We start from the raw sequence: 72089 nt of genomic DNA on the forward strand, positions 1-72089 counted from the left end.
GGGAGTTACCTGTATAACTTCAAGAGCCTTACTCTCTATGTGAAGCCTAAAGAAATCTATAGTAGGGTTCTAGAGTCTTCTAAAGTGTTTAGAACACACACACACACACACACACACACACACACACACACACACACACACACACACACACACACAGAGAGAGAGAGATACACTTTTGGTTTGCACGCATCACACGGTTCCACAGATGGTGCTGTCATGACTGTCCTGTGAGGTCACAATGGGTCAGATCAGCTTGTTAATGGCTGACAACAACCAGACCTTCTCTCACCCGCAGAGGGGAGGAGGGAACTGCTGTCGGGGGTTTTGACACCTCCACACCCGGGCATAAATTTAAGTAGAAGAATGTTTTCTGTCTCTCCCTTTGGCTAAAGGAATTGCTAAAGGAATGTACTTTGTCTCCAGATACTTTTGCCGGCCCAAAACTCTAACGTCCAAAAAGTGAATACAGGAACAATATTTCGAACAAAAGAACGTGGGGAACGGTCAGAGGAAGTCTATGGAAAACGAATGTCATATGGTTGATTATTTTGTGATGCCATTAAAAAGCTTATGGAGTAGATACTGTACCTTGGAAAGTATACCCCTTTGGTGGCTTCCTTTCCTCTTGACCATGGCCACGGCCCAAGTCTGAAGCGGGGTTATTTCGGACACATACAGTCCACATTCGAAGTTTCCAAACAACATAAAAATGTAATGAGTTCCAGGGATATGGTGCAACAAAAAGGTTTATTATTTTTTATATCTGACAAAAAAAATGATTCTCCAAAATCAACTTAGAGCATAGATTACTTGCTGTGAAAAATACATAATAGGGTCTGTTTGTATATATGTCTGTATGGTCTAAAGACTATACCGCACTATTCTAGCTAGGATTCCCGTCACCCTGAAGGCGCAACTTCCTGCCTTTATCTTATCACTAACACACTTACCACAGTACAATGAATGGGCAAGAGAGGGCGCCAAAGTATAAGTACACTAATAACAAAGAAATATAGCTCAATCAGGAAAATCATAAAGGTCAGCATTCATAATGGAGATTATAAACTGGGTGGTTCGAGCCCTGATTTATGATTGGATGAAAGCTGTGGTATATCAGACCGTATACCACGTGTATGACAGAGCTTCAATACGTACAGCTCTAATTATTTTTACATTATACTTTTTTTTTTTTGTACCTTTATTTAACTCGGCAAGTCAGTTAAGAACAAATTAATATTTTCAATGACGGCCTAGGAACAGTGGGTTAACTGCCTTGCTCAGAGGCAGAATGACAGATCTTTACCTTGTCAGCTCGGGGATTTGTAACAAACAGGGAGAAGCATGAAACCATGTCAGGAAGTTCTGTAAGTCCTTAGTTTTTTTTGGGGGGGGGGGAGACACAAAAATTATAAAACATTTTTACTTCTGAGTTCCCTAATTTGTATGTTTCTGTTTTTATTCTGTTCATTTTCCAACGTCATGGTAGTACTTGGAATAAGGATTATGTTGAAGTAATATAGAGTAATACTGAAACCATATATAGAGGAACCATGTTTCAGGTTCCAGGTGTTTCATGTTTCACACAGATCTCTATTCTGACTGGCTGGAACCCTGTCATTTGTAAGGTATCAACTGTGTAATCCAAAAATCATGGTTAACGATCATTCTGAATGTACTATTGATTGTGAACAGTATATTATTCTCTGATCTTACCAGACCTGTCAGCGGGATGCGGTACTGGAGACGTTGCTCAGAAACAATACAGATGTTGTTATACTGCAGTTGAAGTGTGTTCCATGTAGGTCTGTGTGTTCCATGTAGGTCTGTGTGTTCCGTGTAGGTCTGTGTGTTCCGTGTAGGTTTGTGTGTTCCATGTAGGTCTGTGTGTTCCATGTAGGTCTGTGTGTTCCATGTAGGTCTGTGTGTTCCGTGTAGGTCTGTGTGTTCCGTGTAGGTCTGTGTGTTCCGTGTAGGTTTGTGTGTTCCATGTAGGTCTGTGTGTTCCATGTAGGTCTGTGTGTTCCGTGTAGGTCTGTGTGTTCCATGTAGGTCTGTGTGTTCCGTGTAGGTTTGTGTGTTCCATGTAGGTCTGTGTGTTCCGTGTAGGTCTGTGTGTTCCATGTAGGTCTGTGTGTTCCGTGTAGGTTTGTGTGTTCCATGTAGGTCTGTGTGTTCCGTGTAGGTTTGTGTGTTCCGTGTAGGTCTGTGTGTTCCATGTAGGTCTGTGTGTTCCGTGTAGAATTGTGTGTTCCGTGTAGGTTTGTGTGTTCCGTGTAGGTTTGTGTGTTTCGTGTAGGTCTGTGTGTTCCATGTAGGTCTGTGTGTTCCATGTAGGTCTGTGTGTTCCGTGTAGGTTTGTGTGTTCCGTGTAGGTCTGTGTGTTCCATGTAGGTCTGTGTGTTCCGTGTAGGTCTGTGTGTTCCGTGTAGGTTTGTGTGTTCCGTGTAGGTTTGTGTGTTCCGTGTAGGTCTGTGTGTTCCATGTAGGTCTGTGTGTTCCATGTAGGTCTGTGTGTTCCATGTAGGTCTGTGTGTTCCATGTAGGTCTGTGTGTTCCATGTAGGTCTGTGTGTTCCATGTAGGTCTGTGTGTTCCATGTAGGTCTGTGTGTTCCATGTAGGTCTGTGTGTTCCATGTAGATCTGTGTGTTCCATGTAGGTCTGTGGTAGGCTCTACTGCAGTTGAAGCGTGTTCCGTGTAGGTTTGTGTGTTCCATGTAGGTTTGTGTGTTCCATGTAGGTCTGTGTGTTCCATGTAGGTCTGTGTGTTCCATGTAGGTCTGTGTGTTCCATGTAGGTATGTGTGTTCCATGTAGGTCTGTGTGTTCCATGTAGGTCTGTGAGTTCCTTGTAGGTCTGTGTGTTCCATGTAGGTCTGTGTGTTCCATGTAGGTCTGTGTGTTCCATGTAGGTCTGTGTGTTCCATGTAGGTCTGTGTGTTCCATGTAGGTCTGTGTGTTCCATGTAGGTCTGTGTGTTCCATGTAGGTCTGTGTGTTCCATGTAGGTCTGTGTGTTCCATGTAGGTCTGTGTGTTCCATGTAGGTCTGTGTGTTCCGTGTAGGTTTGTGTGTTCCATGTAGGTCTGTGTGTTCCATGTAGGTCTGTGTGTTCCATGTAGGTCTGTGTGTTCCGTGTAGGTTTGTGTGTTCCATGTAGGTCTGTGTGTTCCATGTAGGTCTGTGTGTTCCATGTAGGTTTGTGTGTTCCATGTAGGTCTGTGTGTTCCATGTAGGTCTGTGTGTTCCATGTAGGTCTGTGTGTTCCGTGTAGGTTTGTGTGTTCCATGTAGGTCTGTGTGTTCCATGTAGGTCTGTGTGTTCCATGTAGGTCTGTGTGTTCCATGTAGGTCTGTGTGTTCCATGTAGGTCTGTGTGTTCCATGTAGGTCTGTGTGTTCCATGTAGGTCTGTGTGTTCCATGTAGGTCTGTGTGTTCCATGTAGGTCTGTGTGTTCCATGTAGGTCTGTGTGTTCCATGTAGGTCTGTGTGTTCCATGTAGGTCTGTGTGTTCCATGTAGATCTGTGTGTTCCATGTAGGTCTGTGGTAGGCTCTACTGCAGTTGAAGTGTGTTCCATTTAGGTCTGTGTGTTCCATGTAGGTCGGTGTGTTCCATGAAGGTCTGTGTGTTCCATGAAGGTCTGTGTGTTCCATGAAGGTCTGTGTGTTCCATGAAGGTCTGTGTGTTCCATGAAGGTCTGTGTGTTCCATGAAGGTCTGTGTGTTCCATGTAGGTCTGTGTGTTCCATGAAGGGGTGTGTGCTCCATGAAGGTCTGTGTGTTCCATGAAGGTCTGTGTGTTCCATGAAGGTCTGTGTGTTCCATGAAGGTCTGTGTGTTCCATGTAGGTTTGTGTGTTCCATGTAGGTCTGTGTGTTCCATGTAGGTCTGTGTGTTCCGTGTAGGTCTGTGTGTTCCGTGTAGGTTTGTGTGTTCCGTGTAGGTCTGTGTGTTCCATGTAGGTCTGTGTGTTCCATGTAGGTCTGTGTGTTCGTGTAGGTTTGTGTGTTCCGTGTAGGTTTGTGTGTTCCATGTAGGTCTGTGTGTTCCATGTAGGTCTGTGTGTTCCATGTAGGTCTGTGTGTTCCATGTAGGTCTGTGTGTTCCATGTAGGTCTGTGTGTTCCATGTAGATCTGTGTGTTCCATGTAGGTCTGTGGTAGGCTCTACTGCAGTTGAAGCGTGTTCCGTGTAGGTTTGTGTGTTCCATGTAGGTTTGTGTGTTCCATGTAGGTCTGTGTGTTCCATGTAGGTCTGTGTGTTCCATGTAGGTCTGTGTGTTCCATGTAGCAATGTGTGTTCCATGTAGGTCTGTGTGTTCCATGTAGGTCTGTGTGTTCCATGTAGGTCTGTGTGTTCCATGTAGGTCTGTGTGTTCCATGTAGATCTGTGTGTTCCATGTAGGTCTGTGGTAGGCTCTACTGCAGTTGAAGTGTGTTCCATTTAGGTCTGTGTGTTCCATGTAGGTCGGTGTGTTCCATGAAGGTCTGTGTGTTCCATGAAGGTCTGTGTGTTCCATGAAGGTCTGTGTGTTCCATGAAGGTCTGTGTGTTCCATGAAGGTCTGTGTGTTCCATGTAGGTCTGTGTGTTCCATGAAGGGGTGTGTGCTCCATGAAGGTCTGTGTGTTCCATGAAGGTCTGTGTGTTCCATGAAGGTCTGTGTGTTCCATGAAGGTCTGTGTGTTCCATGTAGGTTTGTGTGTTCCATGTAGGTCTGTGTGTTCCATGTAGGTCTGTGTGTTCCATGTAGGTCTGTGTGTTCCGTGTAGGTTTGTGTGTTCCGTGTAGGTCTGTGTGTTCCATGTAGGTCTGTGTGTTCCATGTAGGTCTGTGTGTTCCGTGTAGGTTTGTGTGTTCCGTGTAGGTTTGTGTGTTCCATGTAGGTCTGTGTGTTCCATGTAGGTCTGTGTGTTCCATGTAGGTCTGTGTGTTCCATGTAGGTCTGTGTGTTCCATGTAGGTCTGTGTGTTCCATGTAGGTCTGTGTGTTCCATGTAGGTCTGTGTGTTCCATGTAGGTCTGTGTGTTCCATGTAGGTCTGTGTGTTCCATGTAGATCTGTGTGTTCCATGTAGGTCTGTGGTAGGCTCTACTGCAGTTGAAGCGTGTTCCGTGTAGGTTTGTGTGTTCCATGTAGGTTTGTGTGTTCCATGTAGGTCTGTGTGTTCCATGTAGGTCTGTGTGTTCCATGTAGGTCTGTGTGTTCCATGTAGGTATGTGTGTTCCATGTAGGTCTGTGTGTTCCATGTAGGTCTGTGAGTTCCTTGTAGGTCTGTGTGTTCCATGTAGGTCTGTGTGTTCCATGTAGGTCTGTGTGTTCCATGTAGGTCTGTGTGTTCCATGTAGGTCTGTGTGTTCCATGTAGGTCTGTGTGTTCCATGTAGGTCTGTGTGTTCCATGTAGGTCTGTGTGTTCCATGTAGGTCTGTGTGTTCCATGTAGGTCTGTGTGTTCCATGTAGGTCTGTGTGTTCCATGTAGGTTTGTGTGTTCCATGTAGGTCTGTGTGTTCCATGTAGGTCTGTGTGTTCCATGTAGGTCTGTGTGTTCCGTGTAGGTTTGTGTGTTCCATGTAGGTCTGTGTGTTCCATGTAGGTCTGTGTGTTCCATGTAGGTTTGTGTGTTCCATGTAGGTCTGTGTGTTCCATGTAGGTCTGTGTGTTCCATGTAGGTCTGTGTGTTCCGTGTAGGTTTGTGTGTTCCATGTAGGTCTGTGTGTTCCATGTAGGTCTGTGTGTTCCGTGTAGGTTTGTGTGTTCCGTGTAGGTTTGTGTGTTCCATGTAGGTCTGTGTGTTCCATGTAGGTCTGTGTGTTCCATGTAGGTCTGTGTGTTCCATGTAGGTCTGTGTGTTCCATGTAGGTCTGTGTGTTCCATGTAGGTCTGTGTGTTCCATGTAGGTCTGTGTGTTCCATGTAGGTCTGTGTGTTCCATGTAGATCTGTGTGTTCCATGTAGGTCTGTGGTAGGCTCTACTGCAGTTGAAGTGTGTTCCATTTAGGTCTGTGTGTTCCATGTAGGTCGGTGTGTTCCATGAAGGTCGGTGTGTTCCATGAAGGTCTGTGTGTTCCATGAAGGTCTGTGTGTTCCATGAAGGTCTGTGTGTTCCATGAAGGTCTGTGTGTTCCATGTAGGTCTGTGTGTTCCATGAAGGGGTGTGTGCTCCATGAAGGTCTGTGTGTTCCATGAAGGTCTGTGTGTTCCATGTAGGTCTGTGTGTTCCATGAAGGTCTGTGTGTTCCATGTAGGTCTGTGTGTTCCATGAAGGGGTGTGTGTTCCATGTAGGTCTGTGTGTTCCATGTAGGTCTGTGTGTTACATGAAGGTCTGTGTGTTCCATGTAGGTCTGTGTGTTCCATGTAGGTCTGTGTGTTCCATGTAGGTCTGTGTGTTCCATGAAGGTCTGTGTGTTCCATGTAGGTCTGTGTGTTCCATGTAGGTCTGTGTGTTCCATGTAGGTCTGTGTGTTCCATGTAGGTCTGTGTGTTCCATGTAGGTCTGTGTGTTCCTTGTAGGTCTGTGTGTTCCATGTAGGTCTGTGTGTTCCATGTAGGTCTATGTGTTCCATGTAGGTCTGTGTGTTCCATGTAGGTCTGTGTGTTCCATGTAGGTCTGTGTGTTCCATGTAGGTCTGTGTGTTCCATGTAGGTCTGTGTGTTCCATGTAGGTCTGTGTGTTCCATGTAGGTCTGTGTGTTCCATGTAGGTCTGTGTGTTCCATGTAGGTCTGTGTGTTCCATGTAGATCTGTAGCAGGCTCTACTGCAGTTGAAGTGTGTTCCATGTAGATCTGTGGCAGGCTCTACTGCAGTTGAAGTGTGTTCCATGTAGATCTGTAGCAGGCTCTACTGCAGTTGAAGTGTGTTCCATGTAGATCTGTGGCAGGCTCTACTGCAGTTGAAGTGTGTTCCATATAGATCTGTGGCAGGCTCTACTGCAGTTGAAGTGTGTTCCATGTAGATCTGTGGCAGGCTCTACTGCAGTTGAAGTGTGTTCCATATAGATCTGTGGCAGGCTCTACTGCAGTTGAAGTGTGTTCCATGTAGATCTGTAGCAGGCTCTACTGCAGTTGAAGTGTGTTCCATGTAGATCTGTGGCAGGCTCTACTGCAGTTGAAGTGTGTTCCATGTAGATCTGTGGCAGGCTCTACTGCAGTTGAAGTGTGTTCCATGTAGATCTGTGGCAGGCTCTACTGCAGTTGAAGTGTGTTCCATGTAGATCTGTGGCAGGCTCTACTGCAGTTGAAGTGTGTTCCATGTAGATCTGTGGCAGGCTCTACTGCAGTTGAAGTGTGTTCCATGTAGATCTGTGGCAGGCTCTACTGCAGTTGAAGTGTGTTCCATGTAGATCTGTAGCAGGCTCTACTGCAGTTGAAGTGTGTTCCATGTAGATCTGTGGCAGGCTCTACTGCAGTTGAAGTGTGTTCCATATAGATCTGTGGCAGGCTCTACTGCAGTTGAAGTGTGTTCCATGTAGATCTGTAGCAGGCTCTACTGCAGTTGAAGTGGGTTCCATGTAGATCTGTGGCAGGCTCTACTGCAGTTGAAGTGGGTTCCATGTAGATCTGTGGCAGGCTCTACTGCAGTTGAAGTACGAACGAATTCGGGAGACATGCACAGGAACGCGTAATATGGTTTTTAATTAAGCCCCAAATGACGGCATGCCGTGTAAGGGCACGGGGACGAAGACCAAACAAACACGTGACAAAAACACAGGGTAGAAACCCAAAACAAAAGAGCGAGGAGTACCTTGAATAAATAACACACGCGCACAGTGATTAACACACGGGACCAGACCCGTAATCACAATGATTAACACACGGGACCAGACCCGTAATCACAGTGATTAACACACGGGACCAGACCCGTAATCACAATGATTAACACACGGGACCCGGCCCGTAATCACAATGATTAACACACGGGACCAGACCCGTAATCACAATGATTAACACACGGGACCAGACCCGTAATCACAATGATTAACACACGGGACCAGACCCGTAATCACAATGATTAACACACGGGACCAGACCCGTAATCACAGTGATTAACACACGGGACCAGACCCGTAATCACAGTGATTAACACACGGGACCCGACCCGTAATCACAATGATTAACACACGGGACCCGGCCCGTAATCACAATGATTAACACACGGGACCAGACCCGTAATCACAATGATTAACACACGGGACCAGACCCGTAATCACAATGATTAACACACGGGACCAGACCCGTAATCACAATGATTAACACACGAGACCAGACCCGTAATCACAATGATTAACACACGGGACCAGACCCGTAATCACAATGATTAACACACGGGACCAGACCCGTAATCACAATGATTAACACACGGGACCAGACCCGTAATCACAATGATTAACACACGGGACCAGACCCGTAATCACAATGATTAACACACGGGACCAGACCCGTAATCACAATGATTAACACACGGGACCAGACCCGTAATCACAATGATTAACACACGGGACCAGACCCGTAATCACAATGATTAACACACGGGACCAGACCCGTAATCACAATGATTAACACACGGGACCAGACCCGTAATCACAATAATTAACACACGGGACCAGACCCGTAATCACAATAATTAACACACGGGACCAGACCCGTAATCACAATGATTAACACACGGGACCAGACCCGTAATCACAATGATTAACACACGGGACCAGACCCGTAATCACAATGATTAACACACGGGACCAGACCCGTAATCACAATGATTAACACACGGGACCAGACCCGTAATCACAATGATTAACACACGGGACCAGACCCGTAATCACAATGATTAACACACGGGACCAGACCCGTAATCACAATGATTAACACACGGGACCAGGCCCGTAATCACAATGATTAACACACGGGACCAGACCCGTAATCACAATGATTAACACACGGGACCAGATCCGTAATCACAATGATTAACACACGGGACCAGATCCGTAATCACAATGATTAACACACGGGACCAGATCCGTAATCACAATGATTAACACACGAGACCAGACCCGTAATCACATTGATTAACACACGGGACCAGACCCGTAATCACAATGATTAACACACGGGACCAGACCCGTAATCACAATAATTAACACACGGGACCAGACCCGTAATCACAATGATTAACACACGGGACCAGACCCGTAATCACAATGATTAACACACGGGACCAGACCCGTAATCACAATGATTAACACACGGGACCGGACCCGTAATCACATTGATTAACACACGGGACCAGACCCGTAATCACAATGATTAACACACGGGACCAGACCCGTAATCATCTGCGCAATCCACAAGGGCACGAAAGCTCAAACAACACACAGCACAGGTACTCACACGCACCAACGGACATTGTAACAATAATCGACAGCCCAATGGAAACCAAAGGGCACACTTATACAAGTACTAATCAGTGGGAATAGGGGACAGGTGTGCGTGAAGAATGTTCCGGAGGGATCCGGGAAAATTACAACCTTGATATGGGGTTATCTATCTTCCACAAATTAAAACGTTTCAGGTATGCTTAACGGTGAGTTGAGACTATGGAGCGCCATAGTACATGTCTGTTTGATATTTCCCTTGATTGAAAACTGGTAAATCTATTCCTTCTGTACATTTGTATAAGGGACTGAATCTTCTTTAGACAATGCAGTTTATTGTTATTTTGATGTCGTTTCAGCCTCCTAGCAGAGGCAACCATGTTTTTGCCTGAAATGTCCTGTTACTTCATGATGCCGTTGACCTTAACACTGGCATCAAGACCAATTGAAGCAAAACAGTCCCGTAACATCAAAGATCCACCAGCATATTTTACATTAAGTATGAGGTACTTTTCTGCGTGTGCTTCTGGGGGGGGGGTTTCGACGCCAAACCCACCACTTGTTGTGCGTTACCAAAGAGCTCTATTTTCATGTCATCTGACCATAGCATCGGTTCCAATCCAAGTGATAACGCCGTTTAGCAAACTCCAGGCGGTGCTGTGATCAGACATGACTAGAACACACATAAAAAAAAAACTCGTGAAAGAACACGAGCCAAAATGTGGTCAGCCTATTTGTTTCATAGACTCCCACTAAAGAGCTATTCTCCTCTAAATTAAAAGTCGTAACGGTAACAAGGTCACACATTTACCACAGGCCGGAAGGAGAAAGGCCGGAAGGAGAAACACTCACTGGAAGTGACTCTGTCTTCCTCTGATGATTGTCAAATACTGTATTAGTATTTTAGGTACCTGTTTTAGCCCGTGTTTTCTCTGAGCGTGTATTCCTCCTCATGTAGTGTATTTGCCCTGAAGATGTTTTTTCTTTTCCTATCTCTTTTCTCATTTCATTCAGTATTTGGTCAATTCAAGTTCAAGCACACGTGATTCTACTAAATTAATTAGCAAACCGTCGATGAGTTGAAACAGGTGTGCTGGGCTTGGAATGGAACACGTTTGTGAAACTGCTGGCGTCCCCAAGCTTTTGAGAAACATGGTTCTAATTTCCCTATGTTCCTCTACTCCACTTGAACCACATATTAGTCACGTATTATCATAATTAGGTAAACGTTTTCAGTAATGATTAGGTGAATTACCTTCTTACTTAGTCGACCATTAAGTTGACATCAACAATACAGGATCGGCAAGCTATTTTCAGTTTGCATGTTTTGCTCAGGTTCAAAAATAGCCTTATACCGTAACTCTGTCGACAACAAAACATTATAATTATAGCCTAAGGCAGGTGCGCAATGCTGTCCGGGGTACGCAAATAAAAATGTGATTCACATTTTTATATATATATATATATTAATTTTTTTCCTTCACATTTTCAAACAGTACATTTATATTTTCCAACTGGGCTGTACATTTGGGTGAGGTTTTTTTCTCGCCTGAGTAGCCTCGTTTCACTGCCAAAAATACAATTTAACCATCTAGTGCTCAGCGAAATGACAACACAATGTCAAATACAAGTATTCTAGTCAAATAATTGACAAGATTTTTTGTGTGCAAATTACCTCAAGCATACGGACAATGTCAAATGTGATATAGCAAAGCACCTGAGTGAGCTGGGTGCGTAATTATGCAGGTACTTTCCCGAAACGGACGACACAAACAACTGGATTCGTTATCCCTTTCATGCCCTGCCTCCAGTCCACTTACCGATATCTGAACAACAGAGCCTCATCGAAAAATTGCAACAAGCAGTTCTGTGAAAATGTAATTCAATCAGAAGCCACTGCCAGATTTCTGGATTGGGCTGCGCTCAGAGTTTCTTGGCAAATCGCGTTGTTAATTTGGGCTGCAAGCCCGAAGTCGGACACAATATGACAACAGCCACTTCAAGTGCAGGGCGCGAAATTCAAAATATATTTTTTAGAAATATTTTACTTTCTCACATTAACAAGTCCAATACAGCAAATGAAAGATAAACATCTTGTGAATCCAGCCAACATGTCCGATTTTTTAAAATGTATTACAGCTAAAACACCACGTATATTTCTGTTAGCTCACCACCAAATACAAAAAAGCACAGACATTTTTCACAGCACAGGTGGCTTGCACAAAACCAACCAAACTAACCAAGAACCAACCAAACTAACCAAGAAAAAACTTCATCAGATGACAGTCTTATAACATGTTATACAATAAATCTATGTTTTGTTCGAAAAATGTGCATAATTGAGGTATAAATCATAGTTTTACATTGCAGCTACAATCGGAAATAGCACCGAAGCAGCTAGAACAATTACAGAGACCAAATTGAAATACCTAAATACTCATCATAAAACATTTATGAAAAATACATGGTGTACAGCAAATAAAAGACAAACATCTTGTGAATCCAGCCAATATTTCCGATTCTTTAAGTGTTTTACAGCGAAAACACAATATAGCATTATATTAGCTTACTACAATAGCCAACCACACAACAGCATTGACTCAAGGCAACAGTATTGATAGCGACAAAACCAGCGAAAGATATTAATTATTTCACTAACCTTCATAAACTTCATCAGATGACAGTCCTATAACATCATATTACACAATACATATATGGTTTGTTCGAAAATGTGCATATTTAGAGCTGAAATCCGTGGTTATACATTGTGAAAACGTAGCAAATATTTTCCAGAATCTCCGGATATATTTCTGACACTCACCTATTCTGACCAAATAACTAATCATAAACGTTACTAAAAAATACTTGTTGTACAGCAAATGATAGATACACTAGTTCTTAATGCAATCGCCGTGTTAGAATTCTAAAAATAACTTTAGTACGACATGCAGCTTACGTTATAGTGAGACAGCGCCAAAACTCAAGGCGGAAAACACAACAACACATTTTCGACAGAAATAGGAAATAACATCATAAATGGGTCCTACTTTTGTTGAGCTTCCATCAGAACCTTGTACAAGTGGTCCTTAATCCAGAACAATCGTTGTTTGGATTTAGAATGTCCTTTTTCCCTCTCGAATTAGCAAACAAAACTTGCCAAGTGGCGCGAAGCTGTCCATCGTCAACAAACCTAGAGAACGGAACACGCCAAAACTCCCGAAAAAATTTAAATTATCTGATTAAACTATATTGAAAAAACATACTTTCCGATGATATTGTCACATTTATCAAATAAAATCAAAGCCGGAGATATTAGCCGTCTATAACAAAAGCTTTTCAGAAGCCAATGCGGAAGTCCTTTCCGCATCTTCCTGAACAAAGGAAATTGGGGTCCTGTCATTCCAAGCTCTCTCTTTTGACCATAGAAATACCTATACACTCCATTTCACCTCTCACAGCCTATTGACATCTAGTGGAAGGCGTATGAAGTGCATGTATACTAATAGATTTCAAGAAAATGATTAGGGAGGCCCTGGAACAGAGCCTCGATTTCAGATTTTTCACTTTCTGACAGGAAGTTTGCTGCAAATTGAGTTCTGTTTTACTCACAGATATAATTCAAACGGTTTTAGAAACTTGAGAGTGTTTTCTATCCAATAGTAATAATAATATGCATATTGTACGAGCAAGAATTGAGTACGAGGCAGTTTGAAATGGGCACCTTTTATCCAAGCTACTCAATACTGCCCCTGCAGCCATTTAAGAGACTGATGCCTTTTGCAACCACGTACCTATGTGAGAGTGGATTCTCGGCGCTCACTAGTATGAAAACTAAATACAGGCACAGACTGTGTGGAAAATTATATAAGACTGAGACTCTCTCCAATGAACAAATCATGTTTTATATGTAAGATGGTTAAAAAAAGAGCAAAATTATTATTATTATATTATTATTTGCGCCCTGGTTCTATAAGAGCTCTTTGTCACTTGCCACGAGCCGGGTTGGGACAAAAACTCACACAAATGTTTATATTTAATAACTGTATCGTATAATGTGTGTGTGGCAGGCTTAACAAGGATGGCAATAAACAACATTTGAGAGTGCGCTGACCCTGGTGCTAGAGGGGGTACAGCTGGAGGTTGAATGTTTGAAGGGGTACGGGACTATAACAAGTTTGGGAACCACTGGTCTAATGTGATCTCTCATGTTGAAGACAGAGCTTGTCTACACCTTGTGGCCCTGCAAGGGGCCAGACCTGGGTTATAACCAACCCACCACCATCTCAGTCCACATGTTTCAGGGACAACCTCTCAGCGCTACACCTGGATAACAACCTAATAACAACTATTGTGTCATAATTTCAGCCCCTCTCTGGATCTACACGTAGTGAACTTAAACCAACACCAAAGTGCTTGATCTAAAGGCTGTTCAGCCCCTCGTACGTTTTACCAAATTGGAAGGAGTTGTATATTGGTAAGAACAACTTTACCTTGTTTGAATCAAGGAAAATATCAAACAAGTCCGTGGGGCTGAGGCTGCTGGATGTATCCCAGAATCCATTGGAAAGGTTCCAGGCATCACAGCAGATGTTCTTCCTAACCTTCAGAATTTAAACCTCTTCTATTGTGGCCAGAATGGAAGCATGGAATGGGATGTTGGCAGACAGGTCTTTTCTGGGTGACATATACTTGCTAGACCCAAGTGGCGTCCAGATATCTTTAGAGGATATGAGCATGGTACTCCAAAGCCAGGTCTTCGTTAACATCTCGGACACTTTTTCTAATTTAGGGAGAAAGACATCCTATAAAAGAGGGCAATATTGCCTGTCACATATCTACTCTGAGTGTACTTTGACTGAAAAAAATAACATCAGTTTTTATCTGAGGAATTGCTGTAGTCGCTGCAGTCAGCCCCCCCAAAAAAGCTTGATTTATCAGACATTAATATGTCTGATCTGTCTGAGTTGTCATTCAGATCCATTAAGCAGCTGATAAATCTAAGACTAAGCCAGAACAAGCTTTAATCTGGAACAAATGCCATAAGGAATCTCCCAACTCTAAATTTCTTGGATCTCAGTTTCAATAACCTCAATACTCTGGATTGCTCAGATTTTGCCAATCGAACAGGACTCACACAACTCGTCCTTTACCACAATAAGATGTGTCCTCCAGGATTTGAAGGAAGGACCTTTTTTCAGCTTTATTTAACCAGGTAGGCTAGTTGAGAACAAGTTCTCATTTACAACTGCGACCTGACCAAGATTTTTAAAAAGCAGTTCGACACATACAACAACACAGAGTTATACATGGAATAAACAAACATACAGTCAATAATACAGTAGAAAAAAAATGAATGAAAAAACCTTGAATGATGCTTTCAATAGAGACCCTGCAGTTGAATGGAAATAAGCTTAACCTAATCAATAAAAGAAGAGTTTAAAAGTTTACAATCACTCAACAGTTTGATTTTTAGTGGCATATCTACATAGGCGTACAGAGGCCCATATCAGCAACCATCACTCCTGTGTTTCAATAACACGTTGTGTTAGCTAATCCAAGTTTATCATTTTAAAATACTAATTGATCATTGGAAAACCCTTTTTGCAATTATGTTAGCACAGCTGAATACTACTGTGCTGATTAAGGAAGCAATAAAACTGGCCTTCTTTAGACTAGTTGAGTATCTGGAGCATCAGCATTTGTGAGTTCGATTACAGGCTCAAAATGGACAGAAAGTACTTTCTTCTGAAACTCATCAGTCTATTATTGTTCTGAGAAATGAAGGCTATTCCATGTGAGAAATGGCCAAGAAACGGAAGATTTCGTACAACGCTGTGTACTACTCCCTTCACAGAACAGCGCAAACTGGCTCTAACCAGAATAGAAAGAGGAGTGGGAGGCCCCGGGGCACAACTGAGCAAGAGGACAAGTACATTAGAGTGTCTAGTTTGAGAAACAGACACCTCACAAGTCCTCAATTGGCAGCTTCATTAAATAGTACCCGCAAAACACCAGTCTTAACGTCACCGGTGAAGAGGCGACTCCGGGATGGATGGATGGATGGATGGATGGCTGCCTGCCTGCCTGCCTGCCTGCCTTCCTGCCTGCCTGCCTGCCTGCCTGCCTGCCTGAAGAGGTGAAGAGAGGTGACTCCGGGATGCTGGCCTTCTAGGCAGAGTTGCAAAGAAAAAGCCATATCTCTGTCCAGTGTGTTCTTTTGCCCATCTTAATCTTATATTTTTATTGGCCAGTCTGAGATATCGCTTTTTCTTTGCAACTCTGCCTAGAAGGCCAGCATCCCGGAGTCGTGATCCTGATGTTCCTGGAAGAGATCCCAGACCAGCAGCTCTCTTCCTACCACCGCATGAGGAGGTTGCTGAAGAAACCGACCTACCTGAGCTGGCTCAGAGCTGGGGAACAAACCAGGGTCTTCTGGCAGAAACTCCGGGTGGCTCTGGAGACCAGGGACTCCATCCTCATGTAATAACCTGTAACCTAGATATTCTGAACTTTATCAGAAAAGTTAGGATATTAACATGACAACGTTATACACAAATGTCCATCCATTTTATATGAATGCTGAATTAAAAATGTATTAATTAATTAAATTAATAACATTTTATTTTTGTGTCAAATTGCCAATTGGCAACACATCCCTTATGGGATTAATTGACACATAAACAAAGATTACAATAATTCACTGTGGTAATTAAATGATAATTCTCTATAATTAGAAAGTCAGCTAATATACTTGAATTAAGTCACATACCTACCCATTTAAGTGAATATTGAACTAAATGTGAGTAGGCCACTGGGAAAAAAATGTTTTAATTTACTTAGCTTTGCCTAATATCATTGGTGTTTTTTTTAATTCATGTATAATTATTACAAACAGTGTCCTACCTTATTTTCGGTTGTTAATTTGTGGAGGGAAATCCCCTTTGACTTGTAATGTTCTAATGTTCATGATGAATAAAAGTTTGTAAAAATGTGTCAGTTATGCTTCATTTGAACCAGAAAGCCGCTTGTTAGCTAATACTAGCTAGCTGACAACCTAATGAACAATAATGAATGCTAGCTAGTTGACAACCTAATGAACATAATGAATGCTAGCTAGCTGACAAGCTAATTAAGATAACTAATGCTAGCTAGCTGACAAGCTAACGAAGATAAATAATGCTAACTGACAAGCTAATGAAGATAACTAATGCTACCGAGCTAACAAGCTAATGAAGATAACAAACGCTAGCTAGCTGACAAGCTAACAACGCAAAATACTCAGATGAAGATAGGTAACTAAGCTATCAAATCAAATTGTATTTGTCACATGCACCGAATACAACAGGTGTAGGTAGACCTTACAGTGAAATGCTACCTTACAAGCTCTTAGCCAACAATGCAGTTTTAAGAAAAATACCCCCCCAAAAAATAAGTAATAAAGTGACAAATAATTAAAGAGCAGCAGTAAATCAACAATATCTAGCTAGTTTGCTAGGTTAAATCCACATGATGATCTTGATGTCATTTTAACTACACACTATCCGTTCAGCCTCTATGACTACAACAAGGCAAGCATAACGATGGAAACCTCCAGGACAGACCTCCTCCATAAGACAAAGTGCCATCTGACATCACAATTTCAGTGTGTAGAGTGGCAAGTCTACCACTAGAGGGAATGCCATCTCTATACATGTCAAGTTCACAACACACTGTAACTTCAAAAGCCTGTCTGCTATGGAAACGTAACCACAAGTACAGTGACTGTAGACTTGGAAACATTTATGAACACTGTCTGTGTGGTGTTGCCTGTGGTCGATGTTGAAAGACTCTCAGGGAGTGTAGCTGCCTCCTGTGGCTCCCTCTGCTCATCCACCTGCCACAGAAACTCAGATATGCACACAACACAATGATTACGCAACTCATTTTCTCTCTCTCGAGGATTGTTTAAGTACTTATATTACATTGAATTATATTATGTGACATATTAATTTGTCTAAGGTGTTAGCTGGATAAGGAGCATCAGCGTTGAGCTCACTGAACTGTTGAATGGACACTATCAGAGATGTGCTGTTGAATGGACACTATCAGAGATGTGCTGTTGAATGGACACTATCAGAGATGTGCTGTTGATTGGACACTATCAGAGATGTGCTGTTTTGCTAATGGAGTGGTCATAGAGTGGAGTTTCAGGGTTAGAGTAGTCTAGTCCACCACCTCTCACTCACTCATTCACTCACTCTCTCTCTCTCAATGTTATGGTTGGTTTAGGGTCAGGGAACTCAGGGATAGCGGAATACTGATTGAAGCAGAGAATTGGCATGTAGTGGGATGAACATGATATCTGTGTAGTTAGCATGCTCTCTAGTAGTGTATGCCTGAGTATGTCTACTGGATAATTGCATTACTCAATCAGGAATGCCTTCGAAAGCATTACAGGCATTGCAGCAATAGATTGGTCATCTGTAGCTCACATAGAACAGATCTACAACTTCTTAGATTTGATTTAAATGAGAATGACAGATCTGTAACACACATTTCTATGTGAATTTCTCCAAAAAGGTACACATTTCAGCTTTTAATGGAAACGCACCCTAGCAGGCTATGGTTGCATCTATTTTCTATGCAAACTTTCTAAATGTCGACAACAACAAAAAAATCACTGGCCAAGTTAACCGGAAACATAGCTAATGATTCCAGCAAGCCCACCCCAGTGAGTTCTTCCAAAGTGGGTTATTGCGTTTTTCCTGGTCACACCTACAATTATGCGAATTGTGCTCCAAGTGACAACGGCAAACTGAGACGGAGTTGTGGGTGGCGACACAGACAAGAGGCGTTTCTGGGTCATTCACGTGTGAAATAATTACAAAACAGCTCTGCGTGAAGTTTGAGATAGAGAAACTTTCTCGGTGCTAGACATTTCGTTCGTGTGTCGGTCCGCTTGTTATTTATTTGCAGCTATTCGGTAACATGCAGCGTCAGGACACTGTTGACGATTGAGAGCACTTTGTGGAGAGATAGAGAAAGTGGGTGTCCGCGACTCCGCTTCTTGCCAGGGGTGTAATCATTAGTCCAAAACGTTTTGGAACGGAAATCGTTTACTCCAAACGGGAAACGAGAGTTTCTCAATAGGCACATTTAGGAAGGTCCTTCCCCGTTTCGTTCCATTTTCTTCCGTTTGGTTTCTAGTGAATACACCCCTGGCAACGCTCCGAAATCACAAGTGAGACGCTCAGCTAAACCAAACCTAATCGAATTGAGACATATGGTTCAAACAGAGGACTTACTTCCCGGGACAGAGAACTCTTTGGAGCCGAAGTCATGAAAGCACAGGTGGCAGAGTAACCGCAGGACATCGAGGTAATACATTTTACCCCCACCGGTTCTTTTTTTGTTTACACTGTAGTGTTTACAAGGAGTTAATAAACTCCCCCTCCAGTGGGACTGAGATAGAGATACGACTTCTGTTTTAATATAGTCAGCAGCCGTCTCAACAAGATGTTGTAATGTCACATACACTGTATAGGTGCAGTGAAATGTAGTTTTACAGAGTCAGCCATAATACAGTACCTCTGGAGCAAATGATGGTAGATGCCTTGCTCCAGGGCATATCGGCAGATTCCCTCTCCACCACAACACTTGTTGGCTCGGGTATTCGAACTAGCGACTTTTTGGTTACTTGCCCAATGCTCCAACCGCTAGGTTACCTGACACTCATGTAATGCCTTGTAGGCAGCCCAAGTTTAAGATTTTATTTATACCCAAGATAAACACTGAATGTTTAGCAGATGTTACCGCAATAACATCTGCTAAACACCCAATACAGTTTGATTTGAGAGTTATTACTTGAAATACACAATGTTGAAAACATAACATGGAGAATACATATTGCTGTTAACATTTTAAAATCATTCTCACTCACGTGATCTTTTGTCACAATACTGTATGTCGTTTAGATGTGGGTCAAGTTGCAGGGAGACTATTCACTCAAATCAGTACAAATCTGAACACGCCTCAGTAGACTGGCGTGGCTACAGTGTATCTAATTATTGCAGCCAAGTGGCCAACACATTTATGTTACGGTCTTTTAATTTCAGTTGAAAACTAATAGGTGTCACGTGAATATCACCAGGGGGGGGGAAGCACAGCTTTCTCTTGAGCTCACATTAAATGTGGCGTGGACTCGACAGCAATGGACATGGCACTTGTGATCATACATACTCATAATCTCTGTAGATCATGAGTAGAACACTATTTTAGAACACTACTCAAAAGTAGAACACTATTTTAGAACACTACTCAAAAGTAGAACACTATTTCAGAACACTACTCAAAAGTAGAACACTATTTCAGAACACTACTCAAAAGTAGAACACTATTTCAGAACACTACTCAAAAGTAGAACAATATTTTAGGGAATAGGGTTGTTTTTGGGATTCGGACCCTGTGTTTCTACCTGTAGCTGTACAGACTTGTGAGCATGTCAGAGAGGCTGGTTTTGACTCAGCAGCTTGCAGCCTTAACTCTGTAGAAGTGTACCAATGATATGAAACGGTACACTGTGCCCCTGATGAATTTCTACATTTTCTGTGATTGTCCAATTTGATCTTCCTCTCTCTCTCCTTTCCCCTCCCCGTCTCTCTGTTTCCTTTTACAGACTGTTCTTTGCTGCAGTCTTTCCTCCAGACTCTCTCTCTCTCTTTCGTCTTCCATTTCTCATACCCGCTTGGCTTCCTTTCTCTGGTTCTCTACCTGCACCTATATCCCTCCTTCCATCCGGGCATCCATCCTTCCTTGAGTCTCCCTCCAATCCGGCGGCGCTGCCATCATGCGTCGGTTCAGCTCAGAGGGGTCCCTACTGAATATGGACTTCCTGCCGTGGAAGAAGGTGGAGCTGAAGAACCAGAACTACCACAGCCGGGACGGGGAGTCAGGCACCTACACCCCCCACCTGGGGGAGGACGAACTGGACGGGCGAACCACCTCTCTCCCCCCCACTCCCCTCATCCTGGAGCCTCAGGCCAGCCCTGGGAGGACACCGGGGAGGGGGGAGCTGGGCAAGGAGCACAGCGTCAGCGTGGAGAACATCACAGACCTGGGGAAGCCAGAGGGTAAGGGTCATCTGAGAGTGGTGAACCTCAGTGAAGGATGCAGGGCGTACAGTGACGGCCAGTTGGCGCCGGCGACTTTGGGTAGCAGCACAGAGAGCGTGGGCAGGCACGGCCGGCCTCCGCCCTCTCCCTCGTACTCAACCTCTGGCTCCAGCCCCTTCTCCTTCAAGTCACAACAACGGTCCCACGCCAGAGCCAAGCTGTCCGCAGCCAAGCTACATCTGAAGAGCCTGTTTGGGCAGGTAAAGAGTGATGTGGGAGGTCAGGGTCACTAGCGGAGTGGTCTCTCACAGTGTGTTTGGTATTGGATGTGTTAGGCTACTGTATGGGAATGAATAGCTTGTGTGTGTGATGGCTTTTGACTACTTTAGTTCTAGCTTAGTTCTAGATTAGTTCTAGTTCTACATTAGTTCTAGATTAGTTCTACATTAGTTATATATTTGTTCTACATTAGTTCTAGTTCTAGATTAGTTCTAGATTAGTTCTAGTTCTAGAATAGTTCTACACTAGTTCTACATTAGTTCTAGTTCTACATTAGTTCTAGTTCTAGATTAGTTCTACATTAGTTCTAGTTCTATATTAGTTCTACATTAGTTTTAGTTCTACATTAGTTTTACATACGTTCTACATTAGTTTTACATAAGTTCTACATTCGTTTTAGTTCTACATTAGTTCTACATTAGTTCTACATTGGTTCTAGTTCTACATTAGTGCTAGTTCTAGATTAGTTCTACATTAGTGCTAGTTCTAGATTAGTTCTACATTAGTTCTAGTTCTACATTAGTTCTACATTAGTTATAGTTCTACATTAGTTCTACATTAGTTCTAGTTCTACATTAGTTCTAGTTCTACATTAGTTCTACATTAGTTATAGTTCTACATTAGTTCTACATTAGTTCTAGTTCTACATTCGTTCTACATTAGTTATAGTTCTAGATCAGTTCTATATTACTTCTACATTAGCTCTAAATTAGTTGTAGTTCTACATTAGTTCTACATTAGTTCTACATTAGTTCTACATTGGTTCTAGTTCTACATTAGTGCTAGTTCTACATTAGTTCTACATTGGTTCTAGTTCTACATTAGTTCTAGATTCGTTCTAGATTAGTTCTAGTTATACATTAGTTCTAGATTAGTTCTAGTTATACATTAGTTCTAGATTAGTTCTAGTTCTAGATTAGTTCTACATTAGTTATAGTTCTACATTAGTTATAGTTCTACATTAGTTTTACATTAGTTATAGTTCTACATTAGTTCTACATTAGTTCTAGTTCTACATTCGTTCTACATTAGTTATAGTTCTAGATCAGTTCTATATTACTTCTACATTAGCTCTAAATTAGTTCTAGTTCTACATTAGTTCTAGTTCTACATTAGTTTTACATTGGTTTTAGTTCTACATTAGTTCTACATTAGTTCTAGTTCTACATATGTTCTACATTAGTTCTACATTAGTTCTAGTTCTACATTAGTTCTAGTTCTACATTAGTTCTAGTTCTATATTAGTTCTAGTTCTACATTAGTTCTAGTTCTACATTGGTTCTACATTAGTTCTAGTTCCACATTAGTTCTAGTTCCACATTAGTTCTAGTTCTACATTAGTTCTACATTAGTTCTACTTCTACATTAGTTCTACATTAGTTTTAGTTCTACATTAGTTCCACATTAGTTCTACATTCGTTTTAGTTCTACATTAGTTCTACATTTGTTGTAGTTCTACATTAGTTCTACATTAGTTCTACATTGGTTCTACATTGGTTCTAGTTCTACATTAGTTCTACATTAGTTCTACATTGGTTATAGTTCTGCATTAGTTCTACATTAGTTCTAGTTCTACATTAGTTCTAGTTCTACATTAGTTCTACATTAGTTCTAGTTCTACATTAGTTCTAGTTCTACATATGTTCTACATTAGTTCTACATTATTTCTAGTTCTACATTAGTTCTAGTTCTATATTAGTTCTAGTTCTACATTAGTTCTAGTTCTACATTGGTTCCACATTAGTTCTAGTTACACATTAGTTCTAGTTCCACATTGGTTCTAGTTCTACATTAGTTCTACATTAGTTCTAGTTCAACATTAATTCTACATTAGTTTTAGTTCTACATTAGTTCCACATTAGTTCTACATTCGTTTTAGTTCTACATTAGTTCTACATTAGTTGTAGTTCTACATTAGTTCTACATTGGTTCTACATTGGTTCTAGTTCTACATTAGTTCTACATTGGTTATAGTTCTACATTAGTTCTACATTAGTTCTAGTTCTACATTAGTTCTTCATTAGTTCTACATTGGTTATAGTTCTACATTAGTTCTACATTAGTTCTAGTTCTACATTAGTTCTACATTAGTTCTAGTTCTACATTAGTTCTACATTAGTTCTAGTTCTACATTAGTTCTACATTAGTTCTACATTAGTTCTACATTAGTTTTTCATAAGTTCTACATTAGTTTCACATAAGTTCTACATTCGTTTTAGTTCTACATTAGTTCTACATTAGTTTTAGTTCTACATTAGTTATACATTCGTTCTACACTGGTTCTAGTTCTACATTAGTGCTAGTTCTACATTAGTTCTACATTAGTTCTAGTTCTACATTAGTTCTAGTTCTACATTAGTTCTACATTGGTTCTAGTTCTACATTAGTTCTAGATTAGTTCCAGATTAGTTCTAGTTATACATTAGTTCTAGATTAGTTCTAGTTCTACATTAGTTCTAGTTCTCCATTAGTTATAGTTCTAGATCAGTTCTACATTAGTTATAGTTCTAGATCAGTTCTACATTAGTTCTAGTTCTAGATTAGTTCTACATTAGTTCTAGTTCTACATTTGTTCTACATTAGTTATAGTTCTAGATCAGTTCTATATTCTACATTAGTTCTAAATTAGTTCTAGTTCTACATTAGTTGTAGTTCTATATTAGTTCTACATTAGTTCTACAATGGTTTTAGTTCTACATTAGTGCTAGTTCTACATTAGTTCTACATTGGTTCTAGTTCTACATTAGTTCTACATTAGTTCTAGTTCTACATTCGTTCTACATTAGTTATAGTTCTAGATCAGTTCTATATTACTTCTACATTAGCTCTAAATTAGTTCTAGTTCTACATTAGTTCTACATTGGTTCTAGTTCTACATTAGTGCTAGTTCTACATTAGTTCTACATTGGTTCTAGTTCTACATTAGTTCTAGATTAGTTCTAGTTCTAGATTAGTTCTACATTAGTTCTAGTTCTACATTAGTTCTACATTAGTTATAGTTCTACATTAGTTCTACATTAGTTCTAGTTCTACATTCGTTCTACATTAGTTATAGTTCTAGATCAGTTCTATATTACTTCTACATTAGCTCTAAATTAGTTCTAGTTCTACATTAGTTCTACATTGGTTCTAGTTCTACATTAGTGCTAGTTCTACATTAGTTCTACATTGGTTCTAGTTCTACATTAGTTCTAGATTCGTTCTAGATTAGTTCTAGTTATACATTAGTTCTAGATTAGTTCTAGTTCTAGATTAGTTCTACATTAGTTATAGTTCTACATTAGTTCTAGTTCTACATTCGTTTTACATTGGTTTTAGTTCTACATTAGTTCTACATTAGTTCTAGTTCTACATATGTTCTACATTAGTTCTACATTAGTTCTAGTTCTACATTAGTTCTAGTTCTATATTAGTTCTAGTTCTATATTAGTTCTAGTTCTATATTAGTTCTAGTTCTACATTAGTTCTAGTACTACATTGGTTCTACATTAGTTCTAGTTCCACATTAGTTTTAGTTCCACATTAGTTCTAGTTCTACATTAGTTCTACATTAGTTCTAGTTCTACATTAGTTCTACATTAGTTTTAGTTCTACATTAGTTCCACATTAGTTCTACATTCGTTTTAGTTCTACATTAGTTCTACATTAGTTGTAGTTCTACATTAGTTCTACATTGGTTCTAGTTCTACATTAGTTCTACATTAGTTCTACATTGGTTATAGTTCTACATTAGTTCTACATTAGTTCTAGTTCTACATTAGTTCTAGTTCTACATATGTTCTACATTAGTTCTACATTAGTTCTAGTTCTACATTAGTTCTACATTGGTTCTAGTTCTACATTAGTTCTACATTAGTTCTAGTTCTACATTAGTTCTACATTAGTTCTAGTTCTACATTAGTTCTACATTAGTTCTAGTTCTACATTAGTTCTATATTAGTTCTACATTAGTTTTACATAAGTTCTACATTAGTTTTAGTTCTACATTAGTTCTACATTCGTTCTACACTGGTTCTAGTTCTACTTTAGTGCTAGTTCTACATTAGTTCTACATTAGTTCTAGTTCTACATTAGTTCTAGTTCTACATTAGTTCTAGTTCTACATTAGTTCTAGATTAGTTCCAGATTAGTTCTAGATTAGTTCCAGATTAGTTCTAGTTATACATTAGTTCTAGATTAGTTCTAGTTCTACATTAGTTCTAGTTCTCCATTAGTTATAGTTCTAGATCAGTTCTACATTAGTTATAGTTCTAGATCAGTTCTACATTAGTTCTAGTTCTAGATTAGTTCTACATTAGTTCTAGTTCTACATTCGTTCTACATTAGTTATAGTTCTAGATCAGTTCTATATTACTTCTACATTAGTTCTAAATTAGTTCTAGTTCTACATTAGTTGTATTTCTATATTAGTTCTACATTAGTTCTACAATGGTTCTAGTTCTACATTAGTGCTAGTTCTACATTAGTTCTACATTGGTTCTAGTTCTACATTAGTTCTAGATTCGTTCTAGATTAGTTCTAGTTATACATTAGTTCTAGATTAGTTCTAGTTCTAGATTAGTTCTACATTAGTTCTAGTTCTACATTAGTTCTACATTAGTTCTAGTTCTACATTAGTTCTACATTAGTTCTAGTTCTACATTCGTTCTACATTAGTTATAGTTCTAGATCAGTTCTATATTACTTCTACATTAGCTCTAAATTAGTTCTAGTTCTACATTAGTTGTAGTTCTACATTAGTTCTGCATTTGTTCTAGTTCTACATTAGTGCTAGTTCTACATTAGTTCTACATTGGGTCTTGTTCTACATTAGTTCTAGATTCGTTCTAGATTAGTTCTAGTTATACATTAGTTCTAGATTAGTTCTAGTTCTAGATTAGTTCTACATTAGTTATAGTTCTACATTAGTTATAGTTCTACATTAGTTTTACATTGGTTTTAGTTCTACATTAGTTGTAGTTCTACATATGTTCTACATTAGTTCTACATTAGTTCTAGTTCTACATTAGTTCTAGTTCTATATTAGTTCTAGTTCTACATTAGTTCTAGTTCTACATTAGTTCTAGTTCTACATATGTTCTACATTAGTTCTACATTAGTTCTAGTTCTACATTAGTTCTAGTTCTATATTAGTTCTAGTTCCACATTAGTTCTAGTTCCACATTAGTTCTAGTTCTACATTAGTTCTACATTAGTTTTAGTTCTACATTAGTTCCACATTAGTTCTACATTCGTTTTAGTTCTACATTAGTTCTACATTAGTTGTAGTTCTACATTAGTTGTAGTTCTACATTAGTTCTACATTGGTTCTACATTGGTTCTACATTGGTTCTAGTTCTACATTAGTTCTACATTGGTTATAGTTCTACATTAGTTCTACATTAGTTCTAGTTCTACATTAGTTCTACATTAGTTCTAGTTCTACATTAGTTCTTCATTAGTTCTACATTGGTTATAGTTCTGCATTAGTTCTACATTAGTTCTAGTTCTACATTAGTTCTACATTAGTTCTAGTTCTACATTAGTTCTACATTCGTTTTAGTTCTACATTAGTTCTACATTCGTTCTACACTGGTTCTAGTTCTACATTAGTGCTAGTTCTACATTAGTTTTACATTAGTTCTAGTTTTACATTAGTTCTAGTTCTACATTAGTTCTAGTTCTACATTAGTTCTAGTTCTACATTAGTTCTAGTTCTACATTACTTCTACATTGGTTCTAGTTCTACATTAGTTCTAGATTAGTTCCAGATTAGTTCTAGTTATACATTAGTTCTAGATTAGTTCTAGTTCTACATTAGTTCTAGTTCTCCATTAGTTATAGTTCTAGATCAGTTCTACATTAGTTATAGTTCTAGATCAGTTCTACATTAGTTCTAGTTCTAGATTAGTTCTACATTAGTTCTAGTTCTACATTTGTTCTACATTAGTTATAGTTCTAGATCAGTTCTATATTCTAAATTAGTTCTAGTTCTACATTAGTTGTAGTTCTATATTAGTTCTACATTAGTTCTACAATGGTTTTAGTTCTACATTAGTGCTAGTTCTACATTAGTTCTACATTGGTTCTAGTTCTACATTAGTTCTACATTAGTTCTAGTTCTACATTCGTTCTACATTAGTTATAGTTCTAGATCAGTTCTATATTACTTCTACATTAGCTCTAAATTAGTTCTAGTTCTACATTAGTTCTACATTGGTTCTAGTTCTACATTAGTGCTAGTTCTACATTAGTTCTACATTGGTTCTAGTTCTACATTAGTTCTAGATTCGTTCTAGATTAGTTCTAGTTATACATTAGTTCTAGATTAGTTCTAGTTCTAGATTAGTTCTACATTAGTTCTAGTTCTACATTAGTTTTACATTGGTTTTAGTTCTACATTAGTTCTACATTAGTTCTAGTTCTACATATGTTCTACATTAGTTCTACATTAGTTCTAGTTCTACATTAGTTCTAGTTCTATATTAGTTCTAGTTCTATATTAGTTCTAGTTCTATATTAGTTCTAGTTCTACATTGGTTCTACATTAGTTCTAGTTCCACATTAGTTCTAGTTCTACATTAGTTCTAGTTCTACATTAGTTCTACATTAGTTTTAGTTCTACATTAGTTCCACATTAGTTCTACATTCGTTTTAGTTCTACATTAGTTCTACATTAGTTGTAGTTCTACATTAGTTCTACATTAGTTCTACATTGGTTCTAGTTCTACATTAGTTCTACATTAGTTCTACATTGGTTATAGTTCTACATTAGTTCTACATTAGTTCTAGTTCTACATTAGTTCTAGTTCTACATATGTTCTACATTAGTTCTACATTAGTTCTAGTTCTACATTAGTTCTACATTGGTTATAGTTCTACATTAGTTCTACATTAGTTCTAGTTCTACATTAGTTCTACATTAGTTCTAGTTCTACATTAGTTCTACATTAGTTCTAGTTCTACAATAGTTCTACATTAGTTTTACATAAGTTCTACATTCGTTTTAGTTCTACATTCGTTTTAGTTCTACATTCGTTTTAGTTCTACATTAGTTTTAGTTCTACATTAGTTCTACATTCGTTCTACACTGGTTCTAGTTCTACATTAGTGCTAGTTCTACATTAGTTCTACATTAGTTCTAGTTCTACATTAGTTCTAGTTCTACATTAGTTCTAGTTCTACATTAGTTCTACATTGGTTCTAGTTCTACATTAGTTCTAGATTAGTTCTAGATTAGTTCTAGATTAGTTCTAGATTAGTTCCAGATTAGTTCTAGTTATACATTAGTTCTAGATTAGTTCTAGTTCTCCATTAGTTATAGTTCTAGATCAGTTCTACATTAGTTCTAGTTCTAGATTAGTTCTACATTAGTTCTAGTTCTAGATTAGTTCTACATTAGTTCTAGTTCTACATTCGTTCTACATTAGTTATAGTTCTAGATCAGTTCTATATTACTTCTACATTAGTTCTAAATTAGTTCTAGTTCTACATTAGTTGTAGTTCTATATTAGTTCTACATTAGTTCTACAATGGTTCTAGTTCTACATTAGTGCTAGTTCTACATTAGTTCTACATTGGTTCTAGTTCTACATTAGTTCTAGATTCGTTCTAGATTAGTTCTAGTTATACATTCGTTCTAGATTAGTTCTAGTTCTAGATTAGTTCTTGTTCTAGATTAGTTCTAGTTCTACATTAGTTATAGTTCTACATTCGTTCTCCATTAGTTATAGTTCTAGATCAGTTCTACATTAGTTCTAGTTCTAGATTAGTTCTACATTAGTTCTAGTTCTACATTCGTTCTACATGAGTTATAGTTCTAGATCAGTTCTACATTAGTTATAGTTCTACATTAGTTCTATATTGCTTCTACATTAGTTCTACATTAGTTCTAGTTCTAGATTAGTTCTACATTAGTTATAGTTCTACATTAGTTCTACATTAGTTATAGTTCTACATTAGTTCTACATTGGTTTTAGTTCTACATTAGTTCTACATTAGTTCTAGTTCTACATATGTTCTACATTAGTTCTACATTAGTTCTAGTTCTACATTAGTTCTATATTAGTTCTATTTCTACACTAGTTCTAGTTCTACATTGGTTCTACATTAGTTCTTGTTCCACATTAGTTCTAGTTCCACATTAGTTCTAGTTCTACATTAGTTCTACATTAGTTCTAGTTCTACATTAGTTCTGCATTAGTTCTAGTTCTACATTAGTTCTACATTAGTTTTAGTTCTACATTAGTTCTAGATTAGTTCTTCATTAGTTCTACATTAGTTCTACATTAGTTCTAGTTCTACATTAGTTCTACATTAGTTATAGTTCTACATATGTTCTACATTAGTTCTACATTAGTTATAGTTCTACCTTAGTTCTAGTTCTATATTAGTTCTAGTTCTACATTAGTTCCAGTTCTACATTGGTTCTACATTAGTTCTAGTTCCACATTACTTCTAGTTCTACATTAGTTCTAGATTAGTTCTAGTTCTACATTAGCTCTAGTTTTAGATTAGTTCTACATTAGTTCTAGATCTACATTAGTTCTACATTAGTTCTAGTTCTACATTAGTTCTAGTTCTACATTGGTTCTACATTAGTTCCACATTAGTTCTAGTTCCACATTAGTTCTAGTTCCACATTAGTTCTAGTTCTACATTACCTCTAGATTAGTTCTAGTTCTACATTAGTTCTACATTAGTTTTAGTTCTACATTAGTTCTAGATTAGTTCTTCATTAGTTCTACATTAGTTCTACATTAGTTCTAGTTCTACATTAGTTCTACATTGGTTTTAGTTCTACATTAGTTCTACATTAGTTCTACATTAGTTCTAGTTCTACATTAGTTCTAGTTCTACATTAGTTCTAGTTCTACATTGGTTCTACATTAGTTCTAGTTCCACATTAGTTCTAGTTCTACATTAGTTCTACATTAGTTCTAGTTCTACATTAGTTCTACATTAGTTTTAGTTCTACATTAGTTCCATATTAGTTCTACATTAGTTCTTCATTAGTTTTACATTAGTTCTAGTTCTACATTAGTTCTACATTAGTTCTAGTTCTACATTAGTTCTACATTGGTTTTAGTTCTACATTAGTTCTAGTTCTACATATGTTCTACATTAGTTCTACATTAGTTCTAGTTCTTCATATGTTCTACATTAGTTCTACATTAGTTCTAGTTCTACATTAGTTCTAGTTCTACATTAGTTCTATATTAGTTCTAGTTCTACATTAGTTCTAGTTCTACATTGGTTCTACATTAGTTCTAGTTCCACGTTAGTTCTAGTTCTACATTCGTTCTAGATTAGTTCTAGTTCTACATTAGTTCTAGTTCTAGATTAGTTCTACATTAGTTCTAGTTCTACATTACTTCTAGTTCTACATTAGTTCTAGTTCTAGATTAGTTCTAGATTAGTTCTACATTAGCTCTAGTTCTACATTAGTTCTAGTTCTACAGTAGTTCTAGTTCTAGATTAGTTCTAGCTTTACCACTGAGTGAGCAGAGTTTGCACATTTTAGACCATTTCATTGGAGTCTGGTGAAATCTCTGGAGTCTGGTGAAATCTCCCCCCCCCCCCCCCCCCCCCCCCCGGGGCACAGGAGGAGCTTAACAAATGCACCCATGTAGTGTCCTGCACCCCCTGTAGTGTCCTGCACCCCCTGTAGTGTCATGCACCCCCTGTAGTGTCCTGCACCCCCTGTAGTGTCCTGCACCCCCTGTAGTGTCCTGCACCCCCTGTAGTGTCCTGCACCCCCTGTAGTATCCTGCACCCTCTGTAGTATCCTGCACCCCCTGTAGTATCCTGCACCCCCTGTAATATCCTGCACCCCCTGTAGTATCCTGCACCCCCTGTAGTATCCTGCACCACCTGTAGTGTCCTGCACCCTCTGTAGTATCCTGCACCACCTGTAGTATCCTGCACCACCTGTAGTATCCTGCACCCCCTGTAGTGTCCTGCACCCCCTGTAGTATCCTGCACCCTCTGTAGTATCCTGCACCCTCTGTAGTATCCTGCACCCTCTGTAGTATCCTGCACCACCTGTAGTATCCTGCACCCTCTGTAGTATCCTGCACCCTCTGTAGTATCCTGCACCCCCTGTAGTATCCTGCACCCCCTGTAGTATCCTGCACCCTCTGTAGTATTCTGCACCCTCTGTAGTATTCTGCACCCTCTGTAGTATCCTGCACCACCTGTAGTATCCTGCACCCCCTGTAGTATCCTGCACCCCCTGTAGTATCCTGCACCCCCTGTAGTATTCTGCACCCTCTGTAGTATTCTGCACCCTCTGTAGTATCCTGCACCACCTGTAGTATCCTGCACCCAGTGGTGTAAAAAGTGCCCAATTGTCATACTTGAGTAAAATACCTTAATATAAAATGACTCAAGTAAAAGTGAAAGTCACCCAGCAAAATACTACATGAGTTAGTCTAAAAGTATTTGGTTTTAAATATATTTAAGTATCAAAAGTAAAATGTAATTTCAAAACTAAACTTAAGTATTAAAAGTCAAAGTAAAAGACTGAATATGAAATGCTTTATACTATCTCAACAGCACACATTTACGTTTTTAGTCATATATTCAAAATTTGATTGCAATTATGTGTAACTCATTAAGCGCTATTTAAGATCCATAATTTTATCCTTTGTTTAAAAACATCTGCTAAATGGCAAAACCAATGAATACCAAGTCTGGTAGTGGCAAGTCCTTCTCCTATTTCCCATGTATGTTGGCACACACGTTGAATTGAACTACGTCTTTCTCAGAGGCAACGTTGGATGTTTTCTTGTGACGACGATGACATAAAAATATTGCTCAAACAGAACTTCCTTAAATGATATACACTGCTCAAAAAAATAAAGGGGAACACTTAAACAACACAATGTAACTCCAAGTCAATCACACTTCTGTGAAATCAAACTGTCTACTTAGGAAGCAACACTGATTGACAATTTCACATGCTGTTGTGAAAATGGAATAGACAAAAGGTGGAAATTATAGGCAATTAGCAAGACACCCCCAATAAAGGAGTGGTTCTGCAGGTGGTGACCACAGACCACTTCTCAGTTCCTCTGCTTCCTGGCTGATGTTTTGGTCACTTTTGAATGCTGGCGGTGCTTTCACTCTAGTGGTAGCATGAGACGGAGTCTACAACCCACACAAGTGGCTCAGGTAGTGCAGCTCATCCAGGATGGCACATCAATGCGAGCTGTGGCAAGAAGGTTTGCTGTGTCTGTCAGCGTAGTGTCCAGAGCATGGAGGCGCTACCAGAAGACAGGCCAGTACATCAGGAGACGTGTAGGAGGCCGTAGGAGGGCAACAACCGAGCAGCAGGACCGCTACCTCCGCCTTTGTGCAAGGAGGAGCAGGAGGAGCACTGCCAGAGCCCTGCAAAATGACCTCCAGCAGGCCACAAATGTGCATGTGTCTGCTCAAACGGTCAGAAACAGACTCCATGAGGGTGGTATGAGGGCCCGACGTCCACAGGTGGGGGTTGTGCTTACAGCACAACACTGTGCAGGACGTTTGGCATTTGCCAGAGAACACCAAGATTGGCAATTCTTCACAGATGAAAGCAGGTTCACACGCACATGTGACAGACGTGACAGAGTCTGGAGACGCCGTGGAGAACGTTCTGCTGCCTGCAACATCCTCCAGCATGACCGGTTTGGCGGTGGGTCAGTCATGGTGTGGGGTGGCATTTCTTTGGGGGGCCGCACAGCCCTCCATTTGCTCGCCAGAGGTAGCCTGACTGCCATTAGGTACCGAGATGAGATCCTCAGACCCCTTGTGAGACCATATGCTGGTGCGGTTGGCCCTGGGTTCCTCCTAATGCAAGACAATGCTAGACCTCATGTGGCTGGAGTGTGTCAGCAGTTCCTGCAAGAGGAAGGCATTGATGCTATGGACTGGCCCGCCCGTTCCCCAGACCTGAATCCAATTGAGCACATCTGGGACATCATGTCTCGCTCCATCCACCAACGCCACGTTGCACCACAGACTGTCCAGGAGTTGGCGGATGCTTTAGTCCAGGTCTGGGAGGAGATCCCTCAGGAGGCCATCCGCCACCTCATCAGGAGCATGCCCAGGCGTTGTAGGGAGGTCATACAGGCACGTGGAGGCCATACACACTACTGAGCCTCATTTTGACTTGTTTTAAGGACATTACATCAAAGTTGGATCAGCCTGTAGTGTGGTTTTCCACTTTAATTTTGAGTGTGACTCCAAATCCAGACCTCCATGGGTTGATACATTTGATATCCATTGATCATTTTTGTGTGATTTTGTTGTCAGCACATTCAACTATAAAGAAAACAGTATTTAATAAGAATATTTCATTCATTCAGATCTAGGATGTGTTATTTTAGTGTTCCCTTTATTTTTTTGAGCAGTGTATTATGATTGGGCCTAAAACCAAAGAGGTCATACCACTGAGGTGTGTGTGTGTGCTGCCTGCCTGTTAGTGTGTGACACATGCCGATGATTTAAATTTGGAAATAAACTAATCGTGTCTCTATTTTCAGAGTCCCCATTCGTCACACTCCAACCTGTTTAACCCAGAACAGAAAGAACAGAAAGACCGGTAAGCTCATCAACGTGCCTGGGCATTGCATTCCGATGGTAATCCAAAGTCAGTTTGGGAGAAGAAAAAAAAAAATTGATCGTCAACGCTGATGCCACACGGATATACCAAAATATCCCTGTCACTTCATTGGTATTCAGTAACTGTCTTAGTAATCGCTCCATACAGTTCCTCTACGGTGGGCAATAGCCTGGGGACGAGGTTTCTTTCTAAGAGGAAGATGTTGTCTAAGGCCAAATGGCACCCTATTCCCTATGTCGTTCCAAATGGCACCCTAATCCCTATGTAGTTCCAAATGGCAACCTATTCCCTATATAGTTCCAGAAAGCACCCTATTCCCTACGTAGTTCCAGAAAGCACCCTATTCCCTATGTAGTTCCAGACGGCATCCTATTCCCTACATAGTTGCAGATGGCACCCTATCCCCTATGTCGTTCCGTATGGCATCCTATTCCCTACGTAGTTCCAGACGGCACCCTATTCCCTATGTAGTTCCAGACGGCACCCTATTCCCTATGTAGTTCCAGACGGCACCCTATTCCCTATGTAGTTCCAGACGGCACCCTATTCCCTACGTAGTTCCAGACGGCACCCTATTCCCTATGTAGTTCCAGACGGCACCCTATTCCCTATGTAGTCCCAAATGGCACCCTATTCCCTATGTAGTCCCAAATGGCACCCTATTCCCTATGTAGTCCCAAATGGCACCCTATTCCCTATGTAGTCCCAAATGGCACCCTATTCCCTACGTAGTTCCAGACGGCACCCTATTCCCTACGTAGTTCCAGACGGCACCCTATTCCCTATGTAGTTCCAGACAGCACCCTATTCCCTATGTAGTTCCAGACAGCACCGTATTCCCTATGTAGTTCCAATCGGCACCCTATTCCCTACATAGTTTCATATGGCACCCTATTCCCTATGTAGTTCCAGACGGCATCCTATTCCCTACATAGTTGCAGATGGCCCCCTATCCCCTATGTAGTCCCAAACGGCACCCTAGTCCCTATGTAGTTCCAAATGGCACCCTATCCCTATATAGTTCCAAATGGCACCCTATTCCCTATATAGTTCCAAATGGCACCATATTCCCTACGTAGTTCCAGAAAGCACCCTATTCCCTACGTAGTTCTAGAAAGCACCCTATTCCCTATGTAGTTCCAGACGGCATCCTATTCCCTACATAGTTGCAGATGGCACCCTATCCCCTATGTCGTTCCGTATGGCATCCTATTCCCTACGTAGTTCCAGACGGCACCCTATTCCCTATGTAGTTCCAGACGGCACCCTATTCCCTATGTAGTTCCAGACGGCACCCTATTCCCTACGTAGTTCCATATGGCACCCTATTCCCTATGTAGTTCCGTATGGCACCCTATACCCTATGTAGTTCCGTATGGCACCCTATTCCCTATGTAGTCCCAAATGGCACCCTATTCCCTATGTAGTTCCGTATGGCACCCTATTCCCTATGTAGTCCCAAACGGCACCCTAGTTCCTATGTAGTTCCAAATGGCACCCTATTCCCTATATAGTTCCAAATGGCACCCTATTCCCTATATAGTTCCAAATGGCACCCTATTCCCTATATAGTTCCAAATGGCACCCTATTCCCTATATAGTTCCAAATGGCACCATATTCCCTATGTAGTTCCAGAAAGCACCCTATTCCCTACGTAGTTCCAGAAAGCACCCTATTCCCTATGTAGTTCCAGACGGCATCCTATTCCCTACATAGTTGCAGATGGCCCCCTATCCCCTATGTAGTTCCAGACAGCACCGTATTCCCTATGTAGTTCCAGACGGCACCCTATTCCCTATGTAGTTCCAGACGGCACCCTATTCCCTACATAGTTCCATATGGCACCCTATTCCCTATGTAGTTCCGTATGGCACCCTATTCCCTATGTAGTTCCGTATGGCACCCTATTCCCTATGGAGTCCCAAACGGCACCCTATTCCCTATGTAGTTCCGTATGGCACCCTATTCCCTATGTAGTCCCAAACGGCACCCTAGTCCCTATGTAGTTCCAAATGGCACCCTAGTCCCTATGTAGTCCCAAACGGCACCCTATTCCCTATGTAGTCCCAAACGGCACCCTATTCCCTATGTAGTTCCGTATGGCACCCTATTCCCTATGTAGTTCCGTATGGCACCTTATTCCCTATGTAGTCCCAAACGGCACCCTAGTCCCTATGTAGTTCCGTATGGCACCCTATTCCTTATGTAGTTCCGTATGGCACCCTATTCCCTATGTAGTTCCAAATGGCACCCTAGTCCCTATGTAGTTCCAGACGGCACCCTATTCCCTATTTAGTTCCAAATGGCACCCTATTCCCTATGTAGTTCCAGACGGCACCCTATTCCCTATGTAGTTCCAGACGGCACCCTATTCCCTATGTAGTTCCAAATGGCACCCTATTAACGATGTCGTTCTAGACGGCACCCTAGTCCCTATGTAGTTCCAGACGGCACCCTATTAACGATGTCGTTCCAGACGGCACCCTAAACCCTATGTAGCCCATATGGCTCTTGTCAAAATTAGTGCACTATACAGGGAATATGATGTAATTTCCCTGGTCAGAAGTAGTGCACAACATAAGAAATAGGGTGCCCTTTGGAACTACATAGGGAATAGGGTGCCGTCTGGAACTACATAGGGAATAGGGTGCCGTCTGGAACTACATAGGGAATAGGGTGCCATTTGGAACTACATAGGGAATAGGGTGCCATTTGGAACTACATAGGGAATAGGGTGCCGTCTGGAACTACATAGGGAATAGGGTGCCATTTGGGACTACATAGGGAATAGGGTGCCGTTTGGAACTACATAGGGAATAGGGTGCCGTCTGGAACTACATAGGGAATAGGGTGCCATACGGAACTACATAGGGAATAGGGTGCCATCTGGAACTACATAGGGACTAGGGTGCCATTTGGAACTACATAGGGAATAGGGTGCCATTTGGAACTACATAGGGAATAGGGTGCCGTCTGGAACTACATAGGGAATAGGGTGCCATTTGGGACTACATAGGGAATAGGGTGCCATTTGGAACTACATAGGGAATAGGGTGCCGTCTGGAACTACATAGGGAATAGGGTGCCATTTGGGACTACATAGGGAATAGGGTGCCGTCTGGAACTAAATAGGGAATAGGGTGCCATTTGGGACTACATAGGGATTAGGGTGCCGTTTGGGACGTACAGTAAGAAGTTCCGTTTGGAAGGAAGCCACCCTTGAGGTTGTAATGATACTGAGCCAACCACTTGTGGAAATGAGGGTGGTGTCATCATGGAATCAGATCCAACCACACCAAAACATACTCTTATCTTGTCATCTCCCTGTCTCTCTCTCTGTCCTTGTCTCTCTCTGTCCTTGTCTCTCTCTGTCCTCGTCTCCCCCTCTCTCCTTACCCCCCCTCTTTCCCTGTCTCTCTCTCTTTCCCTGTCGCTCTCTTTCCCTGTCTCTCTCTACCTCTCATTGTCTCTCCCTTTCCCCGTCTCCCCCTCTCTCCTTACCCCTCCTCTCTCTCTCTCTCTCTCTCTCTCTCTCTCTCTCTCTCTCTCTCTTTCCCTGTCTCTCTCTACCTCTCATTGCCTCTCTCCTTACCACTCCCCTCTAACTGTCAACCCTCTCTCCCTGTCTCTCCCTGTCTCCGCCTGTCTCTCCCTGTCTCTCCATGTCTCCCCATGTCTCCCCCTCTCTCCCTGTCTCCCCCTCTCTTCATGTCTCTCCCTGTCTCTCTATGTCTCTTCCTGTCTCCCCTTCTCTCCATGTCTCCATGTCTCTCCCTGTCTCTCCATCTCCCTGTCTCCCCCTGTCTCTCCATGTCTCCCCCTGTCTCTCCATGTCTCCCCCTGTCTCTCCATGTCTCTCCCTGTCTCCCCTCTCTCCCTGTCTCTCCATGTCTCTCCCTGTCTCCCCTTCTCTCCATGTCTCTCCCTCTCCCTGTCTCCCCCTCTCTCCATGTCTCTCCCTGTCTCTCCATCTCCCTGTCTCCCCCTCTCTCCATGTCTCTCCCTGTCTCCCCCTCTCTCCCTGTCTCTCCATGTCTCTCCCTGTCTCTCTATGTCTCTCCCTCTCCCTGTCTCCCCTTCTCTCCCTGTCTCTCTATGTCTCTCCCTGTCTCCCTGTCTCCCCTTCTCTCCATGTCTCCCCCTGTCCATTCCTCTCCAGTGCTAAAGAGCAGCGGTCTCGCCTCCCGTTCCTTCGCCAATGGAGTCAGGTGGGCCACAGCAAGGCCAAGTTCAGCCGGGAGGAACTGGATAAGTGGGCTGAGTCGCTGGACGCCCTCCTGGCTAGTCGGAGTAAGTAGACTAGGTCACCCTCCTGGCCAGTAGACTAGGATACCCCCTTTGGCCAGTAGACTAGGACATCCCCTTTGGTCAGTAGACTAGGACACCCCCTTTGGCCAATAGACTAGGACACCCCCTTTGGCCAATAGACTAGGACACCCCCTTTGGCCAGTAGACTAGGACACCCTCCTGGCCAGTAGACTAGGCCACCCTCCTGGCCAGTAGACTAGGCCACCCTCCTGGCCAGTAGACTAGGCCACCCTCCTGGCCAGTGGACTAGGCCACCCTCCTGACCAGTAGACTAGGCCACCCTCCTGACCAGTAGACTAGGCCACCCTCCTGACCAGTAGACTAGGCCACTCTCCTGACCAGTAGACTAGGACACCCTCCTGACCAGTAGACTAGGCCACCCTCCTGACCAGTAGACTAGGCCACCCACCTGGCCAGTCGGAGTAAGTAAACTAGGGCCCTATTCATTACTGCACACCGTAGCAAAGATTATTTATTTTTTTACGGGAAACTAAAATCTGGCGCCAGCTACTTGATTAGGTTCTAGAGGGGAGAGGTATTAGAAAATATACTAGAATGAGGAGAGGAAGCAGGGTGGTAGCCCCCCCCCGAAGTCAATGAGCCAAATGTCTCCTTCCCCAATTTGAAAGATGTGTACATCTGCCAAATAATCCAGATGTCCAATGCAAAAGACAGTATTTTATGTTTTTAAATAATACGAGTTCTAAATTTGCTTCATGAGTTATGCATGACCGTAGCTAGATTCCATATGTGTTATTTCATAGTTTTGATGTCTTCGCTGTTATTTTACAATGTAGAAAATAGTCAAAAATGAAGAAAAAAATTCTTGAATGAGTAGGTGTGTACAAACTTTGGACTGGTACTGTGAAATAACTTATTAAATGGGGCTTTCTCCATTCTGATTGTTTGAGAATGTCAAATCAAATTTTATTTGTCACATACACATGGTTAGCAGATGTTAATGCGAGTGTAGCGAAATGCTTTCTCCATTCGGATTGTTTGAGAATGTAATAGGGCTTTCTCCCTTCGGATTGTTTGAGAATGTAATAGGGCTTTCTCCCTTCGGATTGTTTGAGAATGTAATGGGGCTTTCTCCATTCGGATTGTTTGAGAATGTAATGGGGCTTTCTCCATTCGGATTGTTTGAGAATGTAACGGGGCTTTCTCCATTCGGATTGTTTGAGAATGTAACGGGGCTTTCTCCATTCGGATTGTTTAATACTGTTCAATCAAACTTCAACCAAAAGTTGATCTCATTTGAGATCATTTCCACACATTACCACGTAAGGCTGCATGATATTTTTAACCAAATGTTGCCATTGCGATTTGCCAGCTCCACTTTGATTTAGAAGATACTGTTAAACAAAAATGCTGATTTAGGCCTCCATCAGCACTGGTTTCAGGCTGTACTAGCTAGCTACATTTACTCTGACTCGGTACATTTATTAGCTAGTCAGCTAACTAGCGATTAGCATTAGCTGCTAACACGATTTAGTGACAACTTGCAAAGAAAGTACAAACTAGCTGTTTGCAGATGTAAGAAACACAAACTAATAATTTGATTATAGAATGCTTGTTGATTTATATTAACCTGTGGTTCTTTCCTTTTTTTCTGCTGCCGTTTTAATTATTTGTTATTTTTATTTTTAAAAAATGTACTTATCTGTTTTTTTTACTTAACCAACAATGCTTTAATTTACTTAACCAACAATGCTTTAATTTAATATATTAAGGGCTTGTAAGTAAGTATTTCATAGTAAGGTCTACACCTGTTGTGTAGAGGTCTACACATGCGTATGTGACATTTGATTTGAAACATCGTCGTTGTATGTGCTGCATTGTTAACCATGCAGATGAACGCTGGTGTCTCGCGGTCGAGCAACAACAACTGTGCTCCTTGAGTGACGAAGTGGGGATAGGTCTGTATGGAAGGCGGCATGGAGAGAGAGCAGAGTAAATAATAAAAATGGAACGTTACACATGGCTTATCACATTTTAACAAATCAAATAAAAACCCAAACTGGTCCATGCATCAATACCGGTATATAGTAAAGTACGCTATACTGCCCAGCCCTACTTTTTGACCAGACTAGTCAAAAGGGAAGACAGTCTTTTTACTTCCTCATTCCTTCTAGCATTGCTCCTGTCCTGTTATTAACATTCCTCTTATATCATGACACCACACCGCTGCCCTAACAGTTCCTTATCACGTGTTTACATTAGCCTTCCATTGATAGTTACATTAAAAAAAGGTTTGAAAGAGAAAGGCTCTTTGTGAAGTGCTTGGAATAGTTTTCTTGCTTTTCTAGTGATGTTGTTGTCAGTTAAAAGAGAAGCCCTAGGTTGTCATGGCTACACATGCCCCACACAGCATACATTGTTTGGTGTATGGGGCTCCCGAGTGGTACAGCGGTCTAAGGCACTGCATCTCATTGCAAGCGGTGTCACTACAGTCCCTGGTTCGAATACAGGCTGTATCGCATCCGGACGTGATTGGGAGTTCGATAGGGGCGGCGAAACAATTGGCACAGCGTCGTCTGGTTTTTGCCTGTGTAAATAATATATCTGTTCTTAACTGACTTGCCTAGTTACATAGAAACAGTTATAGTCCTACAGGAAGCTGGGACATTGGAGAACCTGTTTATGCTTATAGGTAACCTGTAGACATATAGGCCACATGTCTAAGTCTCAATGGCTGAGTTTAGACAGGCAGCCCAATTCTGTTATTTTGCCTAATTATTGGCAAAAAAAGAGCTTATCTTATTGGCTGCATTTACACTTGTCTTTTGACCAATTGTCCCTTTTCAGATTCGGGATTCAGAGCCTTATTGCCCATTCTTATAGAATGGAAATGTCTATATTTACAGAGTCTAAATGACAGCATCGTAAATACATGCACTTAAATACTATCAGAATTAGAAATATAAACTGCTATCTAGGGATTGAATGTCATATAGATCAATTGAAAGTAGTTTTCTCACTGAAACAGTTTCTTTATTTGATTTACATGCGCGTAAACACACTCATACACACCACTCTAATATTAGTAATATGTATACAAGATCCGAGTACACAATCTTGAATACATAGTGTATACACATTGTGAACTTACAAGGTTGCTCAACCACTTAGTTAAAGGTCACTAGCTAGAGGTTCTGGAAAGCGTGCAGTGATTGTGGTAGCCAAGCTTAGTCTGACAGTCTGCACAACATACAGGCTGTTTACGAGGATAACTTTAACATACAGGCTGTTTACGAGGATAACTTTAACATACAGGCTGTTTACGAGGATAACTTTAACATACAGGCTGTTTAGGAGGATAACTTTAACATACAGGCTGTTTACGAGGATAACTTTAACATACAGGCTGTTTACGAGGATAACTTTAACATACAGGCTGTTCACGAGGATAACTTTAACATACAGGCTGTTCACGAGGATAACTTTAACATACAGGCTGTTTACGAGGATAACTTTAACATACAGGCTGTTTACGAGGATAACTTTAACATACAGGCTGTTTACGAGGATAACTTTAACATACAGGCTGTTTAGGAGGATAACTTTAACATACAGGCTGTTTACGAGGATAACTTTAACATACAGGCTGTTTAGGAGGATAACTTTAACATACAGGCTGTTTACGAGGATAACTTTAACATACAGGCTGTTTAGGAGGATAACTTTAACATACAGGCTGTTTACGAGGATAACTTTAACATACAGGCTGTTCACGAGGATAACTTTAACATACAGGCTGTTTACGAGGATAACTTTAACATACAGGCTGTTCACGAGGATAACTTTAACATACAGGCTGTTTAGGAGGATAACTTTAACATACAGGCTGTTTACGAGGATAACTTTAACATACAGGCTGTTGACGAGGATAACTTTAACATACAGGCTGTTTACGAGGATAACTTTGACATACAGGCTGTTCACGAGGATAACTTTAACATACAGGCTGTTCACGAGGATAACTTTAACATACAGGCTGTTCACGAGGATAACTTTAACATACAGGCTGTTCACGAGGATAACTTTAACATACAGGCTGTTTACGAGGATAACTTTAACATACAGGCTGTTTACGAGGATAACTTTGACATACAGGCTGTTCACGAGGATAACTTTAACATACAGGCTGTTCACGAGGATAACTTTAACATACAGGCTGTTTACGAGGATAACTTTGACATACAGGCTGTTCACGAGGATAACTTTAACATACAGGCTGTTTACGAGGATAACTTTAACATGACATACAGGCTGTTTACGAGGATAACTTTAACATGACATACAGGCTGTTTACGAGGATAACTTTAACATGCAGGCTGTTTACGAGGATAACTAACATACAGGCTGTTTACGAGGATAACTTTAACATACAGGCTGTTTAGGAGGATAACTTTAACATGACATACAGGCTGTTTACGAGGATAACTTTAACATGACATACAGGCTGTTTACGAGGATAACTTTAACATACAGGCTGTTTACGAGGATAACTTTAACATGACATACAGGCTGTTTACGAGGATAACTTTAACATACAGGCTGTTTACGAGGATAACTTTAACATACAGGCTGTTTACGAGGATAACTTTAACATACAGGCTGTTTAGGAGGATAACTTTAACATGACATACAGGCTGTTTACGAGGATAACTTTAACATGACATACAGGCTGTTTACGAGGATAACTTTAACATACAGGCTGTTTAGGAGGATAACTTTAACATACAGGCTGTTTACGAGGATAACTTTAACATGACATACAGGCTGTTTACGAGGATAACTTTAACATGAGATACAGGCTGTTTACGAGGATAACTTTAACATACAGGCTGTTTACGAGGATAACTTTAACATACAGGCTGTTTACGAGGATAACTTTAACATACAGGCTGTTTACGAGGATAACTTTGACATACAGGCTGTTTACGAGGATAACTTTAACATACAGGCTGTTTACGAGGATAACTTTAACATACAGGCTGTTTACGAGGAAAACTTTAACATACAGGCTGTTTACGAGGCTAACTTTAACATACAGGCTGTTTACGAGGATAACTTTAACATACAGGCTGTTTACGAGGATAACTTTAACATACAGGCTGTTTACGAGGATAACTTTAACATACAGGCTGTTTACGAGGATAACTTTAACATACAGGCTGTTTACGAGGATAACTTTAACATACAGGCTGTTTAGGAGGATAACTTTAACATACAGGCTGTTTACGAGGATAACTTTAACATACAGGCTGTTTACGAGGATAACTTTAACATACAGGCTGTTTACGAGGATAACTTTAACATACAGGCTGTTTACGAGGATAACTTTAACATACAGGCTGTTTACGAGGATAACTTTAACATACAGGCTGTTTAGGAGGATAACTTTAACATACAGGCTGTTCACGAGGATAACTTTAACATACAGGCTGTTTACGAGGATAACTTTAACATACAGGCTGTTTAGGAGGATAACTTTAACATACAGGCTGTTTACGAGGATAACTTTAACATACAGGCTGTTTAGGAGGATAACTTTAACATACAGGCTGTTCACGAGGATAACTTTAACATACAGGCTGTTTACGAGGATAACTTTAACATACAGGCTGTTCACGAGGATAACTTTAACATACAGGCTGTTTACGAGGATAACTTTAACATACAGGCTGTTTACGAGGATAACTTTGACATACAGGCTGTTTACGAGGATAACTTTAACATACAGGCTGTTTACGAGGATAACTTTAACATGACATACAGGCTGTTTACGAGGATAACTTTAACATACAGGCTGTTTAGGAGGATAACTTTAACATACAGGCTGTTTACGAGGATAACTTTAACATGACATACAGGCTGTTTACGAGGATAACTTTAACATACAGGCTGTTTACGAGGATAACTTTAACATGACATACAGGCTGTTTACGAGGATAACTTTAACATACAGGCTGTTTACGAGGATAACTTTAACATACAGGCTGTTTACGAGGATAACTTTAACATACAGGCTGTTTACGAGGATAACTTTGACATACAGGCTGTTTACGAGGATAACTTTGACATACAGGCTGTTTACGAGGATAACTTTAACATACAGGCTGTTTACGAGGATAACTTTAACATACAGGCTGTTTACGAGGATAACTTTAACATACAGGCTGTTTAGGAGGATAACTTTAACATACAGGCTGTTTAGGAGGATAACTTTAACATACAGGCTGTTTACGAGGATAACTTTAACATACAGGCTGTTTACGAGGATAACTTTAACATACAGGCTGTTTAGGAGGATAACTTTAACATACAGGCTGTTTACGAGGATAACTTTAACATACAGGCTGTTTACGAGGATAACTTTAACATACAGGCTGTTTACGAGGATAACTTTAACATACAGGCTGTTTACGAGGATAACTTTAACATACAGGCTGTTTACGAGGATAACTTTAACATACAGGCTGTTCACGAGGATAACTTTAACATACAGGCTGTTTAGGAGGATAACTTTAACATACAGGCTGTTTACGAGGATAACTTTAACATACAGGCTGTTTAGGAGGATAACTTTAACATACAGGCTGTTCACGAGGATAACTTTAACATACAGGCTGTTTACGAGGATAACTTTAACATACAGGCTGTTTACGAGGATAACTTTAACATACAGGCTGTTTACGAGGATAACTTTAACATACAGGCTGTTTACGAGGATAACTTTAACATACAGGCTGTTTACGAGGATAACTTTAACATGACATACAGGCTGTTTACGAGGATAACTTTGACATACAGGCTGTTTACGAGGATAACTTTAACATACAGGCTGTTTACGAGGATAACTTTAACATGACATACAGGCTGTTTACGAGGATAACTTTGACATACAGGCTGTTTACGAGGATAACTTTAACATGACATACAGGCTGTTTACGAGGATAACTTTGACATACAGGCTGTTTACGAGGATAACTTTAACATACAGGCTGTTTACGAGGATAACTTTAACATGACATACAGGCTGTTTACGAGGATAACTTTGACATACAGGCTGTTTACGAGGATAACTTTAACATACAGGCTGTTTACGAGGATAACTTTAACATACAGGCTGTTTACGAGGATAACTTTGACATACAGGCTGTTTACGAGGATAACTTTAACATACAGGCTGTTTACGAGGATAACTTTGACATACAGGCTGTTTACGAGGATAACTTTGACATACAGGCTGTTTACGAGGATAACTTTAAAATATAGGCTGTTTACGAGGATAACTTTGACATACAGGCTGTTTACGAGGATAACTAACATACAGGCTGTTTACGAGGATAACTTTGACATACAGGCTGTTTACGAGGATAACTTTAACATACAGGCTGTTTACGAGGATAACTTTAACATACAGGCTGTTTACGAGGATAACTTTAACATACAGGCTGTTTACGAGGATAACTTTAACATACAGGCTGTTTACGAGGATAACTTTAACATACAGGCTGTTTACGAGGATAACTTTAACATACAGGCTGTTTTACGAGGATAACTTTAACATACAGGCTGTTTTACGAGGATAACTTTGACATACAGGCTGTTTACGAGGATAACTTTAACATACAGGCTGTTTACGAGGATAACTTTAACATACAGGCTGTTTACGAGGATAACTTTAACATACAGGCTGTTTACGAGGATAACTTTAACATACAGGCTGTTTACGAGGATAACTTTAACATACAGGCTGTTTACGAGGATAACTTTAACATACAGGCTGTTTACGAGGATAACTTTAACATACAGGCTGTTTACGAGGATAACTTTAACATACAGGCTGTTTACGAGGATAACTTTAACATGACATACAGGCTGTTTACGAGGATAACTTTAACATACAGGCTGTTTATGAGGATAACTTTAACATACAGGCTGTTTACGAGGATAACTTTAACATACAGGCTGTTTACGAGGATAACTTTAACATACACGCTGTTTACGAGGATAACTTTGACATACAGGCTGTTTACGAGGATAACTTTAACATACAGGCTGTTTATGAGGATAACTTTAGCATGACATACAGGCTGTTTACGAGGATAACTTTGACATACAGGCTGTTTACGAGGATAACTTTAACATACAGGCTGTTTACGAGGATAACTTTAACATGACATACAGGCTGTTTACGGGGATAACTTTAACATACAGGCTGTTTACGAGGATAACTTTAACATGACATACAGGCTGTTTACGAGGATAACTTTAACATACAGGCTGTTTACGGGGATAACTTTAACATACAGGCTGTTTATGAGGATAACTTTAACATACAGGCTGTTTACGAGGATAACTTTAACATACAGGCTGTTTACGAGGATAACTTTAACATACAGGCTGTTTACGAGGATAACTTTGACATACAGGCTGTTCACGAGGATAACTTTGACATACAGGCTGTTTACGAGGATAACTTTAACATACAGGCTGTTTATGAGGATAACTTTAGCATGACATACAGGCTGTTTACGAGGATAACTTTGACATACAGGCTGTTTACGAGGATAACTTTAACATACAGGCTGTTTACGAGGATAACTTTAACATACAGGCTGTTTAGGAGGATAACTTTAACATACAGGCTGTTTACGAGGATAACTTTGACATACAGGCTGTTTTACGAGGATAACTTTAACATACAGGCTGTTTACGAGGATAACTAACATACAGGCTGTTTACGAGGATAACTTTGACATACAGGCTGTTTACGAGGATAACTTTGACATACAGGCTGTTTACGAGGATAACTTTGACATGACATACAGGCTGTTTATGAGGATAACTTTAACATACAGGCTGTTTACGAGGATAACTTTAACATACAGGCTGTTTACGAGGATAACTTTAACATACAGGCTGTTTACGAGGATAACTTTAACATACAGGCTGTTTACGAGGATAACTTTAACATACAGGCTGTTTACGAGGATAACTTTAACATACAGGCTGTTTACGAGGATAACTTTAACATGACATACAGGCTGTTTACGAGGATAACTTTAACATACAGGCTGTTTATGAGGATAACTTTAACATACAGGCTGTTTACGAGGATAACTTTAACATACAGGCTGTTTACGAGGATAACTTTAACATACACGCTGTTTACGAGGATAACTTTGACATACAGGCTGTTTACGAGGATAACTTTAACATACAGGCTGTTTATGAGGATAACTTTAGCATGACATACAGGCTGTTTACGAGGATAACTTTGACATACAGGCTGTTTACGAGGATAACTTTAACATACAGGCTGTTTACGAGGATAACTTTAACATGACATACAGGCTGTTTACGGGGATAACTTTAACATACAGGCTGTTTACGAGGATAACTTTAACATGACATACAGGCTGTTTACGAGGATAACTTTAACATACAGGCTGTTTACGGGGATAACTTTAACATACAGGCTGTTTATGAGGATAACTTTAACATACAGGCTGTTTACGAGGATAACTTTAACATACAGGCTGTTTACGAGGATAACTTTAACATACAGGCTGTTTACGAGGATAACTTTGACATACAGGCTGTTCACGAGGATAACTTTGACATACAGGCTGTTTACGAGGATAACTTTAACATACAGGCTGTTTATGAGGATAACTTTAGCATGACATACAGGCTGTTTACGAGGATAACTTTGACATACAGGCTGTTTACGAGGATAACTTTAACATACAGGCTGTTTACGAGGATAACTTTAACATACAGGCTGTTTAGGAGGATAACTTTAACATACAGGCTGTTTACGAGGATAACTTTGACATACAGGCTGTTTTACGAGGATAACTTTAACATACAGGCTGTTTACGAGGATAACTAACATACAGGCTGTTTACGAGGATAACTTTGACATACAGGCTGTTTACGAGGATAACTTTGACATACAGGCTGTTTACGAGGATAACTTTGACATGACATACAGGCTGTTTATGAGGATAACTTTAACATACAGGCTGTTTACGAGGATAACTTTGACATACAGGCTGTTTACGAGGATAACTTTGACATACAGGCTGTTTACGAGGATAACTTTAACATACAGGCTGTTTACGAGGATAACTTTGACATACAGGCTGTTTACGAGGATAACTTTGACATACAGGCTGTTTATGAGGATAACTTTAACATGACATACAGGCTGTTTATGAGGATAACTTTGACATGACATACAGGCTGTTTACGAGGATAACTTTGACATGACATACAGGCTGTTTACGAGGATAACTTTGACATGACATACAGGCTGTTTACGAGGATAACTTTAACATACAGGCTGTTTATGAGGATAACTTTGACATGACATACAGGCTGTTTATGAGGATAACTTTAACATACAGGCTGTTTACGAGGATAACTTTGACATGACATACAGGCTGTTTACGAGGATAACTTTGACATGACATACAGGCTGTTTACGAGGATAACTTTAACATACAGGCTGTTTATGAGGATAACTTTGACATGACATACAGGCTGTTTATGAGGATAACTTTAACATACAGGCTGTTTACGAGGATAACTTTGACATACAGGCTGTTTACGAGGATAACTTTAACATACAGGCTGTTTACGAGGATAACTTTAACATACAGGCTGTTTACGAGGATAACTTTAACATGACATACAGGCTGTTTACGAGGATAACTTTAACATACAGGCTGTTTACGAGGATAACTTTGACATACAGGCTGTTTACGAGGATAACTTTAACATATAGGCTGTTTACGAGGATAACTTTAACATACAGGCTGTTTACGAGGATAACTTTGACATACAGGCTGTTTACGAGGATAACTTTAACATGACATACAGGCTGTTTACGAGGATAACTTTAACATACAGGCTGTTTACGAAGATAACTTTGACATACAGGCTGTTTACGAGGATAACTTTAACATGACATACAGGCTGTTTACGAGGATAACTTTAACATACAGGCTGTTTACGAGGATAACTTTAACATACAGGCTGTTTACGAGGATAACTTTGACATACAGGCTGTTTACGAGGATAACTTTAACATATAGGCTGTTTACGAGGATAACTTTAACATATAGGCTGTTTACGAGGATAACTTTGACATACAGGCTGTTTACGAGGATAACTTTAACATGACATACAGGCTGTTTACGAGGATAACTTTAACATACAGGCTGTTTACGAGGATAACTTTAACATATAGGCTGTTTACGAGGATAACTTTAACATACAGGCTGTTTACGAGGATAACTTTGACATACAGGCTGTTTACGAGGATAACTTTAACATATAGGCTGTTTACGAGGATAACTTTAACACATAGGCTGTTTACGAGGATAACTTTGACATGACATACAGGCTGTTTATGAGGATAACTTTAGCATGACATACAGGCTGTTTACGAGGATAACTTTAACATACAGGCTGTTTACGAGGATAACTTTAACATACAGGCTGTTTTACAAGGTATTGTTGATATGCTGCAGTGGCCACATTATGAATTCTCTCCTATTTGTGTTTGTCACATATGAACATACATAGGTGTTAACGTGTTGCCCTGTCTAGCCCAGCCAATGACGTGTTGTAACCATTGTGTCCGCAATCTGCTACCCTCTTACATGTCCTCACTCAGTCATCCTCTTTGTACAAAAATATGTTGCAACCCAGTGTCTAAGCAAAAACAAGAAGTGAATGAGAGAGAGAGAAGTAGGGGGAGGGAGAGCGAAGTAGGGGGAGGGAGAGAGAGAGAGAGAGATGTAGGGGGAGGGAGAGAGAGAGAAGTAGGGGGAGGGAGAGAGAAGTAGGGGGAGGGAGAGAGCGAGAGAGAAGTAGGGGGAGGGAGAGAGAAGTAGGGGGAGGGAGAGAGAAGTAGGAAGAGAGAGAGAGAAGTAGGGGGAGGGAGAGAGAGAGAGAAGTAGGGGGAGGGAGAGAGAGAGAGAGAGGTAGGGGGAGGGAGAGAGAGAGAGAACTAGGGGGAGGGAGAAGTAGGGGGAGGGGGAGAGAGAGAAGTAGGGGGAGGGGGAGAGAGAGAAGTAGGGGGAGGGAGAGAGAGAGAGAAGTAGGGGGAGGGAGAGAGAGAGAAGTAGGGGGAGGGAGGAGGAGAGAGAAGTAGGGGGAGAGAGAAGTAGGGGGAGGGGGAGAGAGAAGTAGGGGGGGGGAGGGGGAGAGAGAAGTAGGGGGAGGGAGAGAGAGAGAAGTAGGGGGAGGGAGAGAGAGAGAAGTAGGGGGAGGGAGAGAGAGAGAAGTAGGGGGAGGGAGAGAGAGAGAAGTAGGGGGAGGGAGGAGGAGAGAGAAGTAGGGGGAGGGAGAGAGAGAGAGAGAGAGGAGGGAGAGAGAGAGAGAAGTAGGGGGAGGGAGAAGTAGGGGGAGGGAGGAGGAGAGAGAAGTAGGGGGAGAGAGAAGTAAGAGGGGGGGAGAGAAGTAGGGGGAGAGAGAAGTAGTAGGGGGGAGAGAAATAAATTGGGGGAGGGGGGAGAGAAATAAATTGGGGGAGGGGGGAGAGAAATAAATTGGGGGAGGGAGGGAAAGAAGTGGGGGGGAGGGAGGGAAAGAAGTGGGGGGGGAATAAGTGGGGGGAGGGAGGGAAAGACAGAAAGAAGTAGGGGGAGGGAGGGAGGGAGAGAAGTAGGAGGGAGGGCGGGAAAGAAAGAAGTAGGGGGAGGGAGGGAGGGAGAGCGGGAGAGAGAGAAGTGGGGGGAGGGAGGGAGAGAAGTAGGGGGGAGAGAGAAAGAAGTAGGGGGAGAGAGGGAGGGAGAGCGGGAGAGAGAGAAGTGCGGGAGGGGGGGAGAGAAGTAGGGGGGAGAGAAAAGTAAGGGGGGAGAGAAATAAGTAGGGGGAGAGAGAAAGGAGGAGGGAGAGAGAGAGAGAGAGAAAGAAGTGGGGGGGGAGAGGCAGTATGGAGGGGTTGTATGTCTGACTGGCTTTAGATGGCAATAATGAAAATGTAGTGAAAAAAATCCTACGATTTGATTTTAGGACTTTTACAGTCTGTGCATATTTACGTGTTGTGCTGTATCTATGTAAATGTTTCTAAGTGTGTGTTTGCATGTCACTATTGGCCAATGGTGTGTACAGTATGTATGTGTGTGTTTGCATGTCACTGTATTGGCCAAGTGTGTGTGTGTACGTGTGTGTTTGCATGTCAGCATATTGGCCAGTGTGTGAACATCCCATCTGTCTCCTCTTCCTCTCTAGTGACGTCCTAAATGTGGTGTACTTTCATAAACCCTAATACTCCTCCCCCTCTCTCTCTTCTTCATCCCCCCTCCCCTCTCCAGCGGGTGTGTCTGTGTTTGGAGCATTCCTGCGCTCAGAGTTTAGTGAGGAGAATCTGCAGTTCTATCTGGCCTGTGAGCAGTACAGAAACTCCTCCAACAACTTCAGCCTGCACAGACGGGCCAAGGAGATCACTGTCACCTATATCGAGGCGGGGGCACCGCGAGAGGTATACAGACTTTGTCTATACATTGACCGGGCTGGCTGGCGGGCGGGCCTGTTTCTGTCTGTGGTTCTCCCTGCCTGTCTGTCTGTCTATCTGTGGTCCGGCTGGCCTTTCTATCTGTCAGTGTCTCCATCCATCTACCAGTATTATGTTGCCATGGTTATCATTCCTGTCTACTACAACCTGCATGTAAGTGTGTTTATTAACCAGTGTCTTCTTAACTGATCTAGAACCAGTTCATTCTCTCTCTCGCTCTTTTCTCTCTCTCTCTCGATCTTTTCTCTTTACTCTCTCGCGCTCTTTTCTCTCTCGCTCTTTTCTCTCTCCTCTCGCTCTTTACTCTCTCCTCTCGCTCTTTTCTCTCTCTTCCTTTTATCTCTCCTTTTCTCTCTCGCTCTCTTTTCTTTCTCTTTTCTCTCCTCTCTCTTTTCTCTCTTCTCAGGTGAACCTGGACAGTAAGACCAGAGATCTAACCACACAGCTCCTACGGGCTCCATCACACACCTCCCTGTCCCACGCCCAGAAACGCATCTACTCCCTCCTGGATACAGACTGCTACCCTCGCTTCCTCCAGTCCACCATCTACCTCACCCTGCTGGGACAGGCTGACTAGAGACTAAGGGCTCCATTCAATCCATATCGCCAAAGTTCAGCACTATAGCGCAATCAGAACATTTTAAAGGCAATGTTCCCGCGTTTGCGGAGACTGCATTTCACGTTAAACGCTACAGCATATTTTGTCTCAATCTCTGAACATCCACAATACAAAATGATTGGAGACCTAAAGCTGCATCCCTATTCCCTAAAGCTGCATCCCTAAAGCTGCATCCCTATTCCCTAAAGCTGCATCCCTATTCCCTAAAGCTGCATCCCTATTCCCTAAAGCTGCATCCCTATTCCCTAAAGCTGCATCCCTATTCCCTAAAGCTGCATCCATATTCCCTAAAGCTGCATCCCTATGGCTGCATCCCTATTCCCTAAAGCTGCATCCCTATTCCCTAAAGCTGCATCCCTATTCCCTAAAGCTGCATCCCTATGGCTGCATCCCTATTCCCTAAAACTGCATCCCTATTCCCTAAAGCTGCATCCCTATTCCCTAAAGCTGCATCCCTATGGCTGCATCCCTATTCCCTAAAACTGCATCCCTATTCCCTAAAGCTGCATCCCTATTCCCTAAAGCTGCATCCCTATTCCCTAAAGCTGCATCCCTATTCCCTAAAGCTGCATCCCTATTCCCTAAAGCTGCATCCCTATTCCCTAAAGCTGCATCCCTATTCCCTAAAGCTGCATCCCTATGGCTGCATCCCTATTCCCTAAAGCTGCATCCCTAAAGCTGCATCCCTAAAGCTGCATCCCTATTCCCTAAAGCTGCATCCCTATTCCCTAAAGCTGCATCCCTATTCCCTAAAGCTGCATCCCTATTCCCTAAAGCTGCATCCCTATGGCTGCATCCCTATTCCCTAAAGCTGCATCCCTAAAGCTGCATCCCTATTCCCTAAAGCTGCATCCCTATTCCTTAAAGCTGCATCCCTATTCCCTAAAGCTGCATCCCTATTCCCTAAAGCTGCATCCCTAAAGCTGCATCCCTATTCCTTAAAGCTGCATCCCTATTCCCTAAAGCTGCATCCCTATTCCCTAAAGCTGCATCCCTATGGCTGCATCCCTATTCCCTAAAGCTGCATCCCTATGGCTGCATCCCTATTCCCTAAAGCTGCATCCCTAAAGCTGCATCCCTATTCCCTAAAGCTGCATCCCTATTCCCTAAAGCAACATCCCTAAAGCTGCATCCCTATTCCCTAAAGCTGCATCCCTAAAGCTGCATCCCTATTCCCTAAAGCTGCATCCCTAAAGCTGCATCCCTATTCCCTAAAGCTGCATCCCTAAAGCTGCATCCCTATTCCCTAAAGCTGCATCCCTATGGCTGCATCCCTATTCTCCACTCTTCATCCTTTCTCCCGAAGTGCACACTTTTGTAGATATGGAGCAGTGGTGGGGACAGTTGCAGGAGATACAGTTACAATGCAGAGTTAGAGGGTTTAAGGGGTTTAGTCATTCCAGTAGACGAACAGGCTTGTGTTCATTAGGGCATGGAACAGAAACACTTAAAAAAAAAAATGCAACGGAAAACAAAAATGAGTGTTTCTTATTGGACAAGTCCAGATAGTCCCTCCCTGTTTCAGTCAGGTTTTTTCTTAATTCGATGCCTAATGAACATGACCCAGGTTCTTTTCTGCTTGGGGGGTGAAAGGGCTTAGGGAGGTAAAAGCAGGGAAAGCCATGAGGTTTGGATGGAAGGAGCTTGTCAAAGCGATAAGCGGAGGTTACGAGACAGGGGTCTGTTTTTTCCATGACTTAGAGAGTGCAACCCGAGGTGGCGTGAAACTATGCAGATTTCGTTGTTTGTAATCATTAAACATCCTCTTTTTAACTCGATAGGTCCCCCTACGGTCCAATGAGCACGTACGGAATGGAGCCAGCGCTGACAGAAAGGAAAAACAGCCCGGGCAATACGGAGACCTAGTTAAAGAACTTTGAGTTAATCTACAGTGCCTTCAGAAAGTATTCATACCCCTTGACTTATTCTACATTTTGTTGTTACAGCCTGAATGGAAAATGTATTAAATTATATTTTCTAACCCATGTACATACAATATCCCATAATGACAAAGTAAAAACATGTTGATTTTATTTTTTTACACATCTTATTTACATAAGTATTCACACCCCTGAGTCAATAGCACCTTTGGTACCTCTCTGGGTAAGTCTCTAAGAGTTGTCCATACCTGGATTGTGCAACATTTGCCCATTTTATTCTTTTCACAAATTCTTCAAGCTCTGTCAAATTGGTTGTTGATCATTGCTAGACAACCATTTTTAGGTCTTGCCGTAGATTTTCAAGTATATTTATTTCAAAACTGTAACTCAGCCACTCAGGAACATTCACTGTCTTCTTGGTAAGCAACTCCAGTGTAGATTTGGCCTTGTGTTTTAGGTCATTGTCCTGCTGAAAGGTGAATTCATCTCCTAGTGGAAAGCAGACTGAACAAGGTTTTCTCCTGGGATCCTGTTTCTTTTTTATCATGAAAAACTCCACAATCCTTAATGATTACAAGCATACACATAACATGATGCAGCAACCACTTTGTATTCAGGACAAAAAGTTATTTTCACTCTGTCATTTAGGCTAGTATTGTGGAGTAACAACAATGTTGTTGATTCCATCCTCAGTTTTCTCCTATCACAGCCATTAAACTCTGTAACTGTTTTTAAAGTCACCATTGGCCTCATGGTGAAATCCCTGAGCGGTTTCCTTCCTGTCCAGCAAATGAGTTAGGAGGTACACCTGTATCTTTGTAGTGACTGGATGTATTGATACACCATCCAAAGTGTCATTTAATAATTCCACCATGCTCAAAGGGATATTCAATGTCAGAGTTTAATTTGTTTTTACACATCTAGCAATATGTGCCGTTTGTGAGGCATTGAAAACCTCCCTGGTGTCTGTGATTGAATCTCTGTTTGAAAATGTAGTGCTCCACAGAGGGACCTTACAATTATGTGTGTGTGTGGGGTACAGAGATGAGGTAGTTATTTAAAAAAATCATGTTAAACAATATTATTGTACACAGAGTGAGTCCATGCAAGTTATGTGACTTGTTAAGCACATTTTTACTCCTGAACTTATTTAGGCGTTGCCATAACAAAGGGGTTGAATACTTATTTAGGCTTGGCATTACATTTACATTTAAGTCATTTAGCAGACGCTCTTATCCAGAGCGACTTACAAATTGGCATAACAAAGGACTTGAATACTTGACTCAAGACATTTCAGCTTTTCATGTGTAATTCATTTGTATAAACATAATTCCACTTTGACATTATGGGGTATTTTGTCAAGGCCAGTGACCCCCCCCCCCAAAAAAAATCTTAATTTTATAATTTAGAACATTTCAGGTTGTAACACAACTAAATGTGGAAAAAGTCGATGTGTGAATACTTTCCATAGGTTTGGAGTGGAAGTGAAACCCTGTTCACACTGGGTTTCTTGAGGGTGGCCCAATCAAGGAAGTAACCTTTTTAAAGATTGCCTCTAGAAACTCTTTCTGAAAAAGGCAATTCCCTTCAATAGACATCCCTCAGATGGGCGGTTTCATTAACACATCAAGACGGATCATTTGTTGCTAGATCGTGAATAATTTGGCACTAGATCATTCAAAAGCTGTATTGCTTCCAAGTAGGCCATCTCACAGTAACTTTGTACCCAAGTAGGGAATGCCCCATCAGGCCTTGGCAAACAGAATCAGTGTTGGTTTGATGCTGTTCTTATATGACTACAGTATATGACAACAGACTCCCATTTAATTGCGGGACACCAAGAGAGATAGAGAGAAACCCTTTACACTTGATGCTACATTGTAGATATTTTAAACAGCAGTCTGAAGAGAATCCAACAGATAAACAAAGGATATATGATTTATTTCAAGTGTATCATTTGTTTGTACTGAACCTCATGTTAAATGTTGGTTGTCAGACTATTTTAAAGAACAATAAATGTAGATTTTTGTACATATGGCAGTAGTCCTTGATTTATTAAGTGTGGTGCGGTTTCTCAGTGAGCAATAACTTAACACGCTGTGTTCTATTCAAGGCTGTGTGACCCATTAGAAATAGAATCTTTAGAATGGACCTTCTCATTCAAGTCAATGATGGCATAATGGGATGGAGGTTCCTAAGCCCTTTCTATAGATTATACTTATATGGTGTGACCCCCCCCCCCCCCCCCCCCCCCTCTTAGCTTGTCGAGGTGTTACCGGGATACCAAGCCTGTCGTGTACAGTACGTGTACGTGTCATAGCAAGGGGAAAGGACCAGATGGACGGGCTGTACACGTCATCATGGACCACGACTCCTAGACAGAAAAACAAAGAACAAGAAGAAAGCCTTGGAGTCAGTTTCGATTGGTGATCGTGAGCAGTCTGTGTTGGTTTTTCTGTCTGGCTGGTTAATGATACAGTCATCGTGAGCAGTCTGTTGCACTTTCTGTCTTGGTTAATGATACCTGTTGACATACACTGATTGTATAAAACATTAAGAACACCTGCTCTTTCCATGACATAGCTTTCTCCTGGATTCCCCTAGTCGGTCTTTGATCCCTTATTGACGTCACTTGTTAAATCCACTTCAATCAGTGTAGACGAAGGGAAGGAGACAGGTTAAAGAAGGATTTTAAGGCTTGAGACATGGTTTGTGTATGTGTGTGCCATTCAACGGGTGAAAGGGCAAGACAACGCAATATCAGGAAGGTGTTCTTAATGTTTTGTCGCTCTTCTGTACATGAATTAGTAATAGCCATAATTCTGTCAACCACTCCCACATACAGTACCAGTCAAATTTTGGACACCTACTCATTCCAGGGTTTTTCTTTCTTTTACTATTTTCTACATTGTGGAAAAAAACAGCTTTGGCATTCTCTCAACCAGCTTCATGAGGTAGTCACCTGGAATGCATTTCAATGAACAGGTGTGCCTTGCTTGTATTTATTATGGATCCCCTGGGGTCCAGCAAAATTAAGGCATTCTTAAAAGTTAATTTGTGGAATTTGTTTCCTTAATGCGTTTGAGCCAATCAGTTGTGTTGTGACAAGGTAGGGGTGGTATACAGAAGATAGCCCTATTTGGTAAAAGACCAAGTCCATATTATGGCAAGAACAACTCAAATAAGCAAAGAGAAACTACAGTCCATCATTACTTTAAGACATGAAGGTCTGTCAATACGGAACATTTCAAGAACTTTGAATGTTTCTTCAAGTGCAGTCACAAAAGCCATCAAGTGCTATGATGAAACTGGTTCTCATGAGGACCGCCACAGGAAAGGAAGACCCAGAGTTACCTCTGCTGCAGAGGATAAGTTCATTAGAGTTTCCAGCCTCAGATTGCATCCCAAATAAATGTTTTACAGAGTTCAAGTAACAGACACATCTCAAAATCAACCGTTCAGAGGAGACTGCGTGAATCAGGCCTTCATGGTCGAACTGCTGCTAAGAAACCACTACTAAAGGACACCAATAAGAAGAAGAGACTTGCTTGGGCCAAGAAACACAAGGAATGAACATTAGACCAGTAGAAATATGTCCTTTGGTCTGACGAGTCCAAATTGGTGATTTTTGATCCAACCTCCGTGTCTGTGTGACACACAGAGTTGGTGAACGGATGATCTCCACATGTGTGGTTCCCACCGTGAAGCATGGAGGTGGTGGTGTGATGGTGCTTTGCTGGTGACACTGTCAGTGATTTATTTAGAATTCAAGGCACACTTAACCATTGTTACGTTACAGCCTTATTCTAACATTTATTAAATTGTTTTCTTTTCCCCTCATCAGTCTACACACAATACCCCATAATGGCAAAGCAAAACCAGGCTCTCAAGCTCTGTCAGGTTGGATGGGGAGCGTCGTAGCACAGCTGATTTCAGGTCTCTCCAGAGATGTTCAATCAGCTTCAAGTCCGGTCTCTGGCTGGACCACTTAAGGACATTCAGAGACTTGTCCCAAAGCCACTCCTGCGTTGTCTTGGCCATGTGCTTAGGGTCATTGTCCTGTTGAAGGTGAACCTTCAACAAAGTCTGAGGTCATGAGCACTTCGGATTAGGTTTTCGTCAAGGATTTCTCTGTACTTTGCTCTGTTCATCTTTCACTCTATCCTGACTTATCTCCCAGTCCCTGCCACTAAAAAACATCCCCACAGCATGATGCTGCCACCACCATGCTTCACCGTAGGGATGGTGCCAGTTTACATCCAGATGTGACACTTGCATTCAGGCCAAAGAGTTTAATCTTGGTTTCATCAGACCAGAGAATATTGTTTCTCTGAGAGTCCTTTAGGTGCCTGTTGGCAAACTCCAAGAGGGCTGTCAAGTGCCTTTTACTGAAAAGTGGCTTCTGTCTGGCCACTCTACCATAAAGGCCTGAGTGCTGCAGAGATGGTTGTCCTTCTGGAAGGTTCTCTCCAGAGAAACTGGAGCTCTGTCAAGAGTCACCATCAGGATCTTGGTCACCTCCCTGATCAATGCCCTTCACCCCAGATTTTTCAGTTTGGCTGGGCCAGCTCTAAGAAGAGTATTGGTGGTTCCAAACTTCTTCCATTTAAGAATGATGGCGGTCACTTTGTTCTTGGGGACCTTTAATGTTGCAGACATTTTTTGGTACCCTTCCCCGTTTACACTGGGAAGCGGCATCGCGAGGAGAAACATCAGAAAGCCATTCACTTTCAATGAAAGGAAAGAGAGAGAAGCAGTGTGGGCAGGGGGAATGTTGAGCGATGCGAGCATGGGTGAGGGAGGTGAACAGGGCGGGATTGTTGATACGTAGCACTACTAGCTTGCTTGCTCGCACTCACCTGAGGACGAGGCTAGCGTGGCTAGGAGAGTGCTGCTTGCATAGTGTAAACGGCTGGTAAGGGCTCTTCAATCCACGTTGCCAAATTTCAGCGGCAATATTCCTGCTTTAGCGGAGACTACATTCACGATAAATGCTGCATATGTCAACTCAATTGGAAATGACCTTAATGTATATAGTGAAATCTGTAATTCTTCAGCTTTCCGGACGGAATAGAGCCTTTAAATAACGCCTTTATAACCCAGTGAACTACTTCCAATGCCGGGGAAAGGGAACTTTATTTGGGCTGTGCCATTCCAAACCCGAAGGAAAGGGAACTTTAATTGGGCCGTGCCATTCCAAACCCGAAGGAAAGGGAACTTTAATTGGGCCGTGCCATTCCAAAGCCAAGGAAAGGGAACTTTAATTTGGCCGTGCCATTCCAAAGCCAAGGAAAGGGAACTTTAATTGGGCCATGCCATTCCAAAGCCAAGGAAAGGGAACTTTAATTGGGCCATGCCTTTCCAAAGCCAAGGAAAAGGAACTTTAATTGGGCCGTGCAATTGCAAATCCGAGGGAAGGGAAATTTAATTGGGCCATGCCATTCCAATTTGGTAATTTAGGAGTGATGAAGAAATTAAAGATCTCCAAGGAGTTCCTGTCTTGACCGGGGTACTGACTAGTTCCATGTTTAACATGTCATCAGAGCACCAATGTTTTGGTGATAATAGAGATCTGTTTACTGTCAGGGCTGTGTTGATTAGGGCACACTGTAGCAAAACGTTTTCAAACAAAACAAAAATTGCCATTTCTTATTGGATAAATCCAAGTAGTTATTCCCTGTTTTTCAAAATGTTCTTCCATTTTGTGCTGAATGAACACAACCCTGTTTTGTACTGTCATGCCTGAGGTTTAGTGGTAGTACTGGACCCAGCCAGTAGAGAGCGCTGCAGCTGGTTCAACAGACTATTATTGTGACGGGGATTTGATTGAACAGTTCATTGATTGTGATTTATAATACATAACACAGGCCTAACTCATAATGCTATTCCAACAACATTAGGGACAAGTCCGTTTCTGTGATCGTCTGTGTAGCCAATTTATTTATAGAAAAAAACATTGACATTCATAGCATAATACTTTATCTTCAGATTTAAAAAAAATGAAAATACATTTGAATGAAATAGTTTAAAACAAAATGAATTAAAGTGGCATAAAATATGTCTGGTAAACTCAAGTCTAATGGAATTTCAAGCATGTCTCCATTGCCTTTGCAGATTTAGGAGGTCTGTAAAGCTTTACCATTCACTGCTACATTCTGAACATTGTGCTGTAACCCATCACGGTACACTCTCACGCTGTCTATGTCCATCCCAAATGGCACCCTATGACCTGGGCTCTGGTAGAAAGTAGTGCACTACATAGGGAATAGGGCTCTGGTAGAAAGTAGTGCACTACATAGGGAATAGGGCTCTGGTAGAAAGTAGTGCACTACATAGGGAATAGGGCTCTGGTAGAAAGTAGTGCACTACATAGGGAATAGGGCTCTGGTAGAAAGTAGTGCACTACATAGGGAATAGGGCTCTGGTAGAAAGTAGTGCACTACATAGGGAATAGGGTGCCATTTGGGACAGATCCAAACACTCAGTGATAAGAGACATCTGGCTGACTGTTGTTGCGTTCCAACCAAACCCCTCACTCATTCTGTCTTGTTATAAACATACAACCACTAATTAGTGATCCGGAAAGAGGGATGAAGGGAAGTGGAAGAGGATTGGCTTTCTTCTCTCTTATCTCTCTATTCTCTTCATCTGTGGCTTTCTTCTCTCATCTCTTTTCTCCCCACTCCCCCCGTTTCTCTTGATCCCTAATCATCAGTCTGTTTGTCCGTCTGTCCATGTTGCGTCACCAGGGTCTGGTGTTTCTATACTCCTGCCTGGCCCACTGGGCTGTGTTACAGCAGCTCTTTCCCAGCGTCCACGACCACCCTCCTGTCCCCATGTTCCTCTCAGCCTCCGATGGTCCCTTCTCAGCCACCTCCAGGGGTCCTCCTCCCCAGGACCTTCCTCCTCTACCTATGTCCCTCTCAGCCACCTCCAGAGGCCCACCTCCTTCTCCTCCACCCCTCCCTGGCCAGGGCTCTCCCCCTACCCCCATCCGGCGCCCCTTCTCCAGCAGCCTGGTCTCCGTCTCGGCCTGTCTGTCTGGTTCTCTGGTGGTCATCATGGTGTTCTGGGCTGGGATTGGCTCCTTCCTGGATAGGGGCAGAGGTGGGAGAGACACGGTGAGGTCCAAAATTATTGGGACACTGACTTTGTACTTTAATACACAACTGAATTTGTCCCAATACTTTTGGTCCCCTAAAATGGGGGGGGGGGGGACTTTGTTCAAAAAGTGCTGTAATTTCTAAACAGTTCACCCGATATGGATGAAAATACTATAAAATTGAATATGACAGTCTACACTTTAACCTTATAGTCATTATATCATTTCAAATCAAAGTGCAGAAGTACAGAGCCAAAACAACAAATGTGTCATTGTCCCAATACTTTTGGGAGCTCACTGTATACAGGCAGGGACCTGGACAGGTTGAGACGGAGGGATGAAGAGAGAAGAAGAGCCATGATGGAGGCGATAGAGAAACGGAGAGAGTAAAGAAGGAAGATGAATCATTTGTGTGCCGGAGAGGGAGAACAAAGAAAAGGTCATTGTCAAACACAGGTCTTCTGTAATTCAGGTTTCTACGTCACGCTTTCATTTGTATCCGCCCACTATTCAATGCCCTTCCAATCCACTACATACATTTATGATGTACACTCTGTGAGATGTACAACCTTCTAACAGTGTTTCTATGTGAGGGTGAGTTAGGACTCCTTGGATGTCAAACCTGTCTCTGTGTCCCAGTGGCTCTCTCTGTCCTCCTATGTCAGTCTCTCTGTCTCTCAACACTGGTCTCAAACCTGAGGAGAAACACAACACTAACAGGTCAGAGGTCAGAATGGACCACACAGTACATTCATGGGCATGCTGGGTAATGCAGTTTGTCCCAAATGGCACCCTGTTCCCTATGTAGTGCACTACTTTTAACCAGGGTCCCTAGGGCTCTGGTCAAAAGTAGTGCGCTATATCGGGAATAGGGTGCCTTTTGAGATACAACCGTAGTTCTTAATGGTGTGTTATTACGGTGTACTACACATGTCCCGTAGCCAATCAAATCTGGTTACCTGGCAGTTTGAAGGTGTTCGGCTGTGGCGCCAACAACAGCCCAAATCCCCGGGTGTTGACGTGGCGGCTGTAGAGGTTGTCCCTGGCAACCAGGCCCTGTTGGCTACCACGGCGATGGAGCAGGGAAGGTAGAGAGGATAGGAAGAGCAAGGGAATGTAAAGAATAAAAGACAAGGGGACAGGAGAGAACAGGGAGAATGATGTGGGAGAAATGAGGAGTGACACAGAAACAGGGTAGTAAAATAGGGCCAAGGAAAAAGACAAAGAGAAGAATTGTGTTTGAAAGGAAAAAGCAACAGAATTCAACATAAGAGAAAAAAAAAAAAAATGAAAACATAATTAGCTAAACAAATGTATAAGTGACAAATTATACAAACAATAACAAAAGGTCAATAATCATGTGATGCCAAAATGGATGCTTAGAGTCATGGAGGAGTTAGGGGGACTAGTAGTGCCTGATAGAAAAATATGTTCAATATCAAATTATAGGTCATGTTTCTTATTGGCCACATATTTTCATGACAATGTGAAAAGTCAAGTTTTATATAAAAAAATGACTATTGTGAGAAAAAATGTAATTCATAAATAAATTCTGCTGTATAATGAATATGACGACAAAAGTGTTCATATTATTTTAGTGGCTTCGTAACACTGTTAATGAGAGTATTGTAGGTTAAAGGTCAACCTATTAGTGAAATACGAGCTCTAAAATGGCGGACCAGGTGAACAGAAATCAATCTCACTTTTCTAATTTTGTTGGGAGATAAGTTTTAATAGCTTCTTCTAGAAAACGGCAGGCAAAAGTTACAGGCAGCATCATAACTCCCTCAACGGGACGACCAGCACAACTAGGAAAGGTTGAACAAGTTCTAACAGACATAGGGAGTCTTATCCCTTCTGTTTCGTAGTAAATTAATCATTGAAATAATACTAAACTCCCTGGCCACGACAGACAGATCGGTAGGTTGCATCCTGATCGTCAACCCTTCTGACTAAGTGTGTACTTGCACACTTCCTGTCATGAATTTAACAACGATGTAAACATCGGGTAGGGTAGGGGGGGTGGAATTTCCACCATTGTTAAATCCATAACGGGAAGTGTGCAAGTACACACTTCAAGAGAAGGGTGGAGAATTGGGATGCAGCCATAGGCTAGCTAACAGGCTAAAAACCACAGTCCTTCCTTTTAAAAAGGAGCAAAAGGTGGTCAATGGAAGCTGAGCTGTGATCGGTTAAGGGAACTGTCCTCATGTTAAGGATGGAGAGGAGGAGGCAGAGCCAGAGAGAGGGGGGGATGTGAGGAAGGAGAAGGATTAGATGATTGAATTTGTGAGAGTGTACAAATCAAATAAAAGGGGGTGGTGTACACAAACGAGAGAACAAGAGAAAGAAAGACAGACGGAGAGAAACAGTGTTTAGAAAGACAGGTCACAGAGAGAGAGAGAGCAGAGCTGGTCACGCAGGACAATTAGATAGGAGAGAGAGAGCAGAGCTGGTCACGCAGGACAATTAGATAGGAGAGAGAGAGCAGGAGGCTTGGAATCAGACAGAAGGCACTTTACCCAGGGGTCCTGTCCCAAATGGCACACTATTCCCTATATAGCAGAACGGGAATAGTCTGCCATTTGGAATGTACCCACAGTGCACTGAGGCTCTTTAGCATGGAACAATACTCTTAATGAGAGGAATGCTGTGTCCCGCTGCCAAGCCTTCCAACCCTGGCAGAGACACAGACAGGCCCTCAGCATAGAACACACACTGACATTCAGCTATACTGCTGTAACACCTCTCACACAATCCTGGGTTGAGTTACATACAGTTTTCAATCAAGTAGTAGAAGTAGGGTTGATCATTTCACTCAACGTTCCCAAAAATTCCCACGTCGGATGATTCCCTCTGCTTATTCACTCCTGATTCCCGTGAATCAGGAATCACTCCAACCGAGATTCCTGGAAAACCAGGATATTTTGGGACCTATTCACAGGAATACCATACCTGGTGCGCTTTGCCCTGCAGTTGAGGCTGTTGATGAGTGGGGGGTGGGGGTTCGGGCCCCTGTTGCCCCCAGGGGCAGGTGCCGGGGCCAGGGCCGGATCGGGACGCTGGCGGCCCCTGCTTGGGGAGCAAGGGGAGGATACCGACAATGGGGGAGAAAGGGGTGGAGCCGCGTGACGACACAAAGGCCAGGGAAGAGCCCTCTGCTCCTCTCGCACAGCTGTAGACAAAACCATGAGGGAGAGGGTGAGACAATACCATGAGGGAGACAATACCATGAGGGAGACAATACCATGAGGGAGACAATACCATGAGGGAGACAATACCATGAGGGAGAGACAATACCATGAGGGAGACAATACCATGAGGGAGAGACAATACCATGAGGGAGAGACAATACCATGAGGGAGAGACAATACCATGAGGGGGAGACAATACCATGAGGGAGAGACAATACCATGAGGGAGAGACAATACCATGAGGGAGAGACAATACCATGAGGGAGAGACAATACCATGAGGGAGACAATACCATGAGGGAGAGACAATACCATGAGGGAGAGACAATACCATGAGGGAGAGACAATACCATGAGGGAGAGACAATACCATGAGGGAGACAATACCATGAGGGGGAGACAATACCATGAGGGAGAGACAAAACCATGAGGGAGAGACAATACCATGAGGGAGAGACAATACCATGAGGGAGAGACAATACCATGAGAGGGAGACAATACCATGAGGGAGACAATACCATGAGGGGGAGACAATACCATGAGGGGGAGTCAATACCATGAGGGAGACAATACCATGAGGGAGAGACAATACCATGAGGGAGACAATACCATGAGGGAGACAATACCATCAGGGAGACAATACCATCAGGGAGACAATACCATCAGGGAGACAATACCATGAGGGGGAGACAATACCATGAGGGGGAGACAATACCATGAGGGAGACAATACCATGAGGGAGAGGGAGAGACAATACCATGAGGGAGACAATACCATGAGGGAGACAATACCATGAGGGAGACAATACCATGAGGGAGAGGGGGAGACAATACCATGAGGGAGAGACAATACCATGAGGGAGACAATACCATGAAGGAGACAATACCATGAGGGAGAGACAATACAATGAGGGAGACAATACCATGAGGGAGACAATACCATCAGGGAGACAATACCATCAGGGAGACAATACCATGAGGGAGAGACAATACCATGAAGGAGAGACAATACCATGAGGGAGACAATACCATGGGGGAGAGGGGGAGAAAATACCATGAGGGAGAGAGGGAGTCAATACCATGAGGGAGAGAGGGAGACAATACCATGAGGGAGAGAGGGAGACAATACCATGAGGGAGACAATACCACGAGGGAGACAATACCACGAGGGAGAGAGGGAGACAATACCATGAGGGAGAGGGGGAGACAATACCACGAGGGAGAGGGGGAGACAATACCACGAGGGAGAGGGGGAGACAATACCACGAGGGAGAGAGGGAGACAATACCATGAGGGAGAGGGGGAGACAATACCACGAGGGAGAGGGGGAGACAATACCATGAGGGAGAGAGGGAGACAATACCACGAGGGAGAGGGGGAGACAATACAATGAGGGAGACAATACAATGAGGGAGAGGGGGAGACAATACCACGAGGGAGACAATACCATGAGGGAGACAACACCACGAGGGAGACAACACCACGAGGGAGACAATACCACGAGGGAGAGGGGGAGACAATACCATGAGGGAGAGAGGGAGACAATACCACGAGGGAGACAATACCATGAGGGAGAGGGGGAGACAATACCACGAGGGAGAGGGGGAGACAATACCACGAGGGAGAGGGGGAGACAATACAATGAGGGAGACAATACAATGAGGGAGAGGGGGAGACAATACCACGAGGGAGACAATACCATGAGGGAGAAAACACCACGAGGGAGACAATACCATGAGGGAGACAATACCATGAGGGAGACAATACCATGAGGGAGACAATACCATGAGGGAGAGAGGGAGACAATACCACGAGGGAGAGGGGGAGACAATACAATGAGGGAGACAATACAATGAGGGAGAGGGGGAGACAATACCACGAGGGAGAGGGGGAGACAATACCACGAGGGAGAGGGGGAGACAATACAATGAGGGAGACAATACCATGAGGGAGAGAGGGAGACAATACAATGAGGGAGAGACAATACCATGAGGGAGAGACAATACCATGAAGGAGAGACAATACCATGAGGGAGAGACAATACCATGAGGGGGAGACAATACCATGAGGGGGAGACAATACCATGAGGGGGAGACAATACCATGAGGGAGAGACAATACCATGAGGGAGAGACAATACCATGAGGGAGAGACAATACCATGAGGGAGAGACAATACCATGAGGGAGAGACAATACCATGAGGGAGAGACAATACCATGAGGGAGAGACAATACCATGAGGGAGAGACAATACCATGAGGGAGACAATACCATGAGGGGGAGACAATACCATGAGGGGGAGACAATACCATGAGGGAGACAATACCATGAGGGAGACAATACCATGAGGGAGACAATACCATGAGGGAGACAATACCATGAGGGAGACAATACCATGAGGGAGATACAATACCATGAGGGAGATACAATACCATGAGGGGGAGACGATACCATGAGGGGGAGACAATACCATGAGGGAGACAATACCATGAGGGAGAGGGGGAGACAATACCATGAGGGAGACAATACCATGAGGGAGACAAATACCATGAGGGAGACAATACCATGAGGGAGACAATACCATGAGGGAGAGGGAGAGACAATACCATGAGGGAGACAATACCATGAGGGAGACAATACCATGAGGGAGAGGGAGAGACAATACCATGAGGGAGACAATACCATGAGGGAGACAATACCATGAGGGAGACAATACCATGAGGGAGAGGGAGAGACAATACCATGAGGGAGACAATACCATGAGGGAGACAATACCATGAGGGAGACAATACCATGAGGGAGAGGGGGAGACAATACCATGAGGGAGAGACAATACCATGAGGGAGACAATACCATGAGGGAGACAATACCATGAGGGAGACAATACCATCAGGGAGACAATACCATCAGGGAGACAATACCATGAGGGAGAGACAATACCATGAGGGAGACAATACCATGGGGGAGAGGGGGAGAAAATACCATGAGGGAGACAATACCATGAGGGAGAAAATACCATGAGGGAGAGACAATACCATGAGGGAGACAATACCATGAGGGAGAGGGGGAGACAATACCATGAGGGAGAGGGGGAGACAATACCATGAGGGAGAGAGGGAGACAATACCACGAGGGAGAGGGGGAGACAATACCACGAGGGAGACAATACCATGAGGGAGACAACACCACGAGGGAGACAATACCATGAGGGAGACAATACCATGAGGTAGAGAGGAAGACAATATCACGAGGGAGAGGAGGAGACAATACAATGAGGGAGACAATACAATGAGGGAGACAATACAATGAGGGAGACAATACAATGAGGGAGACAATACAATGAGGGAGACAATACCATGAGGGAGACAATACCATGAGGGGGAGACAATACCACAAGGGAGAGGGGGAGACAATACAATGAGGGAGACAATACCATGAGGGAGAGAGGGAGACAATACAATGAGGGAGACAATACAATGAGGGAGAAAATACCATGAGGGAGACAATACAATGAGGGAGAGAGGGAGACAATACAATGAGGGAGACAATACCATGAGGGAGAGAGGGAGACAATACAATGAGGGAGACAATACAATGAGGGAGACAATACCATGAGGGAGAGAGGGAGACAATACAATGAGGGAGACAATACAATGAGGGAGACAATACCATGAGGGAGACAATACCATGAGGGAGAGAGGGAGACAATACAATGAGGGAGACAATACCACGAGGGAGAAAATACCATGAGGGAGAGGGGGAGACAATACAATGAGGGAGAGGGGGAGACAATACAACGAGGGAGACAATACGATGAGGGAGACAATACCATGAGGGAGAGACAATACCATGAGGGAGACAATACCATGAGGGAGCCAATACAATGAGGGAGAAAATACCACGAGGGAGAGAGGGAGACAATACCATGAGGGGGAGACAATACCATGAGGGACACAATACCATGAGGGAGACAATACCATGAGGGAGAGACAATACCATGAGGGAGACAATACCATGAGGGAGACAATACCATGAGGGAGACAATACCATGAGGGGGAGACAATACCATGAGGGGGAGACAATACCATGAGGGGGAGACAATACCATGAGGGGGAGACAATACCATGAGGGAGACAATACCATGAGGGAGACAATACCATGAGGGAGAAAATACCATGAGGGAGACAATACCATGAGGGAGAGGGAGAAACAATACCATGAGGGAGACAATACCATGAGGGAGACAATACCAAGAGGGGGAGACAATACCATGAGGGAGACAATACCATGAGGGAGAGGGGGAGACAATACCATGAGGGAGACAATATCATGAGGGAGACAATACCATGAGGGAGAGACAATACCATGAGGGAGAGACAATACCATGAGGGAGAGACAATACCATGAGGGAGACAATACCATGAGGGAGAGGGGGAGACAATACCATGAGGGAGAGACAATACCATGAGGGAGACAATACCATGAGGGAGAGGGGGAGACAATACAATGAGGGAGACAATACCACGAGGGAGAGAGGGAGGCAATACAATGAGGGAGACAATACCATGAGGGAGACAATACCACGAGGGAGACAATACCACGAGGGAGACAATACCACGAGGGAGAGAGGGAGACACTACCACGAGGGAGAGAGGGAGACAATACAATGAGGGAGACAACACCATGAGGGAGACAATACCACGAGGGAGACAATACCTCGAGGGAGACAATACCACGAGGCAGACAATACCACGAGGGAGAGACAATACCATGAGGGAGACAATACCATGAGGGAGAGACAATACCACGAGGGAGACAATACCATGAGGGGGAGACAATACCATGAGGGAGAGAGGGAGACAATACCATGAGGGAGAGAGGGAGACAATACCACGAGGGAGAGAGGGAGACAATACCACGAGGGAGAGTGGGAGACAATACCACGAGGGAGAGAGGGAGACAATACCACGAGGGAGAGAGGGAGACAATACCATGAGGGAGAGAGGGAGACAATACCATGAGGGAGAGAGGGAGACAATACCATGAGGGAGAGAGGGAGACAATACCATGAGGGAGAGAGGGAGACAATACCACGAGGGAGAGGGGGAGACAATACAATGAGGGAGACAATACCATGAGGGAGAGAGGGAGACAATACCACGAGGGAGAGAGGGAGACAATACCACGAGGGAGAGAGGGAGACAATACCACGAGGGAGACAATACCATGAGGGAGAGGGGGAGACAATACCACGAGGGAGAGAGGGAGACAATACCACGAGGGAGACAATACCATGAGGGAGAGGGGGAGACAATACAATGAGGGAGACAATACCACGAGGGAGAGAGGGAGACAATACCATGAGGGAGAGAGGGAGACAATACCATGAGGGAGAGGGGGAGACAATACCATGAGGGAGACAATACCAAGAGGGAGACAATACCATGAGGGAGAGGGGGAGACAATACAATGAGGGAGACAATACCATGAGGGAGAGGGGGAGACAATACCACCAGGGAGAGGGGGAGACAATACAATGAGGGAGACAATACCATGAGGGAGAGAGGGAGACAATACCACGAAGGAGAGAGGGAGACAATACCACGAGGGAGAGAGGGAGACAATACCACGAGGGAGACAATACCATGAGGGAGAGGGGGAGACAATACCACGAGGGAGAGAGGGAGACAATACCACGAGGGAGACAATACCATGAGGGAGAGGGGGAGACAATACAATGAGGGAGACAATACCACGAGGGAGAGAGGGAGACAATACCATGAGGGAGAGAGGGAGACAATACCATGAGGGAGAGGGGGAGACAATACCATGAGGGAGACAATACCACGAGGGAGACAATACCATGAGGGAGAGGGGGAGACAATACAATGAGGGAGACAATACCATGAGGGAGAGGGGGAGACAATACCACCAGGGAGAGGGGGAGACAATACAATGAGGGAGACAATACCATGAGGGAGAGAGGGAGACAATACCACGAGGGAGACAATACCATGAGGGAGAGAGGGAGACAATACCATGAGGGAGAGAGGGAGACAATACCACGAGGGAGAGAGGGAGACAATACAATGAGGGAGACAATACCATGAGGGAGAGAGGGAGACAATACAATGAGGGAGACAATACAATGAGGGAGAAAATACCATGAGGGAGACAATACAATGAGGGAGAGAGGGAGACAATACAATGAGGGAGACAATACCATGAGGGAGAGAGGGAGACAATACAATGAGGGAGACAATACAATGAGGGAGACAATACCATGAGGGAGACAATACAATGAGGGAGACAATACAATGAGGGAGACAATACAATGAGGGAGAGAGGGAGACAATACAATGAGGGAGACAATACCATGAGGGAGAAAATACCATGAGGGAGAGGGGGAGACAATACCATGAGGGAGAGGGGGAGACAATACAACGAGGGAGACAATACGATGAGGGAGACAATACGATGAGGGAGAGACAATACCATGAGGGAGACAATACCATGAGGGAGACAATACCATGAGGGAGACAATACCATGAGGGAGACAATACCATGAGGGAGCCAATACAATGAGGGAGAAAATACCACGAGGGAGAGAGGGAGACAATACCATGAGGGGGAGACAATACCATGAGGGGGAGACAATACCATGAGGGAGACAATACCATGAGGGAGACAATACCATGAGGGAGACAATACCATCAGGGAGACAATACCATGAGGGGGAGACAATACCATGAGGGGGAGACAATACCATGAGGGGGAGACAATACCATGAGGGAGAGGGGAGACAATACCATGAGGGAGAGACAATACCATTAGGGAGACAATACCATGAGGGAGACAATACCATGAGGGAGACAATACCATGAGGGGGAGACAATACCATGAGGGAGAGAGGGAGACAATACCATGAGGGAGAGAGGGAGACAATACCACGAGGGAGAGAGGGAGACAATACCACGAGGGAGAGTGGGAGACAATACCACGAGGGAGAGAGGGAGACAATACCACGAGGGAGAGAGGGAGACAATACCATGAGGGAGAGAGGGAGACAATACCATGAGGGAGAGAGGGAGACAATACCATGAGGGAGAGAGGGAGACAATACCATGAGGGAGAGAGGGAGACAATACCACGAGGGAGAGGGGGAGACAATACAATGAGGGAGACAATACCATGAGGGAGAGAGGGAGACAATACCACGAGGGAGAGAGGGAGACAATACCACGAGGGAGAGAGGGAGACAATACCACGAGGGAGACAATACCATGAGGGAGAGGGGGAGACAATACCACGAGGGAGAGAGGGAGACAATACCACGAGGGAGACAATACCATGAGGGAGAGGGGGAGACAATACAATGAGGGAGACAATACCACGAGGGAGAGAGGGAGACAATACCATGAGGGAGAGAGGGAGACAATACCATGAGGGAGAGGGGGAGACAATACCATGAGGGAGACAATACCAAGAGGGAGACAATACCATGAGGGAGAGGGGGAGACAATACAATGAGGGAGACAATACCATGAGGGAGAGGGGGAGACAATACCACCAGGGAGAGGGGGAGACAATACAATGAGGGAGACAATACCACGAGGGAGAGAGGGAGACAATACCATGAGGGAGAGAGGGAGACAATACCATGAGGGAGAGAGGGAGACAATACCACGAGGGAGAGAGGGAGACAATACAATGAGGGAGACAATACCATGAGGGAGAGAGGGAGACAATACAATGAGGGAGACAATACAATGAGGGAGAAAATACCATGAGGGAGACAATACAATGAGGGAGAGAGGGAGACAATACAATGAGGGAGACAATACCATGAGGGAGAGAGGGAGACAATACAATGAGGGAGACAATACAATGAGGGAGACAATACCATGAGGGAGACAATACAATGAGGGAGACAATACAATGAGGGAGACAATACAATGAGGGAGAGAGGGAGACAATACAATGAGGGAGACAATACCATGAGGGAGAAAATACCATGAGGGAGAGGGGGAGACAATACCATGAGGGAGAGGGGGAGACAATACAACGAGGGAGACAATACGATGAGGGAGACAATACGATGAGGGAGAGACAATACCATGAGGGA

At 42.5% G+C, this 72089-nt stretch overlaps 2 protein-coding genes across 2 annotated transcripts in view; one reads left to right on the forward strand and one right to left on the reverse strand.

Annotated features, from left to right (window-relative positions):
- The first annotated feature begins 18122 nt into the window (after nucleotides 1-18122).
- On the forward strand, nucleotides 18123-55705 carry si:ch211-152p11.4 (regulator of G-protein signaling 3). The gene is made up of 6 exons (XM_055893306.1): nucleotides 18123-18720; nucleotides 20018-20713; nucleotides 33239-33297; nucleotides 37479-37609; nucleotides 50974-51140; nucleotides 51580-55705. Exons 2-6 carry the CDS (start codon nucleotides 20189-20191, stop codon nucleotides 51748-51750), a joined length of 1053 nt encoding a protein of 350 aa, XP_055749281.1. The 5' UTR covers nucleotides 18123-18720; nucleotides 20018-20188; the 3' UTR covers nucleotides 51751-55705.
- Nucleotides 55706-59588: 3883 nt separating this feature from the next.
- The window catches only part of LOC129830696 (alpha-tubulin N-acetyltransferase 1-like), a 58660-nt gene continuing 46159 nt past the window's right edge, over nucleotides 59589-72089 (reverse strand). The window contains exons 9-12 of the mRNA XM_055893307.1: nucleotides 63730-63949; nucleotides 61734-61837; nucleotides 61397-61469; nucleotides 59589-60763 (exon numbers count right to left, since the gene is read on the reverse strand). Coding sequence (XP_055749282.1) covers nucleotides 60415-60763; nucleotides 61397-61469; nucleotides 61734-61837; nucleotides 63730-63949 — 746 coding nt within the window. The 3' untranslated portion in view covers nucleotides 59589-60414. The remainder of the gene's footprint in view (nucleotides 60764-61396; nucleotides 61470-61733; nucleotides 61838-63729; nucleotides 63950-72089) is intronic.

Source organism: Salvelinus fontinalis, chromosome 32 (assembly GCF_029448725.1).
Source record: "Salvelinus fontinalis isolate EN_2023a chromosome 32, ASM2944872v1, whole genome shotgun sequence".
NCBI classification, from domain to species: Eukaryota; Metazoa; Chordata; class Actinopteri; order Salmoniformes; family Salmonidae; genus Salvelinus; species Salvelinus fontinalis.

Excerpts from the sequence above, each read along its gene's own strand:
- si:ch211-152p11.4 (XM_055893306.1), top strand. The coding sequence starts at position 20,189 with ATGCGTCGGTTCAGCTCAGAGGGGTCCCTACTGAATATGGACTTCCTG. Across the intron at positions 37,610-50,973 it reads CGCCCTCCTGGCTAGTCGGA|CGGGTGTGTCTGTGTTTGGA; the intron begins GTAAGTAGACTA and ends TCCCCTCTCCAG. Across the intron at positions 51,141-51,579 it reads AGGCGGGGGCACCGCGAGAG|GTGAACCTGGACAGTAAGAC; the intron begins GTATACAGACTT and ends CTCTCTTCTCAG.